Source organism: Lycium barbarum, chromosome 3 (assembly GCF_019175385.1).
Source record: "Lycium barbarum isolate Lr01 chromosome 3, ASM1917538v2, whole genome shotgun sequence".
NCBI classification, from domain to species: domain Eukaryota; kingdom Viridiplantae; phylum Streptophyta; class Magnoliopsida; order Solanales; family Solanaceae; genus Lycium; species Lycium barbarum.
Genome location: NC_083339.1, coordinates 142,788,182 through 142,858,566, shown reverse-complemented (window position 1 = coordinate 142,858,566; position 70,385 = coordinate 142,788,182). Strand labels below are relative to the sequence as shown.

Below are 70,385 nucleotides of genomic sequence, written 5' to 3'. Positions count from 1 at the left end.
TTCTAACAAAAAGTTAACATGACAATTGCATTGGCCAATATGGTTAACAAATAGTGGTCAATAAATTTGATATTTGACGAATATAATGTCCTCAAATAAATGATGATGTGAATTAATTGAGGGAAAAAAAAAAGTAAAAGAAAAAGGCACTATCATACATGATAATTTTCTCTATAAGTTGCATACTGTAGTCGTATGTCTTTGTGCATGGGAAATTCAGCATTGCACATCTCAACCTACTGTATTTATATAACCACAAATTGAAAGTGAAGGGCACGGCAGCCAGCATAATCTTGGCTAGAATTGGGCCATGTCACCATCTACTTGGTTCATGAATATATAATAAACTGTTTCTAGTCTTTTTTCTTCTTCCTGGTTATGAATGAAATACTTAATAAATAAATAATAATATTAGAATAAACATTCTATGGATTTGGATATAAAATCCGACTACTTGCAATTTTTAATTCACTCCTCACGTGCAACAAGTACTTTTCTTTTCTATTCTTTTTTTATCCTCTAAAAATTCCATCTTGATTGGTGAAAGGAGTCACGAAGCAAGCGTACAAGGAACTTTAAAGAATCCCAGAAGAGAAAAAGGCTGCAAAATTAACCACAGGGAGAAGGATATTTTTAAACTATTTTTCTTCTTGAGAGCATATTTTCAAAAAGAGTGTTCGATGGGAATCAATGGCTAAAAATAAATATAAAATATAAATAAAAGATGGTAGAAAACAAAAACACGCATGCACGCAATATTTTTGTAGAAATATAAATAACATTTAATTTGGTACATATCGACAGGACAAACCCACAAAGGTTTGTCTAGGGAAAGCCCGACCCAACAAAAGTTAGTGGGAGACATGGAAAAGAAATCCCTTTAATTTCATTTCTCTCACTATTATCTCTTTGTTCAATTCCATATATAGTTTTCTCACTCTTTTTGAATTTGTTTGCTTATAAAATCTCTCTTTCTGAAATTTCTGATGGAACCAATGCGATTAGGACGAGACGGACGTCTTGCTGTTGCCATTTCTGTGATGTTCTCCTTGATTTTATATGTGTCTATGAGACTATGCGCTCTCACATAAGAAAAACTGAAATGAGCTCCAGATTTCATTGTTAATCTAGTGCTAAATAGTATATAGCTAATATGATTTTCTTAATAATTTAGCATTAATATGTTATTAAATAGAATTAGTCATAAATTTTACTGTTTAATTACAAAATTGTCCATTGCTTGAACCCTTTTCTTAGCAGGGTATATAACAAGTTTTATTATTTACCTTGGTTTAAGTAAGTGTCTTACATTCCTTTAGATTTGTTTAAAGTAATTTTTTAGTGATCTTTCTTTAAGGAATGATGTGATATATTTAAGATCACAATTATAAAGAATATTTCGGATATATATTATGTATACTCATTCTTAGTTTTAGATCACGAGATTTAAAAAATCTTATTTATATTTTTAATTTTTGTGTTAAATTAACATAAGAGATGCATAAAATAAAACAAAGGAAATAATACCAGCCACTTGGGGAGAATTTTTTCTTAAAAGACAAAAAATGAAAAGAAATATCCTGCATACAAGTGCGTGCCTAATTCACTTTCCGTATTTCAACAGACCATAATAATATACTCTTAATAATTTCATGTATGTATATATGCATGGCAGCCCTTATATAGCACCAATCTTTTTAATCAGTTAGCATTTGTTTTGTAGCCACCATCTTACATTCTTTTCTTCAAAATCTTGCACTGGCGTACTTCACAAGTCCTCTCACTTGACAAGAAGCGATGCTGCTCTTTTAATTTATCCTTACGATAATGAACATCGATCCATTCTCATTCCTTTGTCCGATATAATGCAGATTTTCAGATGGTAATAATCGTTTATACATTAGAGTGATTTATAATTATCAAAATTTATGTGATGAATTATCTGTCAAGAGTTTTGCGTATTGTAGCATTAAGCAATACTGATCATTATTGAGATCATAAAAGTATGTTAAAAGCAGGAAATATCTGATACATAATCAGGACTTTAGGAGGAATAATTTACTAAGCAACTTGGCAAATAGCAGTTGGGCCCCATTCTCTCGTTTTCCTGATTAAAGTTTTAAACACTAAAAAAGCAGTTGTAAACACTTAATGCAAGGTTGCAATCTTAAGGGTCATGAGTATCAAGCTATCAACCTAGAAAAAGAAAAGTTGCAATATCACAAGTTCATCTTTCTTTTATCTTATCCTCTCTCGCTACTTTTTACATGTCTGTCTCAAATACCAGAAAAGTATTTAACACCCAAAAAAAAAAAAAAAAAAGTAACTTAGCAGCAGCTAATGTAGACCAAAATCCCAAGTTGACCAACTTTACACCTTAGTTGCACCCTTGATCATTTTCGAAAACGAGGCCATCAAGGAAATCAAGAGGTACGAGGTTAAATTCTATCAAGCGAAAGCTAATTTTCCACTTTGGCTGCCACATAAAACGGCAGAAAATTTTAGAGCAGCCACAAAAAGAAAAAATTGGAAAAAAAAAAAAAGAAAGCCAAAATGTAACGCAAAAATTAATCGAAAGAAAAAAAAAATCTTAGTCATGTTTCCTTTTAAAGAGCTAGCCATTTGATTTCTACTGGTAGTTCACAATGTAGTTGGTTATTATACACGAATATCTTTTCTCAATTTATTACTCGAACTTAATTTCATGAAGTGCTACGTCAATCAGTACACTTCAAAAGTTAGTATTTTTTGATAGGCTATCCCAACAAGTGTGATTGACGTATAGTTTCTACCTTTTCGTGGGAGAGATAATAGAGTATAAATTGACTTGGCCAATAAAAGACTAGAGTTAAACCAAATGAGAACGTTGGTGATTTAATTATGAACAAAGAGCCAAAAGCATTGAGATTTTGAGAAGTAGGCTTTGTGTCCTACCAATAAGGCAGAAAGTGGGAAACCAATCCCATCAACATTAGAGAAAATAGGTTGGCGGGGAACAGTTGCACACAATTCTCATAATTTTTTGGGTTGAAAGTTGAAATAACATGTCAAAAATTTGATAATAGGCATGCTAATATGTAAATTGAATTAACTTTTTGTATTTAAGAATAACAATCATGGCACGAGATTGACTAACTAGCTGGCTAGCCCACATTCATATAAACATACTAGTCGCCCGTGGCCATGTTAAGTCCGGGCCCGAATTCAAAATATAAAAATAATGCGTAAGTTTTATCAAATAAGTATAAATTGTGTCACTTTTTTAATACATAATTAATTTAATGTAATTTCAGGTTAATCATATTTCGTTTATAAATTTTCATAATTATTAAAGTTGGTTCGTCATATAATTTGATAGTTTTTTTTCTTAGCAAATACCAAAAGGGTTCAAGTAATTCAATATTCTATAAACTAACACGATAAAGTATAATAATTACAACTCATCGAAGACCATAAAATGGAAATTATTTTGTATTTTTATGAATTTGTGAGCATGCGATTGTTATTTATTGATAGAAATAGATTTCTTCTAATATATATTAATTTTCACTCATATTTTATGTGTCAAGGCTTTATGCTGGTCAAATGTGTTTTTTAACCTTAGTTTTAGACGAAATTTAATAAATAACTAAATATCATAAAATGAACCTCAACAATCAATTTAGTTATTTATATATGCTTCATGCTTCAAAAAAATAATTTTTGGTTAAACAAACAAGAGAACTTAAAGATAATCTAATCTTGACTAACAACTCTACCTTCATTTTCAACATAAAACAATTATCTTTACTAATAACTCTACCTTCATTTTCAACATTAGACAATGCCATTCAATAATTTTTCACTTCCTTTACTTGTAAGCACATATGATACCAAGTAAAATGTTGGATGTTTAATAGAAAGAAGCATATGGAGAGAAACATATGACGCAGGACATGTTTAAATGTAAAGTAAGACCTGATAAATGCTTTAGTTGGAAAAAAAAAATTGGCTCTAACAAATCACTCATACCTAGAAATTGAGAAGTCTTTTTACTAAATTATCCCTAATTAATAATATCAATTTTATATGATTTCTTGATAGTATATAAAAATTAAATTATCTAAATGAGGATACATGGAGCCCTTAACTTTTGGAAAAAAAATCTTGATAGTTGCCAAATGTCCTCCACATTTTTTTCTTTTTTGGGGTATAATTGCCATCAAACTTTTCAAAATGTAACTATATAAATAAAGGCCAAAATAGGGGTAAAAATGAAAGTTTTGAGGTGGTGAGGACTACAAAACTCATGAATCCTCACATACATATATATATACTAGATGGTGCATGCCCGTGCTGCGCACGGGCCCAACACTTTGGATTATAGTGTATTTATGTGTATGTAGTTGTGTTTAGGTAGTGATAATATATAATTTTGCACTATTTTTATGCATGCATATATATATATATATATATATATATATATATATATATATATATATATATATATACACACACACACACACACACACTATGTTCAAAACACGATTAATATAACATTGTAGTTTGTACTCCGTATCCAAAACTTTATTATATTAGTGTTTGCTACGAATACAAAGTTTGCAAAAATTTATTAATACTTTTTAAAAGAAAAGACTTGTTTAAAAGGAAACTATTTTCCTCTCTTTAAGACAAAACAATAGCAATATTTAAGCATCAATTGATACTTTGAATTTAAATTCGATTAATTTAAAGGTGTAAAATATTCTATTGTTAATGTACGTAGATTGGACCTAAACACTACTTATTATTTTTGGATAATTCAAATTCAAATTATTAAATTAATTTTACATGTTTAAAATGAAATAAAGTAGGAATTGGATTTTCTATTTAAACGAAGATAGAACAACCTTCCTAAGCAAGCAAATGATTGAACAGCTCTATTGTTGTACCAAAAGTAATAGAAATTGTACAAATAATAAAGCAGATAGAACAGCCTTCCTAAGCAAGCAAATGATTGAACAACTCTATTTTGTTGTACCAAAATTAATAGAAACTGTACAAAGGAAATTGCAGAGGTAATTTGTTCATTTTCTTAAAAAAGTTGTATTGTACCAGCACGTGTCCTTGTAGCCCCTGACCTACTGCCTCTTTCTTTTCTAATAATTTCGCCATGACGGATGACCAACTTGCCCCAAAACCCACATTTTTATTTAAACGAAAAATTACTATTTTTTAATTTTTGGTGAATATTTTTGGTTTAGCTCATTTTACTTGTTGTGTCGTTTTTTGCATTTTTTTTAAGGAAACGTCAATTAGAATTAGAATTTGACTAAATTACCTTATTTATTATTTGATCTCCATTAATATTATTTTTTCTTTTACGACATTAGTTTCTTTTCACATTTATTAGAGTAAGAATAAAAATGAAAAAGTAATTAAATTCTTTTTTATTTTAAAATATAAATATTTTAAGTATATTTATTTTAGTAAACATAACAAATAAATGACATGTCGGAATAGAAAATACAACAGTTAAATATCTAGATTAGATTTCAATCTAATATAAGAAAAGAAAGGAAATTGTATGGTTTGGCTACTTAACCTTCTGAAGAAAAGCAATAATATGGGATCCACATTTTTTGCTATACAATGATTTCATTTGCTCTTTTTTTTATTATTTATTTTTATTTTTTTATGTATTGCTTGTTTTTTAAATATGTGGTCCATTTTTTTTTACATGAATTTGGAGGTGGCAGAGTCTTTTTTTTTTTTTTTTTGTACATGAGTTGGAGGACGGATGACGATCCTCCTCTAAACTCATGTTTCTATAATAGTAAAAATATATATACTAATCTCTATGAACGAACGTATTTCGCACGTTATTCCCTGTCAGTCATAACAAATGTTAGATAATGTTATTTGACATTACATATTATTTATTTTATGAGCTACATAAATATTATTTGATCAACTCAATATTATTCGGCAACTGAATATGTAACATACGGAATATATATTAATAAAATAAAGACTTGAGAAAGACAATATCCTTTAAACAATAAGATTATATGTATTATCCCAAAAGGAATCAAATATTTGATAAAAATCTTTCCACTTTTCAATATGTTCGTTGAAAATTACCCTATGGGTCTATTTAAAAATAATTTGATATTAATAAATAACAAGGCCAAATAAAAAAATGAATAAGTAAGATATATAATACAAATACACAAAAGAATATTACCTCTTAGTCCACAAATGTCAACTGCAAAAGAAATAAATTAGTATTTTAAAAAATGGGAAGAAATAGGATTGAGTTCTTAGTAGCAATAGGATTAAGTATTACCAATTAGGAATGCTCTTCGAGATTTTTAGGTTTTAGAAGTATAAATATTAATTGGCTTAATGATATCAATTCCAACAATTACCATTTGACATAATACTTTGGAATTATCTTCGTATAGATACATTTGTGTTTCATCGTCTATTGAGCACGTCTTGAAATACTCGATGAATGTTGTTCTTCACCAATAGTCTGATGCTCTAATACATTGAAAACTTAGCCTTTGTTTCTTGTAGTACACGCATTTCAGATATTTCATCAAAAGTTACATATTTAGTTATTTAAAAAAAGTTAAAAACAATTTTTTTGTCATGAAAATTAAAATTGACTTTGGGATATAAATATTTTACCTTATTATTCATCAAAGGGATGTTACTAAATTAAGAGAAAATGATCAAAAATACCCTCGAACTATTGAAAATAGATCACTTTTATCCTTTGTTAAGTTTTGGGATTAATTTTAACCCTGCCGTCTAAATTTGGGACCACATATACCGTTATATTTAACGGACCTCCACAGAATCTGCCAACATGGAAGAAATAATGACGTGGCTGCCAACGTGCCACCTAATTTCGATAGTTTAAGGGTAAACTGAAAGCCTCTGACTTTATGACATTCACCTACAAATAACTTTTTTATTTCAAGTTAACAAAATGTAAATAGCTTATAGTTAGATTTTTGTTGTCAAAAACCTCATTAAACATATATAAAGATAGAGATTCATCTTTTCAACGAATTTAGTAGATACAAAGATAAAGATTATATAGCCAAGTTTTTCTAACCTTCAAAAATACCTTCGGAGGACTATTACGTTTTCCAAAGTAAATTACATCACCGTCTATAAATTTCTATAACGTTATTGTTCTTTTCTCCATGTAATCCGTCTTGTCTTTTAGGATTTTATAGGTTTAAGAAGTATGTTGAATAACGTTCTTTTAGGTTTTTAGGTTTGAGAATTATTTTCCAAAAAAAATAGGATTAGAAAAGCAAGATAAGCTAGTTACGTTACCTCATAAAAAACTTTAAACAAATCTGTGCATAGCATATGTGAACAATAATACAATAGCAACCTATTTTGCCAAAGAAGATAGAAGTCCACCGTAAAAATTGAGAAACTCTATCAAATTTGTTGAGATAAAACCATAGCCGCCTATTTTTCTGTGCAAGATCAAACCCAAAACACAATTATCCACATAATTTATATCATAAGCAATAAACAAGCAAAAAGTGAAGGGAAAAGGGTCTTAGGCATGAATGAGATCTCATGTACTATAAGGAAAAGAAAGTTACCAGTGATCAAATTTTATCAGATATGCCCAAAGGGACACCACCGATTCAATCTCTAACAAAGAGATCAGTGGCGGATCTAGGATTTTCATTCAGGGTGTTCGGAAAAAACAACTGAATCACTTGAGCTAGTCTTTTGTATTTGTTCGGGTGTTCAAAAGTTAATATATGAACATAAACACAGAAAATTTACTCTAAATATACACGGTAATTTTTTGCCCAGAATGTTCGGGTGAACACCCTGGGCAATGGCTGCATCCGCCCCTGAAAGAGATGTCCTGCCATGAAAATTAAACAGTCAAAGTTGTCAAAGTTAAAATCTGAAATTTGCAATGGGAGAGAACTAAATAAGGTCTAATTCTTGTTTCCCGTAAACAAAGTCAAATCCATAAGGAATTGCTAATAATTGGGTAAGGATATCACAATGCTAGTAATATTAGAACTCTATGTTGTGTTAAGAAATTAATATCTTACCAAGCGAAAAGAGAGGATCCCAATTTTACCATGAATCATTATACCTTCAAAATTCTAATATAAACAGTTTTGAATGACAAATATTACAATTTTGTCTAACAATTGCTTCCGTAAAGAAATTATTTAGTTTTAGAAGAGTATAAAGTCGTTCAATATTTGAAGGATATTTTGATTAATCAACATTTATATTCATACTTTTATAAATACAGATATATATAGTTATAATAATGTGTGAAACACTAAAGACATTTTGAATTTATGTTTGTCGATCTCTTCAATGCCTTGTCCAAATAGCACGCTGAATTAAAGCCTTGATTAGACAGCAAAACAAAACCTGTCAACTTGATTTATGTTTTCATTTTTTGCTGCTTAATTCTGTAATCGCTTATGTTAATATATACTCATTTGATTTCCAAAAATCTCTTAAATTTACATTTCCAAAAGTTACATAATCACATAGATATGGATATTATAAACAAGCAATTCCTTCACTAGAAAAGTACACTATTACAACACCACTCTCACTAAAGACGGATCTACCACACAATGAATTATGTGAGTTCAACAAAATTTATTATTTTCGATCAAACTACATACATATGTATGAAAAACTAAAGGATTGCCATCCTTAGTTTTTTCATAGAGACCGTCTATAAGAAAAAGGAAAGTGGGAAAAGCTGCCCAATTCTATAATTAGCTCATGACAAAAGCTTTAATATTGCATGCTGACGATTTTATGGGACACAATATTCCCTCATTGCTTGCTCACTCAGTGTACCACTCATCATATATCCAACTACTCATGAGTCCTATTCCTATAAATTTCAGTATCACCTCTTCATCGTTTCAAAAACTATTTACAGGATTCAACAAGTTCTTCAATGGGGATTCAATGGGTATTAAGTTCTTCAATTTACAGGATTCAACAAGTTTATTCTGTATTTTAATTTGAGGATCTCGCTTTTTGATCGATGTAGTCAATCAGAAACTAATTAAGTTTCGTTTTTAGCTTTAGCAAACATGTGAAAACCAGAAAGTGGTTAGTTTTGTGACGTTCAACTTTATATCTAAGTGGTGCAAAGTAAAGTCAGTTAGGTAAAATCGCACATTGCTCCTTTGGTTTTAAGAATTTGTGATAATTAATTGGCTTATTGAAAACATCTTGTTGGCTGTTAAGATGGCACTGAGGTTGATAGTTAAACATTAGATTATGTTCCAAAGGTCTTAATTTTAGCATTTGGGATGATCACGTACGTGCGATGTTTAATTAAACTTTATTTTGTGTTTGAAAAGTAAATTTAACTACGTTAGAGATTATAGATGCTGTCAGCAAATCAAGGCTAATGGGTTGGTAAAAACGTCGTCTTCCCATTAATCATTATATATTACTGATAAATAGGATATCTTTAATTAGTGGTAGGCACCAGGACAGCACGACTTTGTTATTCTTAATCATGGCGGTCAAATTCAGGCTTGTCCACCATATTATTACCAAAGGAAGCAAAAAAAAAAAAAAAAATCAAAGTTAAACAAGAAGCAAGGAGAGTTTACTTACACTGACGCACTTTCTACTTTCAACTTTTTACCCAAAGAAACTGAAGTAAGATAAGATATTGAAACAATTATTTTTTCCGATTTTCCACATAATTAACACTGTTACATGATTTTAGTAATATCATAAAGATTTATAGTGCCATGGGCGTCGTGAGAATTGTGTCACACTAGCAAAGGTTGCGGCGTGGTGAATACCGACCACTGCATATAAATGGCAATGATTAGGAGTACTTTATCACGACGTGAGAATTTCGGGTGCGAATCCGAATTAGTCGACTCCCAAAATAAGTATCAAATACCGAGTGTGATGTAAATATTGAATCGTGCATGTGACACCACCAAAGGTGGGGTGAAGTTGTACTCCTCCATCCTTACTTAAAAGTCTCGAGTTCAAGCCGTGAAAACGAAGTCATCATTGATAAGGAGCATTTTGTCCCCAAGTAAAATTTTCTTACGCGAATTCATATTAATCGAACACCAACACATACTGGAGACAGGCTAGGAAACAAATCTTTTGCAATTGGTGACCATATATGCATGCCACTTAGATGTTCCTCATTTCATTACTTTTGTCTGGGATTGGAGATAATATTAATCTAAGTAAATGTTAGATTACTTATTTAGACCCAAAGTATTGCCATGATCCTAATATTTATTCTGATTGAAGAATCAAATTACACGGGTGCATTATTCTGATTGTTTTTTATGCATGTATTAAATATATAGTGATAATTTGTAAGGTCCCTCCAATAACCTAGCTAGGTGCTCGATTTGATGTAGACCCCATCTAATTCTTTGTTTACATTTCCTTTTGAATCATAGAACACTATATACGTCTTCATCATTTCCTTGTTTTTTTCTTTAATTTCAGTCCGGTCACTCGTGTGTAAAAAACGGATAAATTTCTTTTCTTTTCTATCATACAGCATCTATTTTTTTTTTCTTCTATTCTCAATATAGCATCTATTATTTTAGCAAAAGAATAAAATCAACACGGTTGTAAAGGGCGAATTTTGTAGCCGTCTATTGCTTTCTTCTTCCTTTAGCCAAATATTCTGCCTCACATGTCATTTGTGAAGAATATGCTCCTAGTGAACTTTCGAAAACTTTTATAAACCACCCAAACTAAGACTCCATGTCTTACCGAGACAGATTTAGGATTTAAAATTTATGAATATTATAGTGATTTAAGTTAGTACTATAATAATAATTAATTTATATATATATATATATATATATAAATATTGTAGTAGATTTTTAATATTTAATATATATACAACATCTAGGCAAAAGCTACCGAATTTAGCTGAACCTATAACCTGGCCTCTAAATCCGCCCCTCACAAGTGAATTATTTTAATGTATATAAAATATATGTTAAATCCCCTTTAAAAGGAATAAATTATATGTTTACTCATTAATGAAATTCTCGACTCCGCCACTTACCCTACAACAAAAACTCTTCTCTTACAGGAAAAAAAGAAAGGCAAAAAAGGCCACCCTAAATTTTTATAGAAGAAAAAAAAAGCAAATTCTTTTGTACGAGTAGGAAGTCATAAAATAACAGTAGTAGCTAACAAATTTCATAAACAACTAGGAATTAAATTTCTTTTTTCCTGCTAACCAATAGACTACAGATTAAACATGATTTTACAACTTGTACTACGTACCAAAGACAACCCACTAAGACATTTGAATGAGGAGTTAATTACGTTTGAACTAAGCACAGAACCTTTTTTTTTTCTCTCTTCCCTCTGCTTGATTTTTCGTCATCACGTTGTTACAACTCTTTTCATTACACAAAAGCTGTAAGCTTTTTTTTCTCCATGCCAACGGCTGCACTAATATTAATTAAGCCGCTCTTCAAAGTCCCATTAAAATGTAGTACACCAGTGTAATCGGTAAGGCAATCAACATCCCAAAAATGACACTGCAAATTTGTTTTACAAATAAAAGAAATGAAAAAAAAACAAATCAATCATGAAATTACAAAAAAAAAAATTAAACACAATAAAAGATGTTAATTTATACTTACGCTGTGCTAAGAATGTCAGGATGAACGTTGTATTCCTTGGCGAAGACAAAGGGGACAATTCCTTGGGGTAGAGCTGCCTGTTTTCGTGTTCATTTTATAATTTATTAGTAGGAGAACACACAAAATATAAATAATGCATGCAAAATTGCAAATTGTGAAACATTCCCTTTCGATAATAATTGTCGCAGCCCAAATCTTTTACAGTATTTTATATTTTTTGTACATCCTGAAATGAGTAGGTCTGCATCATGCACGCTGCACCTTATTTAGTTTTCTTCTAATTTTAATGAAGGAATATTTTATATAAGAATACAGGAAGTTGTTGAAGATAATATAATAATGCAATTTATCAGCTCAAATTGAAGATGGTCAAAAAATGAATATGACTAAGGGGTATTTTTTTAGAGCTCAAAAACTTAATTTATGATGGGTTATGTAATGTATTCAATTGAATCTATTGATTTCGGCTCGAATTATGTATATAAACAAGAAAATAAACACATCATACTCATATAAGTTTACTGATTCTAATTATGTTACTTGGTTAGGTGCATGTTGTTCAAGCACAACTAGTAATTAAATTAATGAGTTTTGAAACTGTATGGGCTCGAAGCAGCAGATTGGTTTAATTTATTTTAGTGGTAGGTCTAGTGGAGAGTTTGAAATAAAATAATTAACATAGCCATATCAGTTTTATGCTTTTAATAAATCAACAACATTTAATAGTGAAGGTATATATAATAAGGAAGAAATGGAAGAGCAAAAGATTTGATGATGACCTGTACAATTGCCACGTGTAAGAGAGTTCCACGGAGACCAACAGCAATGGAAGCAGCTGCCATAACAGCTGGACCTGTAAGGAATCTCACAGCCGCAGCAAAAGCTGCTACAGAATTCCCACATGCTATGATCCTTGGTTGCAAAGCCATGAACAGACCTGTCATCCATCAACTCTAACATTTCTTACATGGAAAAATATACTTCTGTAGTTCCACTATATAACATATGCAATAGCAAATTGGAAAAAAAAATAGTGAAACGTAGCAATAACCCTTCTCTTTTAAGTGCATGGCATGCACCAAGGGGACCATGAGGTTTTACTTCTATTTTTAGTGAAAGCAATAATACTTAGTGATTGCTTCACGTTTGTCCAAATATTAGTGGACCGAGTTACCCGTTATCTATGCTAATGAAAGATTACAAATGTTTCCTGAAATTAGTCAAGGTGCGCACAACTGGTTGCTGAAAGATAAAAATATATCGTAAAATTAATCGAGATGAGCATAATTGATTATCTATGCTGATGAGAGGAAGCAAATAGCTAGTAAAATTAGTCGAGATGCGCACCACTAGCTATCTCTGTTGATGAAAGCTAGTAAATATCCTGTAAAAATTTGTGAGCACAAACTGATTCGAACACTATTATCATTATTTAAAAAGAGGTGCATGGCATCATCACTTCCACTTGTGGGGAGTTTACTACTAGTAGTTATCATGATTGCAGCCATTGAGGGAGAAAAAGCGAGGTTTGAGAAATGAGAAAACATTGAGATGGGGTAAAGAAGACTTAATTAAAGAAATAAAGAGAGATATGATATGATGATAACCATACTGTTGGCTTACTTTGCTTTTTAGCACGCTCCTCTTCTAAACAGGTAATTTAATAATGTAAAGTTACATTTTTGATATCTTAGAGGGACATTAAAATAAAAGAGACATATAATGTGTGTGCACCCACTAATGGCTTCCTTGTGGAAAAATAATGAAAGTACTCACCAAGACTGAACATTGCCATGCCAAGTCCTGCATCTGACAGTATAGATATGGACTGTGCAATTATAGCAGGCATCTTCAAATTCCACCTACATTATTATAATAAAAAAGCTCTAATCAGAATATATACCAAAACCAAGAAAGAAAAAAGAATATTAATGGAAATTTGCAAATTAACCTGAATGAAACTAGAGACCAAGTGAGGCCTAACAAGCTTGAATAAGTGTTTGGGTTCCTAATAAGTTTCCTCCACACCATGATCAGTATGAGCCTAGTCATTACACTTGTTGGTGGCATAACCTTTGCTTTGTTTTCTCCACCTTTTTCACCTTCTTGATTGTTCATTGGATCAGCTCCATCTCTATTTGCAAAGCTGAAATCATCCCTCTCTATTTGCCCCTCAACTGTAAATTAAATCCAATTCATAATACATTAATTAAGCATAAATAAGGTGCACTTATACAATGTTCAAATCAAAGTGACAAAATTAGGAATAACTAATTACCAAAAAATAATAACCAGCAAATGTATAAATATTCTTATATAATATACATATGAGTGTATATGTCTCGTATATTTTAGCTAACGCTCGTAATCAATTTCAGACGACGGGCCAAAAATGTAAAAAGCCCTTACCTTTTCCAGGAGAGATAGGTACCCTAACATCCTTAGGTGCAGGCTGGTCTAAATTAGCAGCATAATCATGGCCTCCACCAAAAACATCAGAAACAGGAGAGGCACTTGAACTCCAAACAAACATATGAAGATCTTTGCCACCTTCCTCTCCCTTGTTAGTTTTCTTAGTAGTGCTTTTGTTGGCATTACTAGAAGGTGAAAACATGCCAGGATTTGGAGCTGGATAATTACTTTGTGCTGCTCCATGGTAATTATTGAATCTTGATTTCCCACTTTGATCTTCTTCATAATTTGAAGGTCTTGGAGTTGGCCCTCTTGAATTATTAGACATGCCATAAACATCATTCGCACCAAAGTTTGAGTTCCTCCCCGCAGTACCACCAGCCACCATTGAGTAAAAATCAGTATGGTTAAAACTAGACCCTCTTGGGGTTGGATTTCTTGAAGATTGCAAAGAGTAAATCTCTGCATTAGTCAAATTTGATGGCCTTGGAGTAGTAGAAGAAAAACCTTGTGACCTTCTTGAATATATATCAGACCTTGAAGCATTTGATTTTCTAACAGTAACATGAAGTTTCCCATCTTCTTTTAATTCTGCTTCAGTTTCCAAAACTTGTCTTCCATCTAGTGACATGACATCAGAATCAACATGGATAGATACAATTGATCCAGCAGTATCTGGAAACTGCTCAGAAATTAACATCCTTGCACCTCTAAACTCAAACATAAAAAGCATCAAAGTGTACCAAATAATACACTGAAGTACAACTATTTGCACCATCAAACTCCCGGAAAATTCACCATACATTCCTTTTAACAAAGGAATGCCCATAACTAAAGTATTTGGAAGAGTTGATAAAGAAAAGAGTGTTATACTCCATTCTAAACTACCCCTTTTGCTTAAATTAGCCCAAACAGCAAGAGCCCCAAGAACAATAAGTTTCTGCAAAGTGTCAGCAGCAATGAACCTTAAGTTCATTTTGTATGGATTATTAGCAGCAATAAAATGGAAGGACAAAAGTGGAACAGCAAAAAGTGCAACAAATCTGTTAATTCCAGAACACTGGTCTGGTGAGAAAATTTTCCACCATTTAACAGAACCATAAGCTAGTATCATAGCCACATAAAGTGGCACAACAGCAGTCATAACATGGTAGAAATCAGCTAAAGTTATCATCTTTACTAAGTTCTTGAAATACCCAAATCAAGAAAACATACAAGAAAGGTTAAAGAAATTGAGAAATAGAGGAAAGTTTAGTAGAAATGAGGAAGTGGGGTTGGTAAATATAAGCAAAGTTATGTAGGAATAAGAGCATGTGTTTTGGTTATGGGGTTGTGGGGATTTTGCAGAAAGGAGCAATATTTTTTGGCATTAGAGAATAGAGATTACAGAAAGAATACAGCTTTGAGAGTTGCGAGCAAAGCTTGCAGTCTCCAAAGCAAAGTGGGGATTTTTCTAATTATATTTTTTTGCCTATTACACCCTTTGTTTTTTTGCTCTTTGTTTTGAGCTGTGTTTGGATTTGAAAGGGAAAAAAAAAAAGGAGGGTACTATGAAATTGGTATAATCTGGTATGTTAAGTTGGTATATGGCTCTATCTTCAATGGTTCACAGAGTTGTGTAGAGAAAAAGCATTTTGGTTGGAGGTGGTGTCCCTATAAGTACTTGTTTGCCGGAGCTTCTTTTTTAAAGTCATTTGCGTCTTGTTTCTGGCTTTTTGGCTCGTGGGCTGTTGATGGGCTAGCCTGTTCCTCTAATGTTTATTTTTATCCCTTTTTTTCTCAATATATAAAATTAACGCAGTACAGAACAGTCGACCTTTTTATACCCTTCATTCTTTATAATAATATTTCACTATAATGATCATAATTTTTTTTTTCAGTCTATATTTCATGTTATGTATATTACAGTATTTCATTATAGCAGTAAAAAAAAATCTAAATAAACGATATTGTCATAGAAAGATTTGACTGTGTTTCGTTTGCCTTTTGCCAAGGCAACATTCTCATGCATGTGAAAATGATATAAAGCAGTATTGCCCCCTCACTGTTAAGTTCTTTATTAATGTAAAAAGAAATATCTTCTATTTATGTTCTGGAAATGGTGAATGTCCAAGGCCTGATTGAGGCCTTGATGGGGCATTGTGACAAGAACAGGAACTAAGCAACAAGAAGGCTATGGTGAAATTAAAGGTGCATTTTTGTTGTGGGCCGCTTTGGTTTGTCCATTCCTAGTTCGATTTATTATAGCCATTATTCTCAAGGGGGTGCTCTCTATGATCAAAATGTTAAGGGTTGTTTGGTTGGAGGTATTGAAAAAATTATTTTAACATAAAATCTCGCATAAAATAATTGTGTTTTATTAGAGGGATGAAGAAAAATAATATCTACTTAACTTATGCAATATTTGATTAAACGTATAGCAAAAAATAGTTCCTACATAATCTCATACTGGAGATAAAAGTAACTGAAGACAACAATGTCCTTAAAAATCCCTATATAACATTTCCTATAGTGTTATTCCCCATATAACAATTAGTATATTATTAATCACTGTATAATAATCATTCGATGTTATCCACTCCACACTGCATTATAATTCTCGCTAAACTAGCATGTGAACAGGTGGAGAGAATAAACGGATTCTTTTGAAGACTACTTAAGTCATTTTAGTGCAAATCAGAAGAACTAAAATTATTGAATATAATTCTGCTATAACTTAACAATCAAAAAGCTCTGCGTTGAATTTCTGCCCCTTCGACTTGGCCACGAGGTAACAACCTCTAATGCCCCCACATACCAACACATCATTGCAACACGAGGGGGCTTTCCCATCATCCTACTTTGCTAAGAGGTGGTAGAAGCGCACCGTAATTCAAACCTACTTTAATTAAACAGACTAAAGATTGGCCAACAAATACCCAACATATGCCAGCATAACAGTTATTACTATATCATCATGTAAATATATAGTTTTTCGTAGTTCTTGTAGAGATAATTAGCATATAATCCTTTAGGCTTAATACTTAGATGGACCCTTAAACTTGGCATATTTTGTAAGATAGGCATATAAACTTATAAGGTGACCAGATAGACACTTAAACTTACTCAAAGTGTATTTTTCAAGTTTTTCAGTTATTTTGAAAACAAAAACTATATTTTTCAAACACTCACAATTTTCATGGCCAAACAAGCCCTAAATATATCACAAAATATTTTTTTTAAAATGCAAAAATAAGGCAAACGCATATACATAAGACTATAAATGCGCACTTAAACCAATAAATACTCGCTAATCGCAATTTTGCAGCTTTTAATTAACTCGGATTTTTTTTTACACTTGAATAATTAAAAAACAATAACTTTAACCAATAAAAATCCTTAAAAAAAGAAATTTCAAATTAAGAAATTTCTAAGTTCAGTATTTCAAGTGTAAAAGAAATTTCAAATTAAGAAAACTGTAAAGCCGAGAAGAAAATCCTTAATGTTTGTTTTAAGGATTTTTATTGGTTAAAGTTATTGTTTTTTAATTATTCAAGTGTAAAAAAAAACCGAGTTACTTGAAAGCTGCAAAATTGCGATTAGCGAGTATTTATTGGTTTAAGTGCACATTTATAGTCTCATGTATATGCGTTTGCCTTATTTTTGCATTTTAAAAAAAATATTTTGTGATATATTTAGGGTTTGTTTGGCCATGAAAATTGTGAGTGTTTGAAAAATATAATTTTTGTTTTCAAAACAACTGAAAAACTTGAAAAATACACTTTGAGTAAGTTTAAGTGTCTATCTGGTCACCTTATAAGTTTATATGCCTATCTTACAAAACATGCCAAGTTTTAGGGTTCATCTGGGTATTAAGTCAATCCTTTATTACAACATTTCTTGAGATGGAAACTCCTTATAGTTTAACTTTTAACTCAAAGAGGATGTAGAAAGGTGATTGGCGGCTTTGGAATAGTAAATATTATTCTTAGGGGGAAGATAGAGATAGAGATAGAGATATGGTAAAATAATATCCTAGAAGTGATAAAAGCCTACAGTCCACAGGGAAGCATGCGTTGAAATGAATGATGGATAGGAGTGGCGAGTGAGAAAAATGGGAGCAAAGATTGGCGTGTCAGGGCAAGGGTCACAACTCTCTTGGACTCCCAAAAACAAACATTATGTTTAATTTGCACAAACTGCTATATATTGGTCCTGGGAAAATGGTTATGTTTCCCTAGGACTACAAAAGGGCATGCATTTCTTTACTCCCTCAGTCCCATGCTACTAGTAGTTAAAGTTACTAAAAATATTTGTCTCAAAATACTTATCATTTTACAAAATTAAGATAGTATTAATATTTTTATCTCATTTTAACATCAGTTGAATCTATTGATAGCCTCTTAAATTTGTTAGTAACTTTCATTTAGATATTCGAACTCTGACTTGTTCCAATTAAACATATGATAATGTGTTCCTATTAGACACTTTCGTCCCAAATTTTAAAAACTTTTTGGTGCCCAAGCGCCCATTACTTTTAATATAGCGAACAAGTAACAACGAATGTGTGAGAAATATTAAGTTTGTTACTTCACACAAAACTGAGTGAGGTAGCAGGTATTTCATGAATTTAGTCGAGGTGCGTGCAAACTAGCACGAACACCACGATTATAAAAAAAAATAAAAAATTGAATCATGTTAGATTGTTAGTGGGAAAAGAATCGAGTATATTTTAGACCAATCTTTTGGGATTTTTATACTAACTTTTAAGTGAAGATGAAAGCTTTGAATTTCCCAAATTTTTTGTCCTCTACCTCTAGTAGACCACTTGGTCGATTCCTCCTCTCATATTACTGATATCTATGTGTCGCATTCAAACACACATTCATTGAAACATACTCATGCATGTGTATGGTTACTATATAAGAGTTCTGGTCCAAGATGTAGTAGTAAAGAAAGAAAGAAAAAATGAGGGGGGCGGGGAGGTTCTCTGAATCCTTTAGTTAATTAGCAAAAAAAGAACTTTAAACCCAAATTAAGCAATTTGTGAATAAATAACGACTTCTTTTCTTATAGTGTGTGGCGATCAAATGAAAAACTTGAAATTACTAATAGAACCGGCAATAAATGAACTATAGTTCATTCTACATTTAGGGAAAGGTGAACAAGATCGAACTCAACCACTTTTTTAAGGGAAGGACAAAAATTAAAGACCACTCCAAAAGAAGGACAATCCATGCAAAAAAATGGTATATTACATGTAAAATTAACATGGGCAATTCGCAGGAATGCCCCTTATTCGGGGTGGTCTTTAATTTTTATCCTTCGCTTAAAAAAGTGATCGAAAATACCCTGAGGTTCTGGGTTCGAACCCCGCTCAGTAAAAAAAAATAAAAAATCGCAAGACAAGGTTTTGGGAAAAATCTGTCTTATACGGCATATGTTGCCTTAAGGCATAACTAAAGTTATGCCGGATCCGACATAGGTTGCCTTAAGGCATAACTAGAAGTCTGCCGTATCAGACAACCTATGCCGCATAAGACAGAACTAAAAGTCTACCTTATAAGGTCACCTCTGTCGGATCCGGCAGAACTTTACTTATGCCTTAAGGCATCCTATGCCGCATAAGGCAGACTTTTCCAAAAATCCTGCCTTGCGATTTTTATTTTTTTTAATGCCTGACCGGGGTTCAAACCCAGATGCTCGGGTCATTCTAGGCGAAGGGCAAAAATTAAAGACTAGCAATTTGGGGGGCAAAAAATAAAGACCACCCCGAATAAAGGGCATTCTTGCGAATTGCCCATGTTAATTTTACATGTAATATACCATTTTTTTTGCACGGATTGTCCTTCTTTTGGGGTGGTCTTTAATTTTTGCCCTTCGCTTAAAAAAGTGGTTGAAAATACCCTGAGGTTCTGGGTTCGAATCCCCGCTCAGTCAAAAAAATAATAATTTCGCAAGGCAAGGCTTTGAGAAAAGTCTGTCTTATGCGGCATAGATTCCCTTAAGGCATAACTAAAGTTATGTTGGATCCGACATAAATTGCCTTAAGGCATAACTAAAAGTCTGTCTTATCCGGCAGAGGTTGCCTTAAGGCATAACTAAAAGTCTACCTTATACAGCAACCTCCACTTTAGTTATGCCGCATAAGGCAGACTCTTCCAAAAGCCTTGCCTTGAGATTTTTTTTATTTTCATGCCTGAGGCGGGATTCGAACCCAGAACCTCAGGTATTCTAAGCGAAGGGCAAAAATTAAAGACCATCAATTTGAGGGACAAAAATTAAAGACCACCCTGAATAAGGTGCATTCCTGCTAATTGCCCGTAATATACATGTTAATGAAAAGAAGGGACTAAATAATGGATTAAAAGTTATTTTTCTAAGAGAAAAAAAAAAAAAAAAAACATTGAACGCCTTAAAATCAACAAAGAGTCATATATATTGGGTGGAAAAGAATGGAGTAACATTTTAGTTGTGGCAAATGTTGACTTTCATTGTTCTTAAATAAAACTGCATTTGTTAAGGCAATGGCATGATCTCCTTAAAACTTTCATATCTCTTGGTTAACATGCCTAATTTATGTTTACGGGTATTGAGAATATATGGTTGATGATATTATTTCTTGGATAATAAGGGCAAGCATGAAAAATATTAAATACCATAATATGCACACAAAAGTAATAAAAAGGTATGCACTTATCTGCAAACCTGTATATTGAGCATTCCACATATACTACAGCAATTCCAGTGAAACACAAGAAAAATTGAAAAGAATATTCAAACCACATATTCAGTAAGCTAGAAACCTTGAACAACAGATTGGTGCAGTGTGCAAAGGTAACTTAATCGAACTTCTATATAAAAAGCTCCATTTATCACAAACAGAGATCAATTGTAGGATCACAAACCCCTTCATAGACTGCAGCCAACTGAAACCATCTATATACAGACACTCTGTGTTCTATAAACCCTTGGAGCCAGGAAGATTGATCCATTGAAGTTGAAGTTCGACCTCTCCACATTCCACATTTCTCAATCTTAGGCACATATCTTGCACAACCTGGCCATCTTTCCAACTCACACTAGACTCTTCTGCCAGACAGTTCGATCTGCACGGTGGTATTCTTGTAATAATGGTGCCACCTGGGAGGCCACTTAAGTTCATTTTGACAGCCTCTAGAAATGGTTTGATGTCAAATTCGGCATCTCCCATTTTGTCATCTTTGCTGAATATATCGTGATCATAGACAGTCTGGAAACAGACAGACAAAAATACGTAAACAAGAAATACAAACACCGGAAAGTGTATACATTAGCACATTAAGAAGCATAAATATTGATCAAATTTTTCTGCTTAACAGATAGGTCTCTCATATGATAACCAGCAAGCAAGAAACTATACCAGCTTAACAGGAGGATTGGGATCTGCAACAGAAAGAGTTAAATCTTCATTCCACTCAGGATTAACATCCTTCTTTATAACTCGGGTCTTGAATTTCTGCGCTCATTATGTCAAACATGAAAGTCAAGAACTTCGATGAGAGAAATTAACAATATACATATAAGGAGGAAGAATTCACAATTTACAACACATCCCAAATCTACTGCTTACCATCTTCCATGCAGTTAATAACAAAATAACATAGTAGCCAGAACATTGAACGAAAAGAAGAACCAAGTATTGGAGTCCTTATGTTTTTTTCTTTTATTAGTAAGACAATGGCTGTCATATCACCCGCTATTTTGGAAAGCTCAAAGTACCATTTGAGCCATGCATTATGGCAAAGAATGCAGATATTTAGAAGTCATAGATTTATTTATTTTTTGGTGATAACCGTAGTGTCTAGCCAGCTTGCAGGCACCTCGACTAATTCCACGGGGATCAGCTGCCTCCCACCAACACAGACGCTGGGTAACTCTGTCCACCCAAGCTTGGACAGCTGGGAAGAAATCACCTAGTTTTTTTTTTTTCTCCCATTAGGATTCAAACAAGTCACATAGTATAAAAGACATTGTTATCTTCTGACCTTAATTTAGAACACGAAACAGGTAAAAAAAAATGCTGCTCTTTTTGTAAACTCCGAGGAGTAGTCTTCCCTTAGATTATAGTACTTCAACAAATCAAAGGATTTGCAACAAGGTCACAGATATATCGTCTTCTTGAAACAGCTTTCCAAATCCTATAAAATACATGGACAAGTTCCAAAAAGATTCTCAAAAGCTTTTCTGAGTAATGCAATAGTGCAAACACCTGGGGCATGTAAGTTTCTCCATACCAATCCACCAAAGTCAATAAACTATCACCTACTCCTACCTTTCTTATACCCCAGTCGAAACAGAGCAACAACTCCACCCATTGTACTTTTCAGAACCTGGAAAACCCGAATGGTCAAGCTTTCTAAACCTAGCATTTATCATGCCATAAACTTCACAAATCTGCATCAGCCAAAAGGGTTTATAGCTCCGGACTCAACACACAGAACGCCGAAATTCAGAAACCTCCGGAAAACAAGAATAACAACATCACACCTTACACATTCTATGCCTCCTTATTATAGACAAAACCTACTAAAAGCATATGTCTTTCTCGATGAGACTACAATCCATTTCTACAAACCAAGACTAAAAAATATGATTGAACTGCGAAAAATAAATAAATTTCAACACCCCTTCCCCAGCCTCATTCGGAAAGTAATGACTTCAAAAGGGCATCTGAAAAGAACATTAATAACTTGAGATAATCAATTTGACTTAGATTTTACCATAAGAAGACTCCCAAAAATAGATTGTAATCAGAACTTCCACAAAAATAAAAAAAATTAAACCCTATGAATTTAATTATAAACTGCATGGGTTAAGAAAAGGAAAAACGGGCGGTGTCTTTTTTTTCTGATTTTAAATCCAATAAAACGGGGCCCATTGCCAAAAATGAACTGGTAACGCTAAAGATAACACCTTTTTAGCGTAATTTCCACATAAAAATTTACATAAATCCTTCAGATGTCAAGTTAATTGACTACAAACCTGATGCACAAATTCTAGAAAAAAGATTACAGGCAGTGGGTGATCAATGCTCATAGACTTAAAATGTGGACTTTCCTTACATGAAAACTGAATATTCCTCCACCCTATAAATGATTTTACCGGCAAATGTTTAAAATCACAGTAGTACACGAAAAACTCAACCAAAAACCAGACAAAAAAATCTGAAACAGTTTTTTTTTTTTTTTTAAAAAAAAAAAGAGAGAGAGAGAGAGGGAGAAGAATTTGATGGAACTTCGAACCTGTTTACCCATCTTGAGGATGACGTAGGGATCACTGCTACGAACATCACGAACAGCGAGATTCAGACCTTTCTTGACTCGTACTCTCAGTAGACCCAAAAGGTTTTCCATTTCAGACTCTTGCTGATGTTTTTGGTAATTGATACAATACCCCGTCTCTTTCCCTTTTAAAATCCCTTTCACCATACTTGGAGCCCGTTTGGATTGCCTTATAAGTTTGTTTTCAATTTTTTTAGTGTTTGACTGGCCAGTTTAAAGTTATTTTGTGTTTAAAATAAACTCAAAAAAATAATTGAGTCCATTTAACTTAGCTTATTTAAAGCAGCTTATAAGCTGTTTGCGGCTTATAGGCATAAGCGCATCCAAACAGGCTCTTGCTAATTCTTTCTTTTTCATCCCCTTTCTTCCAAAATATAAAATAAAAATATATACATAGGAATTATTTTATGCGGTGTTTGGTTATAGTTATTAATTAGTCTCGAGAATAATTTCATATTAAAATGGTAGGATTAGCTGTCATATAGAAGCTGAAATAGCTAACTCCGTGGGATATCCTCGTCTATCCCATTCAGGTGAACAAACGACCCCTCACATCTTATTCGGATGACTGTAACATATGATTTCATAATATATCATATATTGTATTATACTATATTAGTTTGATAAATATAATATTTGAATAGACTGTATCATTTTTTGTTATTTTATAATGTCAAGCAACATCAATATGAACAATAAAGTTATAATATTACTCCCTCCGTTTCAATTTATGTCACGTTTTTTTTTCCTTTTAAGCAGTAAAAAAAAAAAGAAGACATATTTCTATATTTAGTAACAAGTTTAAACTTTTTATTTTATCTCTAATGAGTAGATCTATAGCCATAAAAATTCTATAGCTTATTTTAGATCACAAATTTCAAAAAAAATTATTTTTTTAATCTCAAACTCAACACCAAGCCAAACCACTCTACATAAATTGAAACGAAGGAGTACAAAGAAAAAAAAAGAGTCTGAGAAGAGTTATTATAAAAAGATGAAGGGTAAAAGATAAAATAAAATTATTAAATAATAAATAAAAGCAAGATGAGAAAATAGAGAGGTCATTATGCGATCACACCAAATCGTTGTTACATACCATTACACCATTTCTTTACTAACAACAAATTTGACAATAAATATAATTTAAATAAAAACGAAAACAAACGTTATACTTAAAGTAACAATACAATACAATATACAGAGTAATAGATAACAACCATCCAAATAAGTTGTTAGTTTTATGTTCATTTTATCTTTGTATAAGTAAAGTATTATCCGATTGCAATTTGCTTCGGATTTAGATTTAGTTATGTCGTTGTTATTGACTTTTCCCTTACAACCTCCCCACCAAGTCAAATAAAGTATTCCCGTTGGCCGTTACAAAGACAGAAATTTTTGTTTTTTTCTTCTTTTTTGTTGAGAAAATATGAGTTCTTCTATAACAAGTCAAGTAGTCAATTTATCGGAGAATAATACGAAAATGGTCGATAATCAATCAAGAACTTTAAGAGCTGTTTGGACATAATTTGAAATCATAAGATAAATCATGATTTGAAATTATGTTTGGACATACAATTTGAATTTCTTGTATTTTTTCTTATAGACCTGAAAACTCTACAAGTTGTGAAAACTATCAAAATTTCTCAATTCTTATACAATTTTATCAAAATTTCCCAATTCATATGGATAAGTTTATATTGCTACATAGAAGGAAATGATGGGCATTTGATTACTCATTTTACAGAAATTCTTATGGATAAGTTTATATTACTACATAGAAGGAAATGATGGGCATTTGGTTACTCATTTTACAGAGGTTGGGCTGATAGTCTGTCACTGAACATAAAGCCAGCTAATTTATTAATGTGGTAATGTCTTTGGAAACACATAGAACATAAATAAAAGTTGGTAGAAGTTAATAGGCTAGTAAATGGTTGAGGGAGTAATTGTTAAAAATATCTATCAAAATAGAACTGGAATTACGTACTTATGGATTGACTTGCAACCGTCATACAAGAAATTGCACAGTTTGTCCTTCAAATGGGCTGGTCTTTGATTTTTGCCATTCAAAATCGAATTTATACCTAGCGGGTCATAAGGTTTTTTAAGAATACCGCGAATGAGGACAAAAATTAAAAACCAGCACAAAATAGCGACAAAAGTGCAAGTGACCCCTTGCAACCGTCATAGCCTATTGGCTGTCCTTCACCGGGCCAATTAGACTCAATTCCATGGGCCAAAATCCAATCCAATTCAAAGAAAACCCATCCCGTTAAGCCTCTACAGATTTTCCCTCCAAAAAAATGGAGCCATGGGAAGCACTGGATGTAGACGATTCCGATCTCCACTCTCTTCTCCGCCCTTGTAAACGCCGACTCCACCACCAAAACCCTAATCTCTCCACCTCCACGTCATCTTCTCCGCCGCTCGAAATCTCACAGTTAGAAAATTCTCATAATAATCAGTTACAATCGCCGCCACAACAACGCATAATTCCCGGACCAGCAGGTGCGGTACAAGCTGCAATGCAACAACGTACACACGATCGTCAATCTCATAATTCAATGTCAGGAGATAATACGATACCTACGCAAGAGTATATTAGGAGAGCTGTTGAAAATTCTTCTGATTTTGACTATGATTTTCAATCCAATCCATGGCTTTGTGCTCTTGAATTTGTTGGTATGTATGTTAGGGTTTTTAGCCTTTGCTTATAGCTATTACTGCCTCAGTTCACTTTTACTCTCTCCAGAGTCAATTTGACTAATCTTTAATGTTTTAATTAAAATTTAGATGTTCTAAAACTATATAAAAAGTTATAACTCTTCTCATATTAATATGATGAAAAAAATACATCTTAAAATGTTGGTCAAAATTCACGTAGTAATTGACTCTCGAGAAGCAAAGCTTGACAAGTAGAAGTGAACGGAGGGAGTACTATTGTTTTTCGTTTTTTATTCATGGATTAGGTGTACATTTATGTTTATTCAGGTGAGGAGAACGGGAAAATACAATGTACGCCTTTGAGCTCTGTTAATAAATGCCTAAATGCTGCTAGGGTTGATCAGGTATTGTCACTTTTTTCATACTCGATTCATGGATAAAGGCATCACTAGAAAATATAGGTAACTACCCAGCTTGAGTACATAGGAGGGTAGCCAGGATTTTAAGTTTATGTGTTCTGGATTTTAGAATGAAGATTTCAAGTGCTAATTACTTGTTTCTAAATCTAAGATGTATGCAAATTTAATGAATTTTGTAACAGAAATAAACCGTCCGAGCAAAAGAGACTGATTTCGGTTGAACCAGTATCTGGGCTTCTACCTCCGCCCCTGCTTGAGTATGAGGTTAAACTATTCAATTTTCAGTCTCAATTTGGAGACATTCATTTCATTTTATTTCTCAAAATAAAATTTAAAGGCTTAGAAACTGAATAAAAGGTAATGTGCTAGCCTTTTGTTACTAGTTTTTTGCGGAAGATGTACAGAAATAGCAGTCAAAGAAAAACGTATTTGAACCCCCCAATATTAGTAGTGCCTATCAAGGAACAAAGGGAGTATTAGAAAAGTGAATACAAGAACGATATTTTCCAGAAAGTAACTGAGACAATAGTTGTATCACTAAACAGGTTTCTGATAATCTAAATGAAGTCTTAATCTAAGCAATTTTACGCTTTGACACAATGCGTAACAGTGGGAACTACCAAATATAGATGGTTAACTACTTGTGATAACTTATTTTTCACTTTGGGAGTGGCAAAAATATATGATAAGATAAAAGTTAGCAACCATAAAGAGTTCAGAAGTCTTTTTGGCTTCTATTATTCAGTACGGTTAACTACTTTTCTGCAATTGGCTCTTAATCCTGGCAATTATTGTTTTCATAGGTTGTGGCAGTTGTTAAGTCTTGCACACAGAATGGTCTTGGTGGTCTGATGGTGACTTTGAAGGTATAGTTCTTTTGAGCATAATGTTGATAACAGTGAAAAGAAGTTTGCAAGTTGCAACTGATTTGCTTAGTTCCAAATTTAGGATCCTACAGGTTCAATTGGTGCTAGCATTCATCACAAAGTACTTAGCGAAAGTCCGCACGGAAAGGATATTTGTATTGGCTCAGTTTTGATACTGCAAAAGGTTCTTCCTGTTACTATCCATCCTCTTTTTGACATGTTCCAACCCACCTCTAAACTCCTTCCCAGGAGTCAACAGTTTTGGCCTTATCCCACTTGGCTCTCTTTTACTCGAAGCCTAGAACTCTTTGTTGAAGGTGGAGGGTCTTTCCCACATTATTTTCTCTCACTTGTCTTCTCCCTGTTATATCTTCTAAGATCTCCAAAACATAATTGACGTGTAATATTTTCATATTACTTAAAAACCATTGACCTAATATTGGAATCCAGGTTGCAGTGTTTCGCCCTTCAAGCTCAGCATATTATCTTAACATAACACTGGGGAACCTGACAAAGGTGTGCATGCTTTGCCTGTAATTTTTTATAAGACACATGCTTAGCCTACTATTGTGAAACAGCAATCATTACATCCGTTTCAATCATTACATCCATACATTGCTAGCATTGACTTCAATCTTTCAGGAACAAGATTAAATAAATGTGAGAATTTTTTTCAATTTGTTTCTTGAAGTTATATGCCTGTTCTAATTAGCTGAACCAGCTGCTTCCCCTTCATGCACCGTGTACCTGAGAAGTTTTTGTAACTGCAAAACTGAGATTACTGTAGTTCTAAGTCAGAAGTTGTGTTTTAGGGATGAAAAGCATGGTTCCATTAGGAATGCTTTTCGTAAAATGTCCATCTCCTGCATGTTGACCCTTAAATGATCATAGACTTGGTTAATTTCATTTTATGAAATATCAATCACTGCCAAAAATGTTATACAGGTGCTTCTAATCAGGTCCCTATGTTGCCAATCATTTATTATCGCTGAACATGCTTTATGTGGATAATGCTGTGTTTGTAAATTCAAGTTAAACAAACACTGAAAACTTTATGTCTTCAATGTCAATTGAGCTCATTTCTTCTTAGTGCAACTTGCATAATTGGATACAGTCGATGTAGAAAAGGATTTGGTGGAAATGACATTATCGCTATTTATTTGTTTGTAATCTCCATACACCTGCATGCTTGAATTGTCTGCATATGTGGTTATGTTACTTTGTCCGTGTAATGGATGTAGTTGCCTGGGACATGACTCCGTCAATATGTATATGATTATATCTCCCTTCATCGTGAGTTAGCATTCTCTAGTGCTCTCTCTGTCTCTGCTTTGCTCTTAGATACTAAAATAACTCAGTATAAAACATCTGCAAGTAACAAAGGAATTGTATGCAAGAGTTTTAGATCTTTCACTTGCCCTAAGGCTATCAGTCGAAGACTACTGGAAGTTGCCGTTATTTATCTTGTATCCTCTAATCTGATATTGTACAGTGAGCACTTTAGCCTCATATGCACGTCCACTGGGTACCATATAAGGTTCATAATCTTGTGAGTACATAAGGACGCTGTAAAAATTGTCAATCTTGTATCACGATTCATGATTGATAAAGCTTTGAGTATACTCCTATGATGCAGGTTTTCTGCAAGGAAAGTGGACCTCCATTAGCGAACAGCCTAGCAGCATATGAAGTAAATTACAGTGATCCTGAAAGTGGTAAGGGTTGATATTTCTTTTTTATTATGAACTATGACAAGTCTGTATATTAGGAACATTTTCTTTAGACTGTTGCACTATCAATGGTTTATAAGAAAGGTTTCTAGTATCCTGGCTAATTATTATCATATAAAATTAGCAGCATCAGCCTCTGCTGGAAAAGCTAGCGCACCGCAGAGGATTTCCATTCCAGACAAAGAAACAATTGAAGGAATCCTAGACGATAGGACCATAGAGTGCATGTCTGCAGGTGGAAGTTTGCATAACGAGATTCAAATGGAGAAGGAAAATCTAGCTCCAAATAGCTACCTATGCAACAATAGTAGTGCCTTTACAAAGACCTCCGTGGTAAACAGAGAATGTCTCGATCAGAGACAGAGTAGTGCAAAAGGATTTGATGGAACAGTTAGAAATAGAGGCGCTCTTAATGAAAATAATGATCAGCAAATGGGATCTCAGGGTGTCCTCACGCCGGGGAACAAAAGAGATGGTCCAACAAAGAACCACTTTGATCCAGAAATTCCGGTACCTGATGAAAAGGATCATAGACAACCAATTGCTTCGAAGGTGTCACTTCCTCAATGGACAGATGATCAACTTGATGAACTGTTTGCCTGCGATGATGATGATGAATGAACTGTACTTAAAAAGATTTTGGTCACTTTTTGTTCACGTTGGTTTTATACCCAGTTAACACTAATAAAAGTAGTTCTCAAAATTCCTGTAAAGTGTGATCTAGTCCTTTCTATTTTTGACTTCCCTATTTTTTCATCATCGTCAGTTGGAATGCATAACAAAGTACTGCATCAAAAAAAGTGTACACTTAATTTTATTTTATTTTGGGTCAAAAAAATTATCCACTTATCAAATTAAAAAAAAAAAAAAACTTTTTTTTTTTTAGATTTGCTCCTATTAAATGTCATATGATCAAATTCCAAAGCCTACTTAATTAAGGATAATTTAATTGAATTATCTATTTTTATCTAGGAGTTCGTATTTTTTTAAGGAATGTGTAAATAGCTAAGTGAAATCTTTTTTTTTTTGACCCGGGGGGAGGGGGGGAACTATTTTGACGTACCTAGTTCATGATAACCACCACCATCAGCATCATCAATGAATAATTTTAGAAATAACTTCGTTCGAAGATATTCTATTGAACATCGGATTCGACATCTGGTCGTGACTTGATTGCCGGTGAGACTGCAATGATCACCAGCTGGGGTCACAAAAGTCGATTTTGGTTTCAAGAATGGTTTGGTATCTTTTATAATACTCCGTATGTCCCTACTTATGTATCATACTCTTCTTTTTTTAATTTATCCCAGAATATCCTAATTATCTAAAAATAATTAAACCTTAATTTCTTGTTTTACCCTCCTATACAAATGTCTATAACCTGTTTTAAACCATAAGTTTCAATTTTTTTCTCTTAGCACCACAGCCAATCAAACATTGCGTTATAAATTAGGATAGAGTAGTGCACTGACATCAAAAGCCTTGTAACGCTGGCAAGTGAAGGCTCTCACACACGTTTGTCGGAGCTTATATAATTTTTTACTCAATAAAGCATAGAAGCCTATTAAAACTCAATGTCCTCAAACCACTTCATTGTGCAACACCCAACAATAACATTGACCCAGTTGAATTTATTTTTCTTTTCTGACCACAGGAATACATTGTTCTACCCAAAAGCCCACATTTCAGGACAGTTATCCACTAGAAGTACTAGGAACGAGAAGGTGACCTTGCTTCCCATGCATACCTCAAGAGTGCTTTAATTCCGTGTTTAGTACCTTAGAATAATGTTTGTTCCCAATAAAATGAATTTGGTTATGCTGAACGATGAAGTAATAGCTCGCAACGTTACAATTTGAATGCAATATCTACTAAACAAAATTGCACTAGACTTCAAAACTCCTAGTATATTTTTAAGCTGCAGCCACCAAACTATGCCGAGATCTAAGGGGTCGCTCCTCAGCTTCAAAGTACCATGTGCAAGGAAGAATTTCAACACCTTTCCTTCATTTCTCGTACTTCCAATCATCCAATTCATCATATTCCTGCAGAGATCACCCGTTTCGACACAAAAAGGGCTCTGCAACAGCAATCATTCTAATTATGTTTCCTTCTAAAGACCTATGGAAACAACTTCTTCAGCCTGTCAGCAGACTGAGATGCTCTTTTGTTGGTTGGTTCAAGAACAAGTGCGTATCTGAAATCTGCAAAAGATAACAAGGAAACTAGAGTGTAAGAGAACACTGCAAACACAAGTTTTAGGATGGACATGTCGGTCATCTATGAGTTCCGGCTATCAGTTTTGCTCCCAGGATTGGGTTCAATTTCTTTCGAGCCAACCAATCTTTAGCACATGTTTTTCTTATTCAGAATCCAACTAAAGTGCTCTAGGTATTAGTCCTAGTTGAAGTCGCCCGTTTGACAGATCATCTTAGAGTACTTTTCTCCACAAATGTGATTCAGCTGTAAAGTTTGCTTATGAAGAAAATAGGAATTAACAGCTGAAGTTACTGAGACTCACCTTCAATAGCCTCTTTATAGTAGCCCAGCATTTCTCGTGCTGTGCCCCTTCTTAAGTAAGCCTTGACATTCTGCGGGGAAGAAAAGCAAGAACGTTCTCCTCAGAAAAGCATAAGAAACGTGAGCAAGAGCAAGAACAAAGCAAATAAGAATCAAAGCTTCAAAAAGAAAACACATTTATATGGCATACTAGCTTACCATGAATGTAGAATACGCAAGTCCACTACTACAACAACAACATACCCAGTGAAATCCCACAATGTGGGATCTGGGGAGGGTAAAGTGTACGCAGACCTTACCCCTATCTCGGAAGATAGGGAGGCTGTTTCCGGAAGACCCTCGGCTCAAGAGAAAACATAAGAAAATGTCAGATAAGCACAAGCAGTTCAAAGCAAAATGAAAATGAAACTAAAGAAAGCAAACAAGTCATGATAGAGCAGTCTGAGAAAAGGAAGCAGTAGCTACCACAGATAAATAAGATAATTGAAGTACAAGAAACAACACATAGTAGCAAGCATCAAATAACAATAAACCTTATTTCTCAAACTTAAGCACAGTACCCAAAACCTTCTTCCCCAATCCCCCAAACCCAAACAAATAAAGTCTACCAATAATTAACTCTGTTTCTACCTCACAACAACCTTTTACAGGATCACTAAGGCAATAAGTTTCTAAAGAGAACTAGAACTCAATCACACGATATGCTGAAGAAATAAAGGCCGTGGCATGAGAAAACAAATTGAGTTTTTCTGTAATATGTTACTAGGTAACAATGGATTACACTGAAAACTATACTAGCTAAACACATGGGAGCTGGTGAGGTAGGAGAGCGCACCTTCTTATCAAGATCAATGGCTTTACTGCTATCGGCTTCGGCTTGAAGGAAACTGGATGGAGAATTAAAAATTAAAAGAAAAGAATTTGACAAGCACAGTAATAGAAAGAGGGGGACATGGAGAAACAAATTACTTTCCCATCTCCAACTGAGCTGCAGCCCTGTTGCTAAAGTATGTCGCACTGTTACCATTGAGTTTGATAGCCTCTGTGTAGAAGCCAATTGCATTCTGCCACTGTTTCTCTTTGAAGGCTTGGTTACCCTGTGAAAAATTATATATAGTATAAGGACCAAATCTGTGAATATTAAGGGGAGCCCCAAAATAACCCAAAAATTGATGAAACAAAGCAATAGTGAAGGTGTCATTAGCCAAAAAGCTAGCTTGTCACTTCCACTAAATAATTATATTTATAAGTTTCTCACTCCTCAGCTCTAGTGTCACTTCAAATTTGTCAATCAAGGTCCGACTGCTGGGATCGAAATTGCTCCAAGCTCAACACCACTGAGCTCCCGCTGTAAGGCTTATGACTCCATACTATAATTCTTTCAGTCTGCTCAATGGCTGAAGAAACTTGGTCACTTCAGAGAGGATATACATCACTGATTTACTAATGTTCCCTAATTGAGGAAGTGGCAATGAAGAGGTAGGATGAACCACGTAACTGACATAGCGTGCTAAAGGGATCTTCGATCCGCCTACAAATTCGATTACTTTGTTTGCTAAGGACCCACCTACAAATTCTTGTTCTGATAAACAGTTTCAGCACTGGGAAAAAAAAAAAAACTATGGCCATCATGAAAACGCTAATCACTTGTTTAAGTATCGAGCATATTGGACACCAAAAGAGAAAGCCTGATGTCTAAAAGTGGGAGAGGTCAGGAAAATGCAACAAGTGATAGGGTCAAATTAAAAAAACTCACACATAAAACACAGAAAATAGATGGTTATGGCAAACTCGATAATTTAAGAAACCGACACCGATGTCCATCGGAAATCCACAGCAAGTTATCTGTGTACCTTCTCTTTAGCCATTTCGGCAGATGTTTCCTTGCTCAAGGCGTTACCAGACGCTGATGATTTTGTGGCTAATTCTGCTTGTTCCTGGAGAGATGCATACATGGTCTGTATGGTGTCGAGCAAAAATCTGTCACCTCCCTGCCTTGCTACAAAGGACACAGAAATTGGGCATTTACCATGAAATCCCATTGGTACACAGACCTACAATAGGGAAGCATATAGGATTAGAGACGTCTGATTGAACGCTGGGTTGATCAACTACCTAAGGCCAATATAAATTTCTGTGTTTGGGGTCCAGAAGCACCAGAGAGAGAGAGAGAGGGAGATATTCACCTGACAGCCACCTGACATGCTAGCTATGCTTGAAAATGAGCATGACCTAATCTGATAGTCCTCGGATTGAATCTCCTTTGCACCAACCTTTGGGGGAGTCTCAGCAACTGTGGGGATGACCAGAATTCCATCATCCTATTGAAACAATTATTTCAAAAGTAAGATGACAGCATAACACAAGAGATATCAAGATATTATTTTCAGCAAATTTCATTCAACATAATAATAGCAGAGATATAACAGCAGCAAGGTATGGGATATTATTTTCATCCAATTAGCTGAGATTGAGATATTAGTTAGGTAGATGAGAGGCTCTACTATATAAAACAGGTATTCAGATCATGCATGTCTCAATGTTTTATTCTCAAAAAGAGTTTCATTGAACAAAAAGCACATGAAACAGTTCTTTTTATTTTTTCTAAAGAGGTGCTGGAATATTTACATTAGGTTCAGCAGCAAAAAGCAAAAAGGTAACTCTCTGGTAGGCCTATGCTATAAATATCACCTATCCAATGATTCTACCATGTCTAGCAGAGATTCAGCCTCATTAAATACTCCGTTTTTTATGACTTTTTTTATAATCACCAATAGCAAGCCTGATGTTATGAGTTCAGTAAGCAGATATGTCAAACCAGCCAGTAAACTTCTCATTTATATTCACATAACTACAGCCACATTAGTATACTCTATTTCACATTGTATTTATTTTTTACCATGAAATACCTAATACAGAGGGAAATAGCAAAGAAATTTTCACCAATTGATGGTCAAAAGGGGTCTTAAAATATACCAACCTTTACAGTATGATATGATAAAGTACTAGCTGAAAGTCATAAATCCACATAGACAAGCATTTGTGAGCGGTTTGATCCTCCAAATCAAGAGGTAGTTTGAAAAGAAATCAGGCATAAAAAGAAACATCCAACTAAATGAATATTAATAATACTTGCTCAAGCAATAGGTTGGACAGATATTTAGCAACCCATTGCAAGAAACAGCATCAACTAAATGAACACCAATACTACTTACTTTCAAAAGATTATTTAGAGCTGAGCGTATTTCGTTCCTAATTGTATGGCAGTTATCAATATTTGTATCTGTGATTTCCAGCGCTCCTTTCATTTGGGCAGAAATAACAGGGTCCAGATTGGGCTTTGCGGCATTTATCCATTCCAGATGATTTTGTTTGAACTCGTGTCTGTGCACAAATGATAAAAACTAAATTTAGATAGGTAAACTACCACACTCAAAAGAAACACCAGGAAGATCACTTATGTGTAACATTAGAAGCTCCGAAAATAGATGAGAAAGAGTAGGAACTAGGCCGGAAATTCAATAGCAATTTCTTGTGGTCAAAAGCTCATACCATGTACAGGAACACCCCCCCCCCCCCCCCAAAAAAAAACCCCAAACCAAGCTACGCAAGAAGTAAGACTCAAATATATGCTTTAAAAATGTGGCCAAAACTAAAAAGTCACAACTACTTTTGCAAGCTTCTATCAGATAACGTGCTAGAGGCTTCAAACCAGTAATAAATGTGCCTAGTGACATCTGTGGCATCAACCTACATCTCACCTCCTAAGTATATGCATAGCATATGCTAGCAAGTTTGTTGATGAAGACTTTTTGCCAGCAAACTGTTTTAAGCTTGGAACTTTTGATTTTAAATAGTCTTCCAGATTCTCACGTCTTAGGATTTGTCCTGCAAGAGGTGATTCTCAGAAGGTGTGTGAGAAAGAAAAAAATCTTATAGGATGCAGAGACTACAAACACATACTTCCAAACAGCTTTTCGACAGCTTTAGTCACTGCTTGACTGATGCGATCACCAGGGAAATTTAGTGACTGAAAGCAATCATCAGCTATCACAACATTTCTGGGATTACGTTGAGCAGCAAATGGAACCTGCAGCAGCACATGACCAACACGGCGCAATATGCTGGGATCTCTTGCAAACCATCCTGCAGTTTATCCAAATACACTAAAAGCTAAGCATAGAACACAATATAAAACAACACACGGCATTCAACTTAATTATTTTGCAAATCCATAAATACCTAAATTATATTCATGACTTAGCAATAGCAGTATAAGATTGTTCATCGAGAGAAATTCTGACATGGTAACCTACATCCCTTCCACCTTCAACCCTATTCCAAGAAGTTAATGGCCCTTCCCATACTGCTTCTTCGGGTTGGAGGTGGCGGGTGCTTTTCATTTGAGCTATCCTCTGTTGTCTGGCCATAAAGAGCAACTTACGGGAGTATAAAATCAAGGACTTGTTGGAAACCTTTGCCAGCATTCTCACGCTAATGCAATTACCTTCAGCTATTACTACCCTCTAGACAAAAAAATCAGCTATGAAGTCCTTATGGTATGTCAGTTTTAAAAAAAAAAAGTCCCTTCGGTACGAAAAAGATCACAATTATCCCCTTGTGCGGGAGTCATTTTCGGTTGGAAAAAAAAAAATAAGTTCAGTCTAGATGAATATATGTGCAGCCAGTAGAGATAACCATCATTTGAGCAATACTGTATGGAATTTCCAATAAAAGGAAAGAAAATAGCTTGCAACAAGATGATGCAAGAAACTTTAGCCAACTTGAAGTTGAGAAAACCCCAATCTGCATGTGAAGAAATTATACCTAAATACACAGATTCCTCCCCGTTCTTAAAATTTATTTAGCAACAGTTTTGCCAAAGTAAATCATCCTTGGTGCCCCAACAACATACCCAGTGGAATCCCACAATGTGGGGTCTGGGGAGGGTAAAATGTACGCAGACCTTACCCCTACCTTGGAAGATAGGGAGGCCGTTTCCGAAAGACATCCTTGGTAACCCATGTTCTCAAAAATAAGATTTGTCAAATAGGTGACCATGATCTCCCCAGTCTACTTTCTTGCAAGTTTTTGTAACATGGAATTTGCCATGGGTACAGAAATAATGGTCCGGCTCATATCTATGAAAATTTAAATTTTTAGGGACGCAGATAGAAATAAGGGTACACGGATACTACGAAGTACAAGTACGGGTAGAAGAAGATTTGGAGTGAGTAGACATGACTAAGTTTCTTTCTCTCTCTAGATCTCTAATCTTTATTTTCATCCTCTTCTCACACCACCAATATTTGCCTTTGTCCATCTTTCATTCAGTCAGAGCACCCCACTTTTGACCATATCTGGTACAAATCTTGTAGTGTGTCAGATTGACACCAGTATTCCGGGGGTGAAGGATCCAAGAAACATAGATGCCGACATATCCAAAGGCCACAAAGAACTAGAATAAAACCTACTGGGCTTTTAGTTTAAGTCACCCACATCCCGTTCTAAATTCTTTTTTTAAAGTAAAGTGAACATTCTAATTTAAATCATTAACAATCAATCTCGTTGTTTCAACCAAAATGACTCGAGAACTTGTCATTCACTGGTGGCTTATAACGAACATTTACACAGCAACTAGCACTAGAAGAACCATGAGGAATATATATATATATATATATATATATATATAACAAAAGACATCCAGATTATTCAGGCCCCCCCCCACCCCACCCCACCCCCCCCAAAAAAAAAACTTTTCCTCATATCAAAAGGATCCCAACATGTTAGGCTCAAAAGACTTGGCAGAAAAATATGAAGTGAAGGTGAAACATGTCAAGCTGAATAGAAGATGTCATTGACAATACATACCAACCGTGTCCAGACTCGCTGAAACAGGAATTATGCCGGTGTGAGAAACAGTCCCATGAGATGGCCGAAACCCTAAAACTCCACAATATGCAGCAGGTACTCTCACACCTCCAACAGCATCAGTACCTGGATAACATATGGTACTTTGTCAAAATAGAAGTTAGACCATCTGAATCGAGATTGAGTTAGAAGCTTGATTAGATAACCTGTCCAAATGAATGGAAAGTAATTGTTCTAACAATAACTACAAGATGTTGCGATTTCAAATGTTCAAGAGGATGTACACTAGCCAAAGTCCAAGGAGCTCGTTCTTTACATTATGACTCAAAATTACCTACAATGCAATGCATGCTCAAGCCACGAAATGACAACAGATTGACAAAGTGAGTTTGAGATGCAAAAGAACTCACCCAAAGAAAAATCCACAAAATTTGCAGCCACAGCAACAGCAGCCCCACTAGATGACCCTCCTGGCATCCGTGCAGGAGCAGCAGGATTTGTTGGAGTATCAAAATGTCTCTGTTCACCACTAATACTGTACAGTAAAGATGACAAAAATGATCAACAACACGAGAAAGATTCTAAAATGCAAAAGAAATATGTGTAACGCGGCATAAAAGGGAATTGTCACTTGCCAAAGAATTAACAAATAGAAACTAGAACTTCCAGACATATTTTCAAATTTCAAATCCAGGATCCTGCTTCATGTTGGCTACCAATTTTAGAAAACAGTTTTAACTTTAACCAGTGAAAAGTTCAGGAACAAACCCAAATGCCATGTCATCTACAACAGTTTTTCCAGTACATGTGGCTCCTCCTTCAACAAGAAAGGAGACCACGGCAGACGTCTGACTAGCAGGTTCATGAGTCCTTGACCAGTCTGGGTTCCCAAACCCTGTCACAAATCCATCGATATCGAATCTGGGCAATCAAAATTCAATATGACTTCAGTAGTTCCAACATATTATAATTTCAAGAAATAGAGAGTTGTTTCCCACAAATAAACAGCTGAATTTCGAATAGAGCTCCCAATTCGGATAGCAATGAGACAAGTAAAAAACATGAGAAAAGAAGTTGGGACAGCAGAAACTGCTGCAACAACGAGAATCTACTTTCCAGATAGAGTTAGCTTTTTAGAAACCTTATCAAGAAATTTGAGAAGGCCCCTAATTAGGCTCTCCACCCATCATATAAATCAGTAATATTAACTCAAAACCGATGACGACAAAATTGTCAGCATACAGAACTATGTAATTTCCAGAATCTAATTGAAACAAGACTATTCATTTCAGTCATCAAGGGAGGAACGCAACCTCATACTCAAGGAAGACTGATTATATAGTTACTCAAACATCATTAGGAAATAGTTGACTTTGGCTATCTAAATTCTCTTTTTTCATATTCAAAATCCTCTTTACTCATTCTACCATATTTGAGCATAAAAATTTAATCTTTTTCTTCAGGTCGAGTTTCCCAACAAGTCTAATAGCAACAAGAGAATGTTACAGATAAAAGAACCAGTAACAAGAGCAAAAACTAGTGCTCCCAACATCAACTGCGCCTCAATCTCAAATTATGTAATAATTGACTCAACAATCCAAATCCTCTTCATTGATTCTGCCATATTTGAGGATAAAAATTTAATCTTTTCTTTTTCAGGTCGAGTACTACAACAAGTATAAAAGTAACAACAGAAAGTTATAGATAAAAGAAACAGTAACATGAACATAAATTAGTGCTTTAAATCCTATTTATTCATTCTGCCATATTTGAGGATAAAACTTTTTTTTTTTTTATGGTCGAGTTTAACAAGAAGTCTAATGGTCACGACAGAAAGTTATAGACAGAAAGAAACAGTAACAAGAACAAAAATTAGAGCTTTAAATCCTCTTCATTCATTCTGCCATATTTGAGGATAAAAATTAAATCTTTTTTTGTACAGTAACAACAGAAAGTTATAGATAAAAGAAACAGTAACAAGCACAAAAGTTAGTGCTTTAAATCCTCTTCATTCATTCTGCCATATTTGAGGATAATAGTACCAAAGTAAAGTTACAGATAAAAGAAACAGTAACAATAACAACAACCAGTGTCCTCAAATTCAGAGCATATCAGTCAATTCTCAAGATTCTCTTCATTCATTCTGCCGTATTTGAGGATAAAAAATAATCTTTTTTAGGCCAGAGTTTTACAACAAGTCTAATACTGACAAAAGAAAGTTACAAATAAAAGCAACAGTAACAAGAACAAAACTAGTGCTCCCAATTCTCAGACCATATCAGTAAATTCTCTGGAAATAACTATAAGGATAAAATTAAAGAAGCTTACACATCAGAGATGGCAAAAGAAAGGCCAGTAAGAAGATGAGGAGCTTTAGGTGGAGGTGGCTGAGGCGGTGGCAAAAGCTTAAGCCTTTCAACAAAAGCTCCAAAATCAGCTTTAACAGCTTTCTTAAGCTTTCTAGTCATTATGAGTATTCCAGCCAATCCTAATCCCAACAATACCCACAAATTTGCTGCCTGAGACGCCATTTATTCACTAAATAAAACTAACTCTCTATTGGATTACTGTATTTGCTCAAAGACTGAATTTTTATGATAATACTGATTTGTGTATTCAGTTTAAAGGGTTTGTTTTTAGTACTTTGTTTGGATTGTTATGCTGGTGGGGTGGGTTCGGGGGGTTGGGGGAGGGGGGGGGGGAGGGGGGGGGGTAGAACAGTGGAAACCTAGAAAGAAGGAAATATTGAGCTGGGAATGGGATTCAACAAGTTGATGGGGGCTGTGAATCTTTTATCTTTATTTTACTAGTAAAAGGTATGAAATTTCGCGAATCTTACAAGATGCCCCTGTAAGTTTCGCCTGTTTCTAGATAAGCCTCGTTTCTTTGGAAAATATATCTAAATTACTAAACTATATGGGAAATTTATTAGACAATCTAATTTTGACTCTACCCAAACCAATCACCACCTTTCCTTTAGGCTTAATACATAACACCCCTTAAACTTACCAACAAATTTTATTTAGACAATCAAATTACGATGTTATTTTAATTTGAACACATGATAAAATATTTCTATTACATACTTTCAGTTCAAGTTTTGAATAAACTTTCCTCCGCATTTACTGAAAAAGTCATTTTATAATGCTTGATTACAAGAAAATGTTGTCCAATAAAAATATTTTTCATCAAAACGGATAAAATAGCTTTCATCAGTTAAGTAAACTATTTTTTTAATAACTATCTTTAATACAATACACTTACTTATTTCAACAACTATCCAGACACTATTATTATTCTCTAATACTCAAAATACTACTCCCTCTGGATTAAAAAAAAAAAGTCCACTTAGTCATTTGCATACCCCTTAAGAAAATACTAACTCCTAGACAAAAATAGATAATTTGACTAAACTACCCCTAATTAAATAGGCATTGAGATTTGATCATATAACACTTAGTAGGGGCAAATATGGAAAATCAAGATTAATTCTTTTTTGATTTGTTAAGTGGACTCTTTTTTTTATCCGAAGGGAGTATTTGATTTGATAAAACTCAAAATACTAGTATTTGATTTGATAATATATACTAGCCTTTTATGTATACATTTAAATTATATATATATATATATATATATATATATATATATATATATATATATACCATCCATTAGACAGACACTTTCTACTACTAGACTAGGAGCGCGTTTGGATTGACTTATAAGTTGCTTATAAACTGTTTTCAGCTTTTTTGAGTGTTTCACTGACCAGCTTAAAGTCATTTTGTGCTTAAAATAAGCTCAAAAAAATAATTGAGCCTATTGGACTTAACTTATCTAAAGCAGCTTATAAGGTGTAAACAGCTTATAAGTAAAAAAAAAAATAAGCCCATCCAAACAGGCTCTAGAAATAGAACTTTTTGTCGGATGAAACACGCATGACAATTTTCAAGAGGGACGAAATTGCTCATCTAATGAATCTTCATGGACCGCAGGTGCAAACTCCTTTTCTGTTAGTATTTTTTTTTTCACCCCCTTAATTTTTCTCATTTGCTACCAGTGTCTGCAATGAAAAAAGTCTCATTTGAACTCCAAAACCCTATCAAAAACCCTCTACTACATTCTTCAACCTCACCTTCCTTAAATGCTTTTCTTCAACCTTAAAAAACCTTAAAAATGTCAGCTTCAAGATTGTTATTTCTCATTGGATCCTCTGTTATCCGCAAGTGTAACAACCTTACTAATATCTCTTATCCATTCACTCAAATTCGCTTCACAAAACCATTGCTTTCCCCTGTTGTACGTTACCGCAGTTACAATTGTACCTCAGCTACACTTGAAACCAATACAGTTGAACCTTTGGTTAGTCCTAAAAATCATCCATGGCCAGAATGGGTTGCTTTTGTTGACCGTTTGAAAAGCAAAGGATACTTTCCAGAAAGTACGAAAGATGGTGATGAGAGTATTTATACTGATATGACTTTGTTGAAAGATGCTTGTCTTAATTTCTCTCGTGACCGGTCCAACATTTTCAAGTGAGAAAGCTTATACTCCCTCTCTTTCGATTTATGTGAAACCATTTGACTGGAACCAAAGTTTAAGATAGAAGACAAAGACTTTTAAACTTGGTAAATAAATCATTGCATAAAGATAAATTGTTTCCAAATATAGAAATGAGTCATTCTTTAATAGGTTCACATAGAGGGATTAGTTTTTATTACTCCCTCCATCCCATAATAAGTGTCACCTAAAAACACGCATATTAAGAAATCAATAATGCAATGAGAAGTTTACTAAATTATCCCTATATAATAAAAATAAATTACTTTTTCCTCTTGATTAGAGCATCCACAAGTTGTAATTCTTTTGATATTGGGAATTCAACAATGCTAAGTTACTGCGTGGCTTTTCCAATCATCATTTACATGTTACTTTTAACTTGTCATTTTTGTCTAAGGGTAGAGTTGGAAAAATCTAGTCAATTTATGTCTTGATTTCTTAAGGCAACACTTATTATGGGACAATTTTTTTTGGCTAAGATGACACCAATTATGGGACGGAGAGAGTAATACTTTAGCAGTTATAGTACACAACTTGTTCTTTCAATGAAATTAAGTAGAAGGGAAAGGAATAAAAGTGTTACAGTCTTGAAACGTTTGCTACTGCAAATAAAGACTCTTATGGGCTCAAAGATTGAAACTTTCTTTCAATTAACAACAACAACAACATGCCTAGTGTAATCTCACAATTGTGGGGTTTGGGTTTCTTTCAATTGTTAAATGATAATATACTTTTTTTGTCCGCAGCACTTAATATTTATGGCCATTGGAATAATATGGGAAAGATGATGAGAATCCATATCCTGGGATTAGTTTTCCAAATTTACATAAAAATAAAATAAAAGGATAATGATGATAATAATGGAAAGCCCATGAAATAACTCATTTTGCTGGGAAAATGTATGTATGGTTGTCAGACACCTTCTAAATGTTTGCTTCTCGAGGAATGGCATAGACCTATATATCTGCTGAGACTATGTATTGCAATTTCCACCTCACCTGAGATTATGAAAGAACTTGAGTTTACATTGCAGAAAGTTGTCCACCCAAGATATGCAGAGAGTTGTGGAAAAGGGTTGCCCTAATCTATTCAGGAAGGTTGTTAACTCAGGGAAAAGGCTAAGGATGCATCTAAACCTTGAAGAAGCAGAGGTGAGTTGCCTTTTAAATTATTAGAAGTCCTTGCTTTTGAATTTCTTTTTCCAGGACAAGTTAGATTCATTGCAGTTCAAGGGTCATTTGACTTCTCTATGCGAACATATTCTTTGACAGTTTACGTAAGGAGCTTACTCGCAGGTATGTGGTGTTTGCAATCTCCGTGGATCATGTGATAGGGCTTACGTGATACTAAAGGATTCTGAGGGTGCCGCACGTACAGTAGATATTATGCGAGTCTTGCTTCATTATGCATTTGATCCTTCGGTTATATCAAGTGGAGCAATGTCTCCTGGTAGCGAGCTTATCGAGGTATCTGCAAGACATTTGCTCTCAGAGTTGGTTGAATTAAGTGAGATACCTGTTGATCCTGAACTTCCAAAAACTGCCCCCAAGGCTTCTCCAAGAAAGAAACAATCTGTTAGCTCAGGAAAAGATGGTTCAGAACATGTTGGAATGAAAAGAAGAGATTCAAGTGGTCTGGAGTAAGTTTTCTTGGAGGTTATTATGATTTTTTTTCCTTAAAGAGAAAACACTGGACTTCTTGCAAAGTAGAATGAAACTTCTATGCCTAACTTTAGATGCCTTATATCAATATCATACGAGTTCTCTTGATATAACATATCTTGTGCGTCCCTTATTCTGGACTACAAAGGTCTAAGCAGGACAACGTTAACTCTATCTAAACATTGATTAACCATTGCATGCACGCATTGTTGAAATTTTGTGCTAAATGTATGAAGAGACTAACTATTAACTATCGGTGGTCAGCTTTTTATATTATAATCATACCCCAAAGGAAAACCCAATCCTCCAGTAGAACTTCTTAATGCTTTTCCTGTAAAATTTCCCCTCCATCCATAAGCTCCAATTCATCAACGTATTCAAAAAAATGTTTGGTCTTTTATGTTCTACTATATGTATATCAAACTTCAAATGTTCGCGGTCTAACTGTCAACTAATACATACAAATTGCACATTCAGCTTAATTCTCTGCCATTGGCATGTTCTCTTTGTGATGCGAAAATATGCTCCCGGGCACTAAAATCGAGGTTGGACCTAAAATAAACTTTTCAAGCACTCTCTCTCCTCAAACCTTCACGCTGACAGTAGCAACCACTGTTCCGACATGACCCAGCCTCCTATCTTCTTTTCTCTCTCCTCCCTAGACTATTCCGACACAACCCAGCCCCTTTTCTCACCTTCTCTCTCCTCTCTAGCATCGATCCAGCCTCTCGTTGTTATTCTCTCTCTCTGGCGAGGCCTCTCTTAGGTTCAGCCATATTTTGGGATGGGGGATAGGCTGGTTTTCCCATCAGGAGAAAAATCTTTTGAGATTTTAGACATTAGTGAAGGGAAATTCCGTTGGTTCCTTATTACAGAGAAAAGCAGTCGTTTTGTTAGCAAGATTAAGCTCGATGAAAGTAACCTTCGATGGGTATGTGACTCTTTGAAGCAAGCATCAAAAGGGGCGGGGAATTTATATAGAAGATGGGGAAGAAAGCAGCAAAACATATTACATAGGGTGTATCAAAATTACAATATTTATGGGTGATTCACTCGAATCAAGAAATGGAATGGGACAAGGAAAACTGCAATCATCCTCCCAGAAAAGGATTACAATGCAGGCTGGTGCGATTTTGCTGAAAAGGTGCTCAAATTTCTGGGCAAGTCAAAGCCGGTATTGCAAAGGTTTGTTTCACCGGAGATATCCTACTCTCAAGCTGCTAGAATCCAATCTTGGCCTGTTATGAATGGTCAGTCCACTTCGGAGAGCGGAAACAAACACATTCTGAGCCGATGTTTGGTGGGGGCTTTCAATGACTCTTTTAGTGCTAATCCAACACTGGATGTTATCCAGAAATGGTTCTATAGTCGCTGGTCGATGATAGCTGGGTTGAAGGTCTCAGCTCTTGCTCACAACTTCTTCCTTTTCGAACTACCATCGAGGCAAGAGGCTGAGAGGGTCAAGTTTGGCGACTGGTACTACAATGGGAGAAGGCTCTCACTCGACTGGTGGTCGTCGGTCTTGAGGAACAATACGGTGGCAGCAGAGCAGGGGAGAAAATGGATAAGGGTCTTTGGAATCCCTTTGCATGAATGGTCTGAGGAAAACCTCAGGTTCATTGGTGGTAAATGCGGTGGATATGTCGATGCTGACGAGGATACCAAGAAAAGAAGCAATCTCCTAGGGCTCGTATCCTTGTTAAGGATTCGGATCTCGTTCTTCCTTGTAAACTGGAACTTCCGTCTGGGGATTGCTCCTTTGAACTCTCCATTATCATGGATAGCCCCTCAAAAGTTGTCGCTAATCGGAATATGGCTGGAAGAGACAAAAGAACTTACCCTAATAACTTTTGGTCCATGGACCTTCGGTCCAAAGAAGGGGATGAGCCTGTTCAAATTTTGAATTCCAAAAACTCTCAGTGGGTCGGATCTTTAACTGATTCAGCCCAACAAGTGGTCAACTGTGAAGTCAATATTTCTAATTCCCTTAATAGGGACCACCCCTATTATCACCATAACAACAACAGCAGCAAGCCCAAAAGGAAAAGGCCTAAATCAAGAGCAAAGCCCAGACAGATAAAGAGTTGGAAAGCAAAAGGGCCAGCCCAAATTCAGCATTATTCCAGAAGTTTCATTAACGACCCCATCATTGAGAAGGCTGTGGTAGCCCTTTCTGATCAAAATATAGAGAACTTCGGAGCAAAGGACGCAGATGATGAAGCCGATCCCCCTCTTTACTCTATTCCGACATCGCTAAGTGACTATCCTATTGACAACTTCATGGATTTTGAAATCTCTCCCTTCTCTGGCAGCGAGACACACTCGTTAGTTCTGCATGAGGGGTTAAATAATGGGAATTGTTTAATCAACACACCTATGGTAATCGAGACTTCTCACTGGACCAAGCTGTTTATGACTAAGGCTTGCAAAGCCTTTGGAGTTAATCTGGCTGGATCGAGCACGAGATGTTCGATATGATTCTCAGGATGGAACAGAGAAGGCAAGCTCAATTAATGCTACAAAAAGAAAAGAAGAGTGGGGGAAGGAGCTCTGCAAAGAAAGGGGTAAGAGAGGCCAGGAATATGGAATGGAATGCACTGTTACTTATGAAAAAGGGGAAGGATCAGCTAGGGGCAGGTTTCAAAAAGCTTTCTCTGAATGAAATTAAAACTTATTAGCTGAAACGTGAGGGGGCTCAATGATATGAGCACAAGGAGTACTATCAGGGCTCTTATGCAAAAATGGAAACCAGACATTTTGTGCTTGCAAGAGACCAAAACAGATGGCTGTCCAGTGGCTACTATCACACAAATTTGGGGCTCTAGATGGGTTGGTTGGGCTGAATTGAGGGCTCGTGGTACTAAAGGAGGCGTAATTATTATATGGGACAAGAGACAATGGAATTGTCTTGACTCCCAACAAGGGGTGCATTCAAATTTTAGGTTTTGCTTTACTGGAGTTTATGGACCCCACACTAATTGGGAGAGGGCTGAATTATGGGAGGAACTGGCTGATGTTAGAGGATTATGGGATGAAGGCTGGTGGTTGGTGGGGACTTCAATGTTTGTAGATTCGAGAATGAAAGATACAATTGCATCAGGAGATCCAGGGTAATGACTGCTTTCTCTGATTTCATTCAAGATATGAGACTGATTGACCTTCCTCTTCAAGGGGCATTCTACCCTTGGACCAGGAATGCTGATTTTCTTCAAGCCTCCAAAATTGATAGGTTTCTTGTCTCTTCCGAATGGAGTGATCACTTTGGGGTTATTTCCCAAAAAGCTCTACCCAAAGTTGTCTGATCATTGCCCTATAGCGCTAGAATGTGGGGATTGGACTCTGAACCTTCCTACTTTAAGTTTGAGAACATGTGGTTGCAACATGAAGGCTTTGGTGATCTGGTGAAACAGTGATGGCAGGGGTATGAAGTGAATGAATCCTCAGATTTTGCGCTTTCTCAGAAGCTCAGAATGCTCAAAAAGGATCTGGTCACTTGGAACAAAGAAGTATTTGGTAGCGTCAACACTAAGATCAACAAGGCTTTGGAGGAGTTGCAGATGTTGGATCAAGTTGCTGAAAATAGAGTGTTGACTCAAGACGAGACTAACAAATCCTTGTCACTAAAATTGAAACTTCAACAACTAGCCAAGGCTGAGGAAATCTCATGGAGGCAGAAATCTAGATGCTTGTGGTTGAAGGAAGGGGATAGAAATACTAAGTACTTTCAGAGAATTGCCAATTCCCATAGGAGGTACAACTGTATCGACAGGCTGCAAGTGTCTGATGACATTATTGAGGATAAAGAACATATTAAGCAAGTGATCTTGGACTTCTACCAAGAACTATACTCTGAGAATGAAGAATGGAGGCCTATTGCTGATTTTGAAGGTTTGAATTGTCTTGACAATGAAGACAAAGAAACCTTAGAATGTTCTTTTGAAGAAGAAGAATTCCTCAATGCTATCAACTCTTGTGCTCCAGATAAGAGTCCTGGACCAGATGGATTTACTATGGCTTTCTTTCAGAAATGCTGGCCCACTATCAAGCAGGATGTCATGAGCACCTTCAACCATTTCCACACCAACTGTCATATGGTGAAATCCTTTAATGCCTCATTCATAGCCCTTATTCCTAAAAGAAAAGGGGCAATTGAACTAAAGGACTTCAGACCCATCAGCTTGATAGGCAGCGTGTACAAGATAGTGGCTAAAGTGCTCTCTGAAAGACTCAAAAGGGTAATCTGGAAGTTGGTCTCAGGCTATCAAAATGCATTCATAAAAGGTAGACAGATAACTGATGCTTCTCTTATTGCCAATGAAGTATTAGATTGGAGACTAAAAAGTGGTGTTCCTGGTCTGCTTTTCAAACTGGACATAGAAAAGGCTTTTGACAAACTTAACTGGAAATACCTAATCTCTATTTTGAGGCAAATGGGATTTGGAGACAGGTGGATCAGATGGATCAGGTTCTCCTTTTCTACTGTTAAATACTCTGTTCTTGTTAACAGGAGTCCAGTTGGATTTTTTTCTCCCAAGAGAGGAATAAGGCAAGGGGATCCTCTGTCCCCTTTCCTTTTTATCATAGCAATGGAGGGACTTAGCAGGATGCTTGACAAGGCAAACGAACTTCACTGGTTGGAGGAATTTGATGTGGGCAACAGGATTGGTCAATCAATCTCTATCTCCCACCTTCTATTTGCTGATGATACCCTTATATTTTGTGGTGCTGAGAGGTCCCTGGTTCAACATCTCAATATTACCTTAATGATCTTTGAGGCTATATTTGGACTTCACATCAATATGTCTAAGAGTGTAATCTATCCGGTGAATATGGTTAATGGTTTGGAAGATCTGGCCGAGATAATGTGTTGCAGTACAGGGACCTTCCCAACTACCTATCTGGGACTTCCGTTGGGTGCCAGCTACAAATCTGTTGAAGCTTGGAATGGGGTGATTGAAAATTTTGAAAAAAGATTGGCCTCTTGACAACAACAATATCTCTCTCTCGGAGGCAGAATTACACTGATCAACAGTGTATTGGACAGCATCCCAACTTATTTCATGTCCTTATTTCCCGTACCAGGTGAAGTCTTGAAGCAGCTTGACAGGCTTAGGTGCTTATTTTTATGGGATGACAAAGATGAGAACCACAAACTTCATTTGGTGAATTGGGATAAGGTCACCATCCCAAAATCTCTTGGTGGCCTAGGAGTGAAGGATTTGGCACTCCATAGCAAAAGCATGCTCATGAAATGGCATTGGAGGTACAACCAAGAGAATATGGGATTGTGGAAGGAAGTGGTCCAGGCTAAATATGGAAATGATAGCCATTGGGTTTCCAATCTCAGCAGATTACCTCATGGCTGCGGATTGTGGAAAGAAATTAGGAAGCTGTGGACTGATTTTTCTTCTAACTCATCTTTACATGTAGGCAATGGGAACCGCATCCGCTTCTGGGAAGACAACTGGTTAGGGCAGAATCCCTTGAAGGAGCTCTATCCTATGATTTTTTCCATTGCCTCTAATCCTAACTCTACTGTCTCACAAAACTGGGAGGGGCATACTTGGTGCTCTAACTTGAGAAGGAACCTGAATGATTGGGAATTTGATGAACTTGCAGCGCTTCTGGGAAGATTGCAGCCCAACAACACACTGAGAAATGACATGCTCAAATGGGGCACTAGCATGGATGGATTTTACTCAGTTAAGGCTAATTATCAGCTCTTGAATTCCAACAAAATTCTGATTGATCAGTGGCCATGGAAGCTGATATGGAAGGTCAAATTGCCCCCCAAGATCAGTGCTTTCTGCTGGATAGCTTTGAACAACTCTTGTTCCACCATAGATAATCTTAACAGAAAAGGCTTCAATACTGTTAACAGATGCTATATGTGTTTAAACAAGCTTGAAACTGTCAACCACCTTTTTTTGCACTGCCCGATTGCTAGAGACATTTGGTCAATGTTTTTTTCTCTTTTTAGTCTCCAGTGGGTTTTGCCAAATAGTCTCAGGGAAGTTTTTGTAAGTTGGGGCAATTGGAAAGTTGAGAAGTCCATCAGAAGAATCTGGTCTATGGTTCCCGCTGTTGTTGTGTGGGGCTTATGGACAGCAAGGAACCAAAGATGTTTTGATGGCATCGCAACTAACAGCTCCAATTTTAAAGGCAGATGCCTAGTCTTACTTTTTAGTTGGGTTAACCATACTCCTTTGTATAACCCTGAACAATTCTTGGATTTTGTCAGCTCTCTAGTTTTATGATAGGTCCTTTTTTTTTTTTTTGCCTTTTCTAGAACTGACTTTCCTACTTCTGTAAATCTCGCATCCCCTGGATGCCTTGTTATTAATATACCACTTATTTCATCAAAAAAAAAAAAATTGCACATTCAGCTTAAACTCTGAGCTGACCGAGGATAAGACATAGTAAGTTGAGAAAATTAGGACCATATCAGTGTGGAGTGCAGATATAGCGGTTACTGTTACTTTTGTGGTCAGTGGCTGCTCATACTGATTTACTCAAGCGAATAATTGTACTTCTTGTAAGAGGTTTTGAGTTCTCATTTATAGTTCTGAAATGCATTGGGATGGGATATTCATTTTTCATTATTATATTCTAAGATGAAAAGTTTGATGCTCACTGGAAATGTACCATGCTTCTCTGTAGGGGAGAAATGCCTACAAAAGGTTTTGAGATGAAGCCAGGAGATTGGGCCTGTTCGCAGTAAGTTCTCATTAACTTTCGGCATTCATGATACTGAAGATTGTGTCGCATTGTCTGCTTTTGTATTTGTGTTTTCCTGTATATTTGATATATGCACTCTATAACTTTACACAAGTATTTGGGGACTACAAAGTACAAAATGAAGCTTTCCATCTAATGAATGGTGTAGAATCCGTCCAAATGGTTTTTTTTTTTCTTTTTCAATTTAAGAAGCTCTTCACCTGTTTGCTGTTTCCCACAAAAAATGTCTTCTTAGACCATTTAGGCAATTAAGCTTTCTTTCCTTTTATAAATGATGGAAATTTCAACTTAGATAAGCAGACATCAGAGGGGCTCAGTGAGTTGACTTCTCTATGCATTAGCTGTTAATGCTTTTTTCTAGTGCCATGGACTTTTTCTGATGCAAGTAAATGGATTTGGAAAAAGAAAAAGCATTTTTGACTTGCCTAACTGTGCTTTTCACAAACAGCTGTGTCAGTCTTTCCATTTATTGGATTATCAGAGTCATTTCGTTTTCCTTTTTTTTATTTGATTGGTTAACCTTTTTTTCAGCCACAACCAAAACCTCCAGCCCGTTCTCTGGGCAACTGTGTTTTTTCCACTTCCCCACCCCCTTTGGTGACTTGAACCCCCAAGCTAATAATGGTTGAAGTCAAGAACTCTACCACTAAAGCAACCCTCCCTCGTTCCCTTTTCTTTCCCTTTCTTTAATGTTACTTACCTATGCTCATGTTCCTGGCATATCCTGACATTGACTTGCTACAGATGCAACTTTATGAACTTCTCCCGTAATGCACAATGCCTGAGATGCAAAGCAGAAGGACCTAGTCAAGATGCTCGTGTACCAGTTCAAGAAATGAAAAAGGGAGATTGGAATTGCCCACAGTATGTTACTACGTCATATGATTTACCAGCTACTAGATATACCATAGTTTTTTCCTTTTCTTCTTAATGAAAACTAAATATTGCACAGTTTATCAAAATAAAAAAATCGTACAGTTATGATGCGGATCTATTCTTAAAACTTCACTTGGCGAATTATATTGTTACATAGATTATTATGACTTCACTATGGATATCAATGGCTCCATCTTGCTTTTCTAACTCTAGTACGAGCTATCGAGTTCACTGGCCTACTATAAGTATAACCGGCTACTAACAGCTTAAAAAGTGACTTTGAAATATACTTATTTTCTTTCTCTTTATAAACTGACATCAGTTTGCTCTATACATGCGCATGTACCCACTGCAATATCACATTGTACGCTTACGATGAGAAAACACTCACCTTGTTTAATCTACGAACGATATTAAAATGTCATTGTTCTGCACACGTTGTTTTTTACCTTTATGGCTCCTTCCAACTCGTTTTCCCTTTTCCTTTTCAATTGTATGGGTTCTCAATTCTCTTCATTTTTTTGGGGGGTCTCTGTAGATGTAACTTCATGAATTTCGCTGGCAACACCAAATGTAAACGCTGCCAAGAGCTGCGTCCTAAGAGACAGCTGAATCCTGGAGAGTGGGAGTGCCTCTCGTGAGTAATTTTTCATTGATTCTGCATGGTTTTGTTTTGTGGATTCAACTCATTGTACTTTTGGATTCTTGCACAGATGTGACTTCTTGAACTTCAGAAACAACATGGTCTGCAAGAAATGCAACTGTGAACGTCCCAAGGATGCAAAAACGCAGTCAAAATACGAGCAGCAACTTTGGACAAAGCCATACTAACATAGCTAAAGATCAGCTCCTACAGTTGATAGAGGATATCAACAAAAAATATAGAAGATGTAGTTTTTGGTGCTTCAGGTGAGTGGATATGGAAACGGGAATAACATACATATGCATACATTTCTTCCTCTCGATGTTACTTTAGCAACTAAGAGATGTTTGTGTCTTAATTCATTTTTTCCTGTAATAGTTTTGTAATTATATCATGCTGTAGAATCTAAACAGTGTTTCATGGCCACTTTTTTAATAACATTCTGTAGAATCTATTCTTTTGGATTCAGGTTGGTCTTGCATAACCAGGAGACTACTGAATTTAAACAAGAAAGTTGTCTGGAATTAGCTGTATGAAATTTCCTGTTTCAGTTTGTTCACTTTGTCCTCATGTGATGATTAAGAGCCTGTTTGGATGGGCTTAAAAAAAGCAGCTTATAAGCTGCTTTAGATAAGCTAAGCCAAACGGGCTCGATTATTTTTTTGAGCTTATTTTAAGCACAAAATGACTTTAAGCTGACCAGCTAAACACTCAAAAAGGATGAAAATAGCTTATAAGCCAATCCAAATGGGCTCTAAGAGAGAAACTATGTCTGTGGGGTTATATTTCTAACTTCTCTTAAAAGAAAATGCGAACAGATTAGAGGATAGATTCAATAGATAATAGGTAATAAAAAGAGAATTATATAAATACTTTCTGTGGCATTCAGAACGTCTTAAAGCTTATGATTGAATAGAAATGAGCAACATCTGTGGGACAATTTAAAAAGAAAACGGACAAGGTTAGTCATGCTACACGAAGTTATGAACCAGGACCAGTGAACATTTAGGCAATTTAACTGCCTTTAGTGTAACACATAATCTCTGACCTAATTAGGCAATTCAGAAGTTAAGATAGCTTGTGATTTTTTTTTTTTGTTTGGTCAGTGATATCCGTGTAAACCTCATTTCACCGGGTATCACTTGCCACCCGTCCACATAAGTAGAGTTTGCATAAGTATAGAATAACTCTATCCACCAAACTTAAATCACCTAATGGTAGGACAAAACTTAGACAAATGGAAAAGAATCTCCTAGATTTTTTGAGTAACATAGCTCATGAATTTGCCAAGCGGATTATCAAATTTGACATTTTGTGAAGTTGGTATCTAGGAGTGTCAACATAGAGGTTGTCACCATAAATACTACTCGTATAATAGCACTCCTGATATTAACAAACTTCACGTCCTACAAGAGGGGTTAAAACTCTCTCTCATTACGTTTCAGAAAATAATTTCCCGCGACATGCAAGAACAATGAAGATCTAGTAAGTATACAAATATAGTAGTTAAAGAGGGGAAATGCTCTCACAAATTTCCCCGCCCCAAAACAAACGAGAGAAAATGGAGTAGATTTTTTTTATTGTACCGTATGGTAGAACCAGCAACACTTGAATAAGATACAACAAGGATAATAAAGTACTGAAATCTATACTGTACTACAAACGAGCAAAAGAAAACACGTTGTGACGATCTTCCACTATATCCTATTAGTCAATGTGTATGACAAATATATAACATTGCCCAAAACAAAAGGGCAGCTCTCTATGACCAAAACAAGAAAAAATTTCTACATATTTTTCTGCAAAAGAATTCATCTGTTCCACTTGGAGAGGACATGAGAATGGAATCTATCTGGAAGCAGATTTAATTGCCTACAGGCACACCTTGATCACCAAGTTGATGAGGGAAGGCAACCTCTCCAGCAGCAGCTACATTCCTGCGTTGTCTCTCACGAAGATAAAGCACCGTTAGAAGGCATACAAAGAGGGTCAGAATTGTTGCATTTCCTTCTTCCATTAGGACATCCTCCACCCACGCTTCCACTTTGGGATAAACTTCTGGTAAAGAATCAATAACGTGAACCTACAAAAAAAAAAAAAAAAATGGGCCGATATCAATCAAAGTATCAATGTAAAAAGATAAAGATCAATATTTCTACTATTTCTTTCTGTTAAACTCGAGAACAGTTACTACAGCCCCTCCACTTCGCAAGTAAGGTGCCAGTAAAAATTGGAGTATGATTAGGTTTTGGATTGTGCTTTTTCTTCTTCCGGACTCTAAAAAGTCTCCTGTATTACATTCAGTTCATCCACACTCGATACACATGCAAAACCCAATTAGGGTGATTATTAGAACCACCATTCCCCAGTAAGCAAATGTGGAAAATGATCTGCATTTCATAGCTCCCGCAAACTTTGGTTCAATACGACTCAAGGTTCTTTTATACTCCAAGGGAATCCAATCATATTCTGCAAATGCCAAAGGCAAGTGCCACAGACAATCAGAGAAGCCTCATATTTCTGAACCTAAGTACTGGTGAAATTAACTGATTAGTCTTCTCTCTGTCACAGTTTTAACCAGGGAAACAAGGGACCATCCAACAAGTATATGAGTGCAAAGTAGCAAGAGGTACTGAAACAGAAAATGAACAATCAAGTATGTGTGCATGTGTACACATTTGTATGCGGGTGAGAGAAATGGAGGAAAGATTTACCAGGATACTATCGGCGTAGTTTTTCCTTATCCACAAGCTTGCAAGGGCCAATGTTACAGGCAACTTTGCAGAACGATCAACTTCTAATGCTTGATCATAGTAACGTTTGGCAAGATGAAGATCAAAAGGCAGTCCTTGGCCATGCTCATGCATGTAACCCAGATTAAACATAGCTTGAGCATTAGATTGTGATTTTGCATGCATATATGCCTCAGCTGCACGGTCATAGTCCCGCTCAGTACCCTATAAAAAGAAACAGACGAACAGTCTTACATCACTTCATTAATGAGCAAGTCAAGCCAAGGAAAGATTACAATAAAGATAAACAACTTAAGGCTACTACTACTGAATGTAAACAAACATACCTGACCATAGTAATATGTGAAGATATTAGAATAAGATAAACAACTTAAGGCTACTTCTACTGAATATAACGTAACATACCCGACCATAGTAATATGCATCTCCAATAAGCAACGCAGCATGTTCATTACCCTGCTCTGAAGCTTGCCACCACAGGGCATGCGAGCGTTGATGCCTCTCTTCATCACTGCAAATTCCAGATTCTCCCAAACACATGCTTTTTTCTCCATATTTGTCAAGGATCCATGCAGCATTACTTTGTGCGATCTCATAGCCTAACTCTGCCATTCTCGAATATAGAAGGAAAGCCCTGCCCACATCTCCTCTCAAATACGACTCTAGTGCCCATCTAGACAAAGAACTCCATGGCCCACGTTCTGCAACTAGTTTGTACAAGGCAGATGCCTGAAACAATGGAGGGCATGTTAAAAGGGGGAAGGGCCACAAAAGGGCAAAAAGGTAAAAAAAAAATCATCCTTATTTTATGCAACTTAAGAAGACAAATACACTTCTTAGAATTTATCAGTGTACACATAAAAGCTTCAGCAACTATTATATCATGCTTCTCTCCTTTTTTCTCAGATAAAGGAGTATAGCCTTGAAAGCTATGTGAGGTCGCACCTTTACAGAATCCATCCACGACTCTACACAGAGCTATCTCCACTTTACCAAAAAAAAAGGAACAAAAGATATGACGGAATATTTCTCAGTAGAGAACAATTACTCAGTACATTCCATTTTATATGCCAGTTTTGATAGGACACAGAATTTAAGAATTTACTTTAATTGTTCATTATATTAGTCGTAATAGAAGAAAAAAATATTACTCGCTCCGTTTCAATTTGTTTGTCTTACTTTCCTTTTTAGTCCGTTTCAAAAAGAATGCCTCTTCCCTTTTTTGCCAGCTCTCTAATTCAACTTTCCATATGGGATGTTTAAGACCACAAGACTAAAGGGCATTCTACATATCTTTAGTTTAAGACTACACGATTCAAAAGTCTTCTTTACTTTATTAAACTCCGTGCCAAGTCAAAACCAAACAAACAAATTGAAAGGAGTAACATAGTTAGTTTCATATAGAAAGCCTCACATCAAAGTTTTAGATAGTGAAGAGTTAAATGGAATAAAATTCTTGGAAGTTGTTAGTTGTACCAAAATATTATCAATATATTGGTGTCAAATAGTTTGGAAGGTCTCAAAATGAGAAGTGACATATAAATTGGATTGGAGAAAATATATTTCCACTCTACTCTATCGAGCTATTCTCGTCAAAATGATCATGATGAATACATGGCTAAGAGACTCTACTTCGGGATTTGAAACCAGTTTTCAAATAAGGTCATTTAGCACAACTAGCCACCAAACCCGAGGCACACGCAAAGGTCCATATATGCCCCTCAACTATTCGAAATTGCACGTATTTGCCCGTCGTTTAAAGGTCGGTTCACTCATGCCCTTAACGTTACGTTTTGGTTCACCCATGCCCTTGAATTAACGGAAACCTGACAAAAATATTGGAGCGCAAATTTGTGCAGTTCCGCATAGTATAAGGGCATATTTGATCCACTGAAATTCCTAACTATTATGGCACAAAAACAACAATATGGCACAAAATATCACTGCATTCCAAAACATAAAAAACATTTGCAATTATAATCCATGCATCCACCATTACATTACATCTAAATTATACAACTAAAAGATCAAATGCAATTACAACCATCTTTTAAAGATTGTTTTCACAAACAAGAGCACCATTTTACCTTTTCAAAAGATTTGTTCTACTAATGATAATATCTTCTTCTTTTTTCAATATGTTGATGACCTGGATAGTTCTTTCTAGATATTTTTCGTCTTCCCAGTCCCAATATCTACACGATAATGCATGCAACAACTGCATATTGTACCGATAGTTCTTAGATTTTTTTTATAGTGCACTTTATGCTAGCCAATGATTTTTTGGTACTGCATTTTGAAACTCCACACTTATCATGCAACCTACACTTTGCTCTCTTATTATTTCACTTGTTTATGAAATGTCGGAAGCTTCGAGTTCTTCAAATAGTTGTGGAAGGGTTCGTCACTCCATCTCACATCATGGACTCCAAATAATTCTACTAAATTTATGTTATGCGTTGAATTCGCGAAAGGGCCAGACCACATTAAATTTTATGTAAGACCATATAAATCCCTAAAATGTAATATTCTCTCTATTATTGCTATCAAAATTTCAGCACTGTGGGAGACGTTTTTTCAGGTGTCATAAGTCTAATGTAAGTTATCTCTTTTTCCTTATGAACTTATTGTGGCAGATCTGTAATGAAATTTTTTTATGTTTATGTTTTGTGCAACAGTTGTTGCATGCATTATCGTATAGATATTGGGACTGGGAAGACGAAAAATATCTAGAAAGAACTATCCAGGTCATCAACATATTGAAAAAAGAAGAAAATATTATCATTAGTAAAACAAATCTTTTGAAAAGCTAAAATGGTGCTCTTGTTTGTGAAAACAAATCTTTAAAAGATGGTTGTAATTGCATTTGATCTTTTAGTTGTATAATTTAGATGTAACGTATGGTGGATGCATGGATTGTAATTGCAAATGTTTTCTATGTTTTGGAATGCAGTGATATTTTGTGCCATATTGTTGTTTTTGTGCCATAATATTTAGGAATTTCAGTGGATCAAATATGCCCCTATACTATGGGGAACTGCACAAATTTGCTCTCCAATATTTTTGTCAGGTTTCCGTTAACGCAAGGGCATGGGTGAACCAAAACGTAACGTTAAGGGCATGAGTGAACCGACCTTTAAACGACGGGCAAATACGTGCAATTTCGACTAGTTGAGGGGCATATATGGACCTTTTCCCTTTTTTTTAAAAGTGCCATAAAGTAAACAAGTCTTGTATGTTGCAACCAACAACCAAGTTCATTCATGAGAAAGTAAAACATAAGATACTGATATAAGGTCAATAAATCCCAGTAAATGTATGAGTAGATAACAAACTGCATTTGACTCACCAGAGGAACATTCTTCTTAAGACCTACACCAGTTTGGAACATTTTCGCCAGTTGATAAAATGCTTTTGGTTGACCAGCATCAAAAGCCGTTATAAAATATTTGGACGCTACTTTCACATCCCTCTTCACCCCAATTCCTTTAAGATACATTACTCCAAGGTTGTATAATCCACCAGCCTCTTCATTGTCTGCAGCCTTCTCAAAATACTCTTTTGCCTGCAACAGAGAGCTACCGACATACTGAATACTAGACAAAGTTTTCGATAGAGGCTATAGCAAACATAAAAGAGTAATCCTCGTGAAAAAGTTAGAGAAGAAAATCAGTACTCTAAAACGGTGAATAGATACAAGCAGCAATCCCATGAAAATGAACAAATCAGCGAGCTAAGAACAGTATGGTGTTAAAGGTTAAGGCAAACCCATGGATAGAGAAAAGGAGATCCAAGTTTATGCTATTATTTATATGGGGAACAAAAGATGAAAAACCCTCTGTGCATTTACCTTGTCCAAAAACAGCAACGAAAGAATGGAGTTTTACCTTAGTGTAGTTCTTTTCCACTCCATATCCTTTGACATAGAGATAGCCCAAACCATTGTAAGCAGAATAAAGTTGTTGCTTGGATGCAAGAGTAAGCCACTCTAATGCCTTGGTAAAGTTCCTTTCAACTCCAGCTCCTCTTGCATATATTTCCCCAAGAAGTTCCATAGATCTTGCCTCACCCTTCTCCACTGCCTTCAGAAACCATGATAACGCCTTGGTGTGATCACGTCGTACTCCCCTTAATCCAAAGTAGTAGAATATCCCAATTCTATACATCGCGCCAGCGTTCCCTTTTTGTGCCTGGTATTCCAAAATCTGGAAGTCCTCATCCTCCTCACCTCGCGACTTCCTCAAGGCTTCCTTATTTTCCTCCGCTCCACTGTGTATCCTCACTGGTTCAATCACAGGTGAGTCCTTTGATATCAGGAAACTGTTAATGGCTACCTCTGCCAATTCGGCATACAACTTTACAGCTTTATCATGCATCTGCCGCAAACAAACAATCAGCATAGATGAGAAAATATAATCTTTTCTATTAACTGCAACAGAAAATAGAACAACCCACACTCAAACATAAGAATCTATATATATATATATATATATATATATATATATATATATATATATAATTGCAGGACATTGGCCCAGCAGATGATCTCTGGTATCAACTGGTCTATTCCTCAGAATGCCAAAGAAGCAGTGGAAAGTTGGAACCTAAAAGAAGTTGATAGTTCCATCAAGAAGACCTGGGAGATGATTCCTGCAGGTATCTTTTGGAGTATTTGGAAGGAAAGGAATCGCCGATGTTTTGATGGTATCTCAACTCCAAGCCGTAGTCTAAAATCTTTCTGTCTTTTTAATATTTTCAGTTGGAGCAATCTATCCCCTGTAAATGACATATTACCCCTTTTAGACTTCATTAGCTCCATCAATATGGCTCAGAGACCATATTTTTGCTTTCTGGTTAACTCCCTGATTTAGATTTGAAGTTTTTGTTCTCAGGAATTAACCATGATTCTTTTGTGTATGTAACATGCATCTACTTGATGCCTTCCTAATACAACATCTTATTTCATCAACAAAAAAAAAACATAGGCCCAGTGACGTGGCAAGCCCGCAGACCAGGAATTCTATTTATCTATTTTATTTTATTTTTGCCTTTTTCTCCTCTTTTTTCATTTATTATCTATTTCTCAATCGGTTTCTTTTCCCACCCTAACAGTCGCATCCGGTATTTGTTCGTTCTCAACAGTCTCTTTAAGCACAGAACAGTTGCTTCTTCTATTTATCCCGTCCTCAAAAAGGCACTTCCTCAAAGCGAGAGATCTGACGGGGAGGAAATTGCGGAGGATCAGATAAAGAACTTAGAACTTTTTGAGACCAACTGCCTGATCGTCACGGTCATTTTCAAGAAACACGAATGCCGTCAACAAGTAGTTCTCTTCCAACAGGACATTCTCCACGCACCTGCAGAGGGACGATTTCTCCATGTCCATTTGATCGGGTCTCCTATCTTTAACTGTACATATATATTTTGTTTCAAATTTGATCAATACACTGACATCGGTGGAGGGAATTTGACAGAGCGAAGTGGAAGGGACAGTGCAACCAAACTGTACAACGAGCGTTGAGAGGAGAAGGGTGTTACACACACCTCTTTCGGTTTGATCCACTTTTCCGTAAGCATTATGTTCTTCATTTTGCCAAATAGTTTTAATAGCTCGTTATTAACCCCATTTCTTTATTCAGGTTTGAAACCGCTAATGTGAGTAAACTCCCACGCGGAGGTATAATCGACAAAATGTACATTTTGCGTCGTCAATTTGCTAAAAGATGACCCTCTAATTCTCTAATCCTAAGAAAGAGAAGGGTAAAGGAGCCATTATGTCATAGAATGCATGTGACTATAGCATGCACTGATCGTTAATTGTCCATTACCTTCTGATGTTTGGCTCAAATTCTATTGAAGTAGTTGCAAGAAAAACAGGTCAAATAATTCCCAATTAATATTGTGTTGGCCCAGGACCTTAATTAGTCAATTTTTGCTTTTGCCTCCAAAGAGATTGAAGCCATTAGATCATGAAGAATTCCTAGCAGTTCTCAGTACCAATACACTCTATCAAAGAATGTAAGTTGGACTAGCATAGTTCCCCCGGAGCATTGGAGCAGCCCGTCTGCAATGGTCATCGGAGATTACCACTTAACCCTGTTTGTGGAGAACCGATTAATATAGTTGATAGTAAACCTTGAGTGAAGAGGGTGCGGCTGTTCCACACTCTTGAATATTTTGTTAGAGTTTGTTAGTTCTGAATAAAGAGAGGGCAAGCATGATATTCTCTCTACTGAGTTTTTTTTTTTTTAATTGCACTTAGCTTACCTAAATGAGCGGAAGATTGTTTAACTTTTCTGTAAGGGTAGATGAATTGTGAAGTTCAGCAAAAGGGAAGAAAGAACTTGAGCTTGAAGCAATACAAAAAAAATTACATGTTTTTTTGCAAAGTGTATAACCGAGTGTCACATTATTTCTCTTATGTTAGTTGAACTATATAGTTTTTACTATTCATCTACAAACCTTAACACAATTTAAATAAAAAGTGGCCAACAATTGCAAAAATAAGAAACAAAAATAAAAAAGAAGTATATATATGACGGTAAATAATATTTTCATGAAAAGTTAGTAGAAAGTTGGCAAATGAATTCTCAAAGCACCAAATAAATTTGAGAAGGGATGTATTACTACTCACACCTTTATGAACTTACAAGTTACAACTTCTCCTGTCCCGCAAAAATTGAGGCTAAGTTTTATGTGTCGATCTTATCACAATGTGTTCACCTTTTTCTTCTAAGTCGTGGATTAGATGATAATCATATTTTGTTTTGGGATTTAAATGAAATTGGTTATGATTCCCATTTTTATATCTAAAGAAAGTGATATTTTGAGTGGGGGAGGGTGTTGGGATTAGCGAAGTGCATAACCATGAAAAACACAATCGTTAGAGAGTTATCATTTACTATAATTCAGATTTAAACAAAAACAGTCTTGAATTTGATAGTATAGAAAGTTTTGGAATCAAAAGGAGCCTCATCTATGGAAGGTGCCACATAAATTTTACTATTACCTAAATTTTATATATATAAATTTTGTCGAAGCTTCTAGATTAGTTGAAATATTTAAGGACAAAAGAGCTATTTAGCAATCTACAAGTTCTTAAAGAAAGACATTGCAGAATAGAGGTTTATTCCCTTTTGTATTATGAATTTATTATTTTTTTATGGCCGTACGAAGCGCCGTCATATTAACTAGTGTTATATAAATGCAAGTTCGTGTCCCCACAGCAGAGCTCCAAATTCACCAGAACTAGAACCTGCTCATACCCATTTAAATGTTTTTGGTGTAAAGAACAATATGTAGAAGAGGAAGTTCAGTTAGTGGACTTTTTAGGATTACTGTAAGTATTTCTTTTTCAGTAAAGTGTAAATTTTTGGTGGTGGCCAGCATACCCTTAATGCTGAGGAATACAAAGTTACCAGTTTCAAAAAAAAAAGAACCTGCTCATGCTTTGCTAACATCTCTTTTTCTTTCTTTTTACGCATCACCTTGCAACCAAGAAACCAAAGCCAACTATCAGATCTACAACAACATACCCAGTGTAATCCCACAAGTGGGGTCCGGGGAGGGTAGGATGTCCGCAGACCTTACCCCTACCTTTTTTGGGGGTAGGGATGCTGTTCTGGTAGGCCCTCGGCCCAACTATAAGATCTCTCGACACAAAATTCACAATCGTCCCCGAGGAAAACTACTACATTTTTTCCTTGATGACCAAGAACCAAAAACAAATTAGAGCTCACTATGCATCAGTAACATTGAATGTTTCAAAAGCGCAAAAAGCAAGGTTTTTACATATTACAGACAAAATGTGATCATTCCTAAGTTGAAATCTCATTAGGTCATACCACATTATACTTGGGGAGAGAGCGTTGTACATAATGTATCAACCTTGTATAAAGTGTATAACGGAGTAGTGTATAAAAACACAAATATGAGCTAAATCGAATAACAAACTCAAAGTATGAGCTACGTGGCGTCAATATTTTTAAAAAAACCCACAAAAAACTGACCTCTTGGCGAGAATAAGTGTAAGCAAGTGTCATTTTAGATTGCATATTACCACCTTCAGCAGCAAAATGATGATACAAAAAAGCCTTAGCTTTATTCCTTTCTCTTCCAATGCCCATTCCATACAAAAACCCTAAAATACTCTGCGCGTGGGGGTGCCCACTCGCGGCAGCCGTTTCAATCTCACGCGCCGCTTCTTCCATCGCTCTTTCATCACCTCTACTATACGCCTTAACTATCTTACTAACCGCGTTATAGTACGCGCCTTCAAGTTGATCGCTCGGGGAAATAGCGGGTTCGAATATGGGGCTCCATGACCCGGGATCGAGTACGTAATCGGGTTTCGCTTCCGAATCAATGAAATCGTCGAATCCAGTATCTGACACGTCATCGGTTAGGGTTGTGGAATCAACGGTTGCTGCTTCTTTTAAGTCGTCTTGAGAGAGGACGAGAACTAATTGACGACCGAGTGTAGAAATTGGGAGAAGCGTGAGAAGTAGGAGAACCAAGCTTATCTTTCGGGTTCTTCGATTTCTCATCGGATTTCTATTGAAGAATTTGTTAGATTTTCCGGTGAAGGGGTTGAAGAAGACGGGAAGATTAAGGTATTATCGTGTGTTTCGGTTGCCACGTCGGAGGTCGTCACCTGCACCATTCAGAACCTGCCACGTAAGAGAAAGGAAAGAAAAACAAAGTCTACACCCTGGAATTTTAATTTCACGAGATCAAATAGTTTTGTTTTTATTTTCTCTTACTAGTTTCGCGATTCCATATTACTTACTCGGTCTGTCGCAAAATATTTATAGGTTTCACTTTTCGAGATTTTCAAGGTAAAGTGAATTAAATTAATTTACTCTTTTAAGATTAATTAAATATTAAAAAATTATACGAAAAATACTAAAGTTGCAATTCTCTCTTATTAATAAAATATGGTAAAAATACATTTAAAAAATATTGATCAAAATTCATTTAGTTTGACTCTTGAGAAGCGAAACGTGATAAATATTCTGGGACAGCGGGAATATTAGTATAAAATTTGTATGCACAAAATATCTCTATAAGAACTTAACAAAATATGTGATGTTCCTGAAGAAATTCTCCTCAGGCATATTATTTGACCGATACTATGACGTTCTTCTAGTCAGCATGCTACTATCGAGTAAACTTTGGTGTATCTCTTTTTTTAGTTTGATTGTTGTAACACCATTTCCTGATCACCTTTATTTTTTTTGTGTCATTCCACCATAGCAATATCAATTGAGTATTGGTATAATTATTCTCATGATTGTATGCTCTTCCTAAAATAACATTCAGGCATCACTTTTTCTGTTATAGCTTTAGTACAAAAAAGAAAAATCGTTGTCAAAGAAAATAATTATGTAACTTACAAAAAGTTATATGAAACTCCATCACCACGATTTATTTGGCATAGGTTGATTAACTTAAGCCGAACAGTAGTTTCATCACTGAGTAAATCTTATAAAGAAGATCTTGATGGGTGAATTAATTTTTCTAGTGTAAATCTATACAATTTATTCTAACAATTGAACATTCATATCTTCAGGAAGAAAAAGCAAAGTAAATTCGAACATCCCTCTTCGGTAATTTAATTTTTTGGCTGCACATTTATAATGTGCATATCTCATTCTCTCAATTGATCTTTCGGCCTCTTCTATCCTTTGATTGTTTAATAGAGGTGCCTCTATAAATCTTTTACAAGATTCGATACAAAAGGGATGTCCACAACCTATTTCATTACTAAGAGGATAATCTCAAAAGCAAATCCTCAAGTTCTCATAATTGTTAATGCAGGTTGGACTTAAAAGGGTTCATTATTTATTTGAATGGCATTATTCAACTATATATTCTTTTCTGTTATAAAATAAAACTAAGCACTAAAAATAAGTAAGTAGTATGACTCACACACAGAGAGAGAAACGAAGAATACTTTGTTTTACTAATTTTTGTTCTGCCATCCATCAACAGAATGAATGGATATATATAGCCTCATTACTTGAGAATGATATATTACTACAATGATGGTCATATGGGTTCACATGGCAACATCATCATAACTTTGGTCATCCACTATCTCCCTCCACTATCTCCACTACATGGACATTCACTATCATTTCATAACACTCCCCCTTGGATGTCCATTAATTAGATGACGTGTCTCGTTAAAACCTTATTAGAAAAAAAAAACCCTGTGGGAAAAAGTCCTAGTGAAGGAAAAAGAGTACACATATCTAGTAATATGCTTTGAGAGCTGCCTCATTAAAAACCTTACTAAGAAAAATCCAATGGGACAAAACCTTGGTTAAGGGAAAAAGAGTACAACACGTATTTCACTCCCCTTGACGAAGAACAAAATTCAGATGTCGGAGTCTTCGCATTCCAATCTTGAATATCATCTTCTCAAGAGTTGAAGTTGGTAAAGATTTGGTGAACAAATCTGCAGGATTGTCACTTGAACGGATTTGTTGCACATCAATATCACCATTCTTCTGGAGATCATGTGTGAAGAATAACTTTGGTGAAATATGCTTCGTTCTATCTCCTTTTATGAAACCTCCTTTCAATTGGGCAATGTATGATGCATTATCTTCATATAAGATTGTGTGGTATTTTATCACATTTCAAACCACACTTTTCTCGAATGAGATGTATCATTGACCTTAGCCACACAACTTCACGGCTCGCTTCATGAATAGTTATTATCTCAGCATGATTTGATGAGGTAGCCACAATAGACTGCTTTGTAGATCGCCAAGATATGGCAGCGCCCCCACAAATAAATACATAGCCTGTTTGAGATCTAGCTTTATGTGGGTCAGATAAATACCCTGCATCGGCATAACCAACAAGATCGGGACTGCAATTGCTAGAATAAAATAAGCCCAAATCGATAGTCCCTTTTAGATACCTCAATATGTGTTTAATTCTGTTCCAGTGTCTCCTTGTAGGAGCACAACTATGTCTCGCTAACACATTAACTGAAAATGCTATGTCAGGCCTTGTGGTATTGGCAAGATACATTAGTGCACCAATTGCACTAAGATATGGTACTTCTGGACCAAGAATTTCCTCATTCTTTTCTTGAGGTCGGAACGGATCTTTATTTGCATCAAGTGATCGAACAACCATCGGAGTACTTAATGGATGTGCTTCATCCATATAAAATCGTTTCAACACTTTCTCTGTATAGGCAGATTGATGGACAAAAATGTCATTTGTCAAATGTTCAATTTGCAAACCAAGGCATAATTTTGTCTTTCCAAGATCTTTCATCTCAAATTCCTTCTTTAAATAATCAATTGCCTTTTTGAGCTCTGTAGGAGTTCCAATAAGGTTTATGTCGTCAACATATACAGCAAGTACAACAAACTCCGATATTACTTTCTTTATAAAAACACATGGGCAAATTGCATCATTTGTATAGCCTTCCTTTAACAAATATTCACTAAGGCGGTTATACCACATGCGCCCGGATTGCTTCAAACCATACAATGATCTTTGTAATCTGATTGAATACATTTCCCGAGACTTTGAATTACATGCTTCAGGCATCTTAAATCCTTCAGGAATTTTCATGTATATTTCATTTTCAAGTGATCCATATAGATAGGCTGTAACCACATCCATCAAATGCATCTCAAGTCTCTCATGGACAACGAAACTAATGAGATAGCGTAATGTTATTGCATCCATAACAGGGGAGTATGTCTCTTCATAATCAACACCAGGCCTTTGTGAAAATCCTTGTGCAACAAGGCGTGCCTTATATCTTTGTATCTCATTTTTCTCATTTCTTTTTCGCACAAAAACCCATTAATAACCAACAGGTTTAATGCCATTAGGTGTTTGGACTACAGGTCCAAAAACTTCCCGTTTGGTAAGTAAGTTTAACTCTGATTGAATTGCCTCTTGCCACTTTGGCCAATCACGTCTTTCTTGGCATTCTTTAACAGATTGGGGTTCAATATCCTCACTATCTTGCATAATTCTTGTTGCAACATTATAGGCAAAGACATAATCCACATTTATTTCCGATCTATTCAAATTAGTCCCAACATTAATTGGATTAATTGATATTTCCTCATTTTCTTGAGTCTCAGGCTCATTGATTTCTTCAAGAATATCACTATTGCTCAAATCTCGAATTTCTTTATGAGGTTCTTTCGTAGTGTCATCTTGACCATTTGTTTTTCTTTTTCTAGGATTTCGATCCTTAGAACCCAATGGTCTACCACGCTTCTGGCGTGCTTTAGACTCGTTTGCTATGACACTAGTAGATGGTCCTACATGGACATCAATCCGAATCGGGACATTCTCTGCAGGGATATGTGATTTGGTAATCCTTTTCAAATCTGTAAATGCGTCTGGCATTTGATTTGCTATTTTCTGTAAGTGAATAATCTTTTGAACCTCTTGCTCACAAATAGAAGCACGTGGAACAAGATGAGACAATGATGAATTATTCCACAAAATTTCCCTTTTTATTTCATTATTCTCTCCCCCTAATTTTGGGAAAATTGTCTCATCAAATTGACAATCTGCAAATCGAGCAGTGAACAAATCTCCGGTTAATGGTTCAAGGTAGCGAATAATGGAGGGCGATTCAAACCCAACATATATTCCTAATCTTCTTTGGGGACCCATCTTGGTGCGATGTGGTGGTACTTCAGGCACATCCAAAAATTCTTAGATGGGATATATTAGGTTCTTGACCCAAAACCAATTGCAACGGAGAAAATTTATGATAGTTTGTCGGTCTGAGACGAACGAGTGTTGCTGCATGCAAAATAGCGTGACCCCAGACAGTCGTGGGCAACCTCGTTTTCATGAGTAATGGTCTTGCAATCAACTGCAAACGTTTAATTAATGACTCTGCAAGGCCATTTTGAGTGTGAACATGAGCTACACAATGTTCAACTCTTATCCCAATTGATAAACAATAATCATTAAATGTTTGGGATGAAAACTTTGCAGCATTATCAAGGCGAATAGACTTTATCAGATTATCAGGAAATTGTGCCCGTAATCGAATTATTTGTGCCAATAATTTCGCAAACGCCAGGTTGCGAGATAACAGTAGGCACACATGAGACCATCTAGAAGAAGCATCTATTAGGACCATAAAATATCTAAATGACCCACTCGGGGGGTGAATTGGTCCACAAATATCCCCATGTATACGTTCCAAAAATTCAGGGGATTCAAACTCAACCTTTGTAGGTGATGGCCTAATAATTAACTTGCCTTGATAACAAGAAGGGCAAGAAAATTCATTGTTTAAAAGAATCTTCAGGTTCTTTAATGGATGCCCATTTGAATTTTCTATAATTCGTCTCATCATTATAGATCTAGGGTGTCCCAATCGATCATGCCAAAGTACAAACGTATTGGAGTCCATAAACTTCTAGTTTACGACAGAATGTGCCTCAATTACTCCAATTTTTGTCCAATATAAGCCAGAAGACAAAGCAGGAAACTTTTCTATAACAACTTTCTGGCCAGAGACATCCTTGGTGATACCAATATATTCAAGATTCATCTCATCCATTGTTTTAACATGGTATCCATTTTGACGGATATCTTTAAAACTTAATAAGTTCCTTCTGGACTTAGGAGAGAACATGGCATCCTTTATAATGAGTTTTGTTCCCTTAGGCAAAATTATGGCGGCTCTTCTGGAGCCTTCAATCAAATTAGTACTACCAGAAATGGTATTAACATTTGCCTTACTCATAAGTAAATGAGAAAAATATTTCTTGTCCTTGAAGATCGTGTGTGTGGTAGCAGAATCAATCAAACATATGTCTTCATAATTGGATTTTAATCCAAACTTACTTTGAGAGTTATCCATATCTTCGAATGAAATGACACAAACAAAGCAAAATAAATACTAAGTATTAGAAATTCCAGTAAACTAAATACAAACCAAAGTTGTACAAACAAATGAAACTACATACCAATATAACGTTTCAATATAATAATCCAAGCAAATATATCATTTAGGATATTTACTTAACTTATTAGGTCAACAGACTAATTTAATAACACATTTCTGTGGATAACCAAAAATTTCTTATACCGAAACAAGGACTCAAAATTAAAAATTATGATTAACAGAGTTGTTGTAAACAATCACTATAAATAGTACTGTACCCATAATTTCCTTTTCTTTAGTTAGGAAAAATAAGCATTTACGAGGTGTAAAGCAAGTACATAAAATAAAATAAAAATTACACATGCTATTCCTTAATCACGTGAGAATCAATCGTAAAGCAATATGCAGAGACGGGAATAACAAATATTAAATTCTTCTACTATAAAAAATAATCTGTTCGCATTCAACCTCTTTTCTCTCACTCTCTTTTGACATCATTTGTAAAGCTTTCTGCATATTGCTTTGCTAATCAATTATACTTGCCTTGGATCTCTTTCACTATAAACTAAATTCCTATTGACATCATATCACAATTGCGGCAAATATTGTGGTGTAAAGAAGTAACAATATGCGGTGAAAAACATGGTTGACTTTTAATCCAACCCAATCACTTTGTAACCACTTCTCTATTCTTCTGTTTCCATATATATCAAGTAAAAAATGGAAATTAAATAGTTATATGTATATAATAGAACTCAATGCAATTGCAGTTATAATGTTTAACCAAATTGGTTATAGAATTTGCACCTTCATTAATGATTTACTCACGACAAATCAAATTAAAATTTTATTAATAACTAACTATAACAAACTGACTAAATCTAGACCAATTAAAAATAGTACTCATGTAAACAGCTACTATCACATGGTCTTTTATTCATCAACTACTACGACTAGTAAAGATTAAAATAAACAACTCAATCATCTCTAACCACAAAACCATGACCAATCAAGTGATTTATCTTTCCTTCAGGGTGCTCAAAGAAATCTGCTACATCCAAGTGTGTGATGTCAATTTGATTTTCAGAGATAAAATTAGTTTCGAGATTTTTCTCTTTTCTTTTAATTGATGCATGATAAAGCTCAACCAAGTGTTTTGCCATACGACAGGTACGTGACCAGTGTCCACTTCCACCACATCGATAGCATTTGTTTTCTGAGCCACATGCTTCTGGCACTTCATGCTTATCATCCTTCTTTTTCCCCTTTTGGTGGTGATTTTTCTTTGAAGAGTGATTAACACCAGGAAAATAATTTCTTCTTTGACCATTATAACGACCACGACTATTATCACGACCACGACTATTATCATGACCACGACCGGGGCCACGACCTTTTCCACGCCTGGAGTAGTGGGCATACACTTCATTCACTTCGGGGAGTGGTGCAGCGCAAGTAGGTCGATTCTCGTGATTTTTCATCAGCAAATCATTATTTTGTTCAGCCACAAGAAGATGAGCAATCAAATCACAATACTTTGTGAAACCTTTCTCTCGATATTGCTGCTGCAGGAGCACATTCGAGGCATGAAAAGTGGAGAACATCTTTTCCAGCTTATCATAATCAGTAATCTTTTCTCCACATAGTGTCAATATAGAAGTAATTCTGAACATCTCAGAGTTATACTTCATAACTGATTTGAAATCTTGTAGCCTTAGATTGATCCATTCATGTCGTGCTTTTGGGAGGAAGACCATCTTCAGGTGGTCATACCTTTCTTTCAAGTTTTTCCATAAAA

General features: G+C 35.4%; 7 protein-coding genes and 1 non-coding gene across 14 annotated transcripts; 2 read left to right on the top strand and 6 right to left on the bottom strand.

Moving 5' to 3' along the window:
- Nucleotides 1-11,146: 11,146 nt before the first annotated feature.
- Nucleotides 11,147-15,780, bottom strand: LOC132633201 (probable auxin efflux carrier component 1c). The gene is made up of 6 exons (XM_060349464.1): nt 14,085-15,780; nt 13,627-13,852; nt 13,452-13,537; nt 12,455-12,612; nt 11,676-11,752; nt 11,147-11,570 (listed from the first exon to the last, which is right to left on the bottom strand). The coding sequence occupies exons 1-6, from the start codon at nt 15,259-15,261 to the stop codon at nt 11,504-11,506; spliced, it is 1,791 nt and encodes a 596-aa protein (XP_060205447.1). The 5' UTR covers nt 15,262-15,780; the 3' UTR covers nt 11,147-11,503.
- A 4,964-nt stretch (nt 15,781-20,744) lies between these two features.
- Nucleotides 20,745-23,518, bottom strand: LOC132633200 (protein C2-DOMAIN ABA-RELATED 4-like). Of its 2 annotated transcripts, none has more exons than XM_060349462.1 (3): nt 23,351-23,518; nt 21,469-21,564; nt 20,745-21,318 (listed from the first exon to the last, which is right to left on the bottom strand). In XM_060349462.1, exons 1-3 carry the CDS (start codon nt 23,459-23,461, stop codon nt 21,028-21,030), a joined length of 498 nt encoding a protein of 165 aa, XP_060205445.1. In that variant the 5' UTR covers nt 23,462-23,518; the 3' UTR covers nt 20,745-21,027. The 2 variants fall into 2 exon arrangements, with proteins under 2 accessions (XP_060205445.1, XP_060205446.1); XM_060349463.1 differs by lacking the exon at nt 23,351-23,518 and adding an exon at nt 23,091-23,300.
- Nucleotides 23,519-25,540: 2,022 nt separating this feature from the next.
- Nucleotides 25,541-29,827, top strand: LOC132633199 (uncharacterized). Of its 4 annotated transcripts, none has more exons than XM_060349457.1 (7): nt 25,544-26,071; nt 26,381-26,457; nt 27,276-27,338; nt 27,421-27,522; nt 27,789-27,854; nt 28,975-29,053; nt 29,193-29,827. In XM_060349457.1, exons 1-7 carry the CDS (start codon nt 25,693-25,695, stop codon nt 29,687-29,689), a joined length of 1,263 nt encoding a protein of 420 aa, XP_060205440.1. In that variant the 5' UTR covers nt 25,544-25,692; the 3' UTR covers nt 29,690-29,827. The 4 variants fall into 4 exon arrangements, with proteins under 4 accessions (XP_060205443.1, XP_060205444.1, XP_060205440.1 ...); XM_060349458.1 differs by having other exon boundaries at nt 25,546-26,071; nt 29,196-29,827; XM_060349460.1 differs by lacking the exons at nt 27,421-27,522; nt 27,789-27,854 and having other exon boundaries at nt 25,541-26,071.
- A 985-nt stretch (nt 29,828-30,812) lies between these two features.
- Nucleotides 30,813-40,160, bottom strand: LOC132633198 (outer envelope protein 64, chloroplastic). Its single transcript, XM_060349456.1, has 13 exons — nt 39,788-40,160; nt 38,228-38,380; nt 37,870-37,994; nt 37,460-37,585; nt 35,552-35,734; nt 35,350-35,476; nt 34,804-34,972; nt 33,775-33,909; nt 33,442-33,642; nt 32,558-32,685; nt 32,424-32,475; nt 31,590-31,659; nt 30,813-31,272 (listed from the first exon to the last, which is right to left on the bottom strand). The coding sequence occupies exons 1-13, from the start codon at nt 39,988-39,990 to the stop codon at nt 31,190-31,192; spliced, it is 1,755 nt and encodes a 584-aa protein (XP_060205439.1). The 5' UTR covers nt 39,991-40,160; the 3' UTR covers nt 30,813-31,189.
- On the bottom strand, nt 34,372-34,448 carry LOC132634544 (small nucleolar RNA snoR109). Its single transcript, XR_009580263.1, has one exon. It is a non-coding gene; the product is annotated as a small nucleolar RNA snoR109 (small nucleolar RNA).
- Nucleotides 40,161-41,505: 1,345 nt separating the features above from the next.
- On the top strand, nt 41,506-52,493 carry LOC132633197 (zinc finger protein VAR3, chloroplastic). Its single transcript, XM_060349455.1, has 7 exons — nt 41,506-41,991; nt 43,050-43,167; nt 43,312-43,655; nt 50,338-50,394; nt 51,160-51,279; nt 51,830-51,928; nt 52,005-52,493. Exons 1-7 carry the CDS (start codon nt 41,633-41,635, stop codon nt 52,120-52,122), a joined length of 1,215 nt encoding a protein of 404 aa, XP_060205438.1. The 5' UTR covers nt 41,506-41,632; the 3' UTR covers nt 52,123-52,493.
- Nucleotides 52,494-53,488: 995 nt separating this feature from the next.
- On the bottom strand, nt 53,489-63,464 carry LOC132633194 (ERAD-associated E3 ubiquitin-protein ligase component HRD3A). 3 transcript variants are annotated; one of them, XM_060349452.1, is made up of 6 exons: nt 62,697-63,462; nt 58,575-59,063; nt 58,037-58,252; nt 55,093-55,416; nt 54,649-54,891; nt 53,489-54,017 (listed from the first exon to the last, which is right to left on the bottom strand). In XM_060349452.1, the coding sequence occupies exons 1-6, from the start codon at nt 63,231-63,233 to the stop codon at nt 53,799-53,801; spliced, it is 2,028 nt and encodes a 675-aa protein (XP_060205435.1). In that variant the 5' UTR covers nt 63,234-63,462; the 3' UTR covers nt 53,489-53,798. The 3 variants fall into 3 exon arrangements, with proteins under 3 accessions (XP_060205435.1, XP_060205437.1, XP_060205436.1); XM_060349453.1 differs by lacking the exon at nt 53,489-54,017 and adding an exon at nt 54,036-54,403 and having other exon boundaries at nt 62,697-63,464; XM_060349454.1 differs by lacking the exon at nt 58,037-58,252 and having other exon boundaries at nt 62,697-63,464.
- A 6,100-nt stretch (nt 63,465-69,564) lies between these two features.
- On the bottom strand, nt 69,565-70,068 carry LOC132631508 (uncharacterized). Its single transcript, XM_060347079.1, has one exon. The coding sequence runs from the start codon at nt 70,066-70,068 to the stop codon at nt 69,565-69,567; it is 504 nt and encodes a 167-aa protein (XP_060203062.1).
- Nucleotides 70,069-70,385: the final 317 nt, after the last annotated feature.

Bases quoted from the DNA above. Each gene is read 5' to 3' on its own strand.
- LOC132631508 (XM_060347079.1), bottom strand. From the start codon at position 70,068: ATGAAAAATCACGAGAATCGACCTACTTGCGCTGCACCACTCCCCGAA.
- LOC132633200 (XM_060349462.1), bottom strand. From the start codon at position 23,461: ATGGAAAACCTTTTGGGTCTACTGAGAGTACGAGTCAAGAAAGGTCTG. The intron at 21,565-23,350 runs GTTCGAAGTTCC...TAATGAGCGCAG, and splicing joins TCCTCAAGATGGGTAAACAG to AAATTCAAGACCCGAGTTAT. The intron at 21,319-21,468 runs GTATAGTTTCTT...GTCTGTTTCCAG, and splicing joins CCAATCCTCCTGTTAAGCTG to ACTGTCTATGATCACGATAT.
- LOC132633198 (XM_060349456.1), bottom strand. From the start codon at position 39,990: ATGGCGTCTCAGGCAGCAAATTTGTGGGTATTGTTGGGATTAGGATTG. The intron at 34,973-35,349 runs GTGAGATGTAGG...ATTTGTGCACAG, and splicing joins GCTATGCATATACTTAGGAG to ACACGAGTTCAAACAAAATC. The intron at 31,660-32,423 runs GTGCGCTCTCCT...TCTTCCCCGCAG, and splicing joins CCATTGATCTTGATAAGAAG to AATGTCAAGGCTTACTTAAG.
- LOC132633201 (XM_060349464.1), bottom strand. From the start codon at position 15,261: ATGATAACTTTAGCTGATTTCTACCATGTTATGACTGCTGTTGTGCCA. The intron at 13,853-14,084 runs GTAAGGGCTTTT...TTTAATTTACAG, and splicing joins ACCTATCTCTCCTGGAAAAG to TTGAGGGGCAAATAGAGAGG. The intron at 11,753-12,454 runs GTCATCATCAAA...ACACGAAAACAG, and splicing joins TACACGTGGCAATTGTACAG to GCAGCTCTACCCCAAGGAAT.
- LOC132633197 (XM_060349455.1), top strand. From the start codon at position 41,633: ATGTCAGCTTCAAGATTGTTATTTCTCATTGGATCCTCTGTTATCCGC. The intron at 43,168-43,311 runs GTGAGTTGCCTT...GCTTACTCGCAG, and splicing joins TAAACCTTGAAGAAGCAGAG to GTATGTGGTGTTTGCAATCT. The intron at 51,280-51,829 runs GTATGTTACTAC...GGGTCTCTGTAG, and splicing joins GGAGATTGGAATTGCCCACA to ATGTAACTTCATGAATTTCG.
- LOC132633199 (XM_060349457.1), top strand. From the start codon at position 25,693: ATGGAGCCATGGGAAGCACTGGATGTAGACGATTCCGATCTCCACTCT. The intron at 26,072-26,380 runs GTATGTATGTTA...ATGTTTATTCAG, and splicing joins TTGTGCTCTTGAATTTGTTG to GTGAGGAGAACGGGAAAATA. The intron at 27,855-28,974 runs GTGTGCATGCTT...CCTATGATGCAG, and splicing joins CACTGGGGAACCTGACAAAG to GTTTTCTGCAAGGAAAGTGG.
- LOC132633194 (XM_060349452.1), bottom strand. From the start codon at position 63,233: ATGAGAAATCGAAGAACCCGAAAGATAAGCTTGGTTCTCCTACTTCTC. The intron at 59,064-62,696 runs GTCAGTTTTTTG...TGTTTGCGGCAG, and splicing joins ACACTTATTCTCGCCAAGAG to ATGCATGATAAAGCTGTAAA. The intron at 55,417-58,036 runs GTGAGTCAAATG...CCATTGTTTCAG, and splicing joins TTAAGAAGAATGTTCCTCTG to GCATCTGCCTTGTACAAACT.